Below are 62,625 nucleotides of genomic sequence, written 5' to 3'. Positions count from 1 at the left end.
GTGAAGTTGTTAGGGTCCGGTCTTCTGTTACAACAGAGACACGGAGGCAGAGGTAAAAGCAATCCAAGGTACGTTTATTGATAAACAGCTGAGCAAAGGGTGATGGTAAGCAGTAATGCAGTTCTTGAATAATGGAGAGAGTGTAATACTGTCCTGATTTTGTCTTGCAGATGCAGATGGAGAGATGCGTTGGAAGGAGATGGCTGAGACACTCACACACACAGTTAGGTAGGCACACGAGGAGATCCAGAGACGAGGGAGATGGAGGAGATAACTGGAGCAGGTAAGTATAGCTTTAGGAGTCCTTAAGGTAAGCATACGTGAGTCGTAGTGCAAACGAGACCGGACAGTGAGTGTGTGTGAGTGTGGTGGTTTTGTAGTGGTGGTGATTGCAGTGCTGATGAGTCCCAGGTGGCGGTGATCAGTAAGCTGGTGATTGAGTGCGTGGGTAAGGGAGTGAGGTGGAACCTGACGTGTCTGTGACAAAGTGACTTTCACAGAAACAGCCTCATCATCTCTAAATGTCTCTTGATGCATGAAAACTATTAAATCTGAATTAATAATATAATCAGAAAGACTCTGTACTGATCACCACACATCTGAACTGTGAGTTTCTAAATGATCATGTATTTCTCAAAGCATTTTAATAAGTTTTGTTGACCTGTGACCTCTGGAATGACCTTTGACCTCTCATGGAGTTCACAGTGAAATACTTGATTCTTTTAGAGATTCAACTCTGTCATTTGATTCATCAGAAACCTGTAGTCTGAACCAGAGACTGAATGAAAAAGAAATGATTTATAAACTTATCCAGAAGTGAAAACACTCGTCTGTTGGATCATGAGAATAAAACACATTTAAAGCCTCAAAACTGATCAGTTTCATCTGCATGTGCTCATTTTCACGTGTGTTTTACTCCAGCAGGGTTTTTCTCAGAGAGTCACTTTGCATCGGCTCATGCTTCAGCGCTCCGAGTGTTTATAGCGTTCAGACTCAAACACTTTATAACACACTGCTGTTTACCACGGTACAAACCCAACAAACACCATGAATCTCTTCAGCAGCTTCATCTGGATTCTGGCAGCTTTTATTCCAGGTAACAGACGTGAAAGCTCGTCATTTTTGAGTCTTTAATGTTCATTTCATCTGATTAAACACATTAATGTTGTTGTCGACAGCATCCAGAGGAATCACTGTGACTCAGCCTGAAGCTGTGACTGTTTCTGAAGGACAAAACGCCAAAATAGAGTGTAAAACTGATACTGGGATAAATGGCTGGGGTTTAGCTTGGTATCAGCAGAAACATGGAGAAGGTCCTAAACTCATCATTTATTCTGTAAATAATCGATATGGTACCAGTTTCAATCAATTCAGTGGGAATGGAAGATATGAAGGAACTGATTTCACTCTGACCATCAGTGGAGTCCAGACTGAAGATGCTGGACATTATTACTGTCAGTTCACACAGTGATAAAGAGTCGTACAAAAACCTCCGTCAGTCAGAGTCACAGTGACTGAACTGATACTGCAGCTGAAACAACATCGTCACACAAACATCTGAAATAAAATCATCTAAATTAACCTCCTTTATAGATTAAGATCTTTTATATTGAGGTCAGAAATCAATCAAAGCATTAGTTGAGAGAAACAACTAAAAATCCATCAGTGTCGCTGCCCGAGTCTCTCCAGCTAACAGATTTTTGTTATAAGAACGTTCTCCAAATATTCAGTGTTGATTCTGGGAACGTAAAAAATGCCCAGTTTTCTTGACAGTAGAGGAACGTGTTTTAAAACATATGAAGTTTCTCAAACGTTCTTTCAACTTAATTTTGATTTAAAATTCAACATTCTTTAATCATTGAAACACCTGCTGTGAACAAACACTGAAAGAGAAATAAGAACACAAACTACAACTTTCTTCAGCCACATCCTTAGATGAAGATAAAAAAGACCTGATTTGGGAGATAAAAAACATAAAATATCTGAAGATCTGATTAAACAACTCCACAAACAGCATTACCAGCTTCACTGAAAAAAAAAACAACTTAACAAAAGTCAAGGGTCAAGAGCTCAACTAAAGTAAACACTGATGTCAAATAAATGTCAAATGTCAAAACTAAACATTTTCAACAAATCATTAACATCTAAACCTCTGTTAATTCTCAATAAGAGCTTCTGTAGATGAATGTCAGAAATAAAGTCAGTCTGGTTAGTAATAAGTGAAGTTGTTTGTGGAGATCTTTAATCAGATCTTTAATATGATGTTCCTGTTCCATTTTCATTCAACATCCAGTAAGATGAGACCCGGTCTGACATTTATCTTGCATCTTTTTTCAATCTTTTGATTCTTCCTTAAATAGGTTTTTTTTTTTAGCAATTTGAGATGAAGGTACATAAAATATGTAATGTTTAAATGTAATAGTTATACTTTACAAATAGTGTGATGCATATTTTTTACACATTACTGGAGCTCCTCTCTTGCCCGCTAAACTTCCATTCCAAGTTTTCAAAAACTCACAGATTCTGTTGCATTTAGTCACCATGAAATCAAAATGGACAATTTATGTTTTTTAATGGAATACTACAGTATTGATTATAAATGATTTATCAATGCACATCTTGATTTTTTAAATTCATGTGCCTTGTAATCTACATGCAGCTCTGAAGATGAGAATGGGGCAACCTGTCACTCACATGAGATCCACCAATTGCAAACCACAACCATCCAATCAATTCCCCACAGACAAAATCAAGCCCCGCCCTACATTTGTTAACTTCACTAGGATATATATATCATAATAGGGAAGAAAATATGAACGTTTTAATGTTGCAAGGTTCATCATGTATGGAGCAAACTCAGTTCAAATAAATATAAAATAGTGGTACAGTAATTAAGTGAGGATAGCACATAAATATTAATAAAAAAGTTATCTATTATCTAATTTCAGAATCTTTATGATTTGACATAATTTGATGTTGTGATTGACAGGATGAAACGAACGAGCTCCTCCTGAACCTTCATTTAGAGCCTCATTTAAATACAGAATGAGTTCATTTGCATATTGATCAGATGCTTCAGTGCTCTGAGAGTGTTTATAGTGCTGTGAGTTTAACACTTCATCACTGACACACACAACAATCTTCATCAACATGACCTTCATCATCATCTTCATCTGGACTCTCACAGCGTTTGCTCAAGGTTTGTGGAGCACAAGTTTGATATCAATTCATTTCTTCAAGTATATTGTCAAAGTTTTGAGTTGATTTTCTTCTTGTTGTGTGTTTCAGAGTGTAGAGGACAGATCACCGTCACTCAGAGTCCCTCAATGACAGCAGCTCAACCAGGACAAACTGTGAACATCAACTGTAGAACCAGCACAGATGTGCACAGATGGAATGATGGAGATGAAGGTTTAGCCTGGTACTTACAGAAACCTGGAGAAGCTCCTAAACTCCTGATTCATAGAACAAGCTATCTACAGTCAGGAACTCCATCTAGATTCAGTGGCAGTGGATCTAACAGTGATTTCACTCTGACCATCAGTGGAGTCCAGACTGAAGATGCTGGACATTATTACTGTCAGAGTTTCCATTGCAGAACAGGTTCTGATGCTTATTGTGTGAGTGATCAAACATTCACACAGTGATAAAGAGTCGTACAAAAACCTCCGTCAGTCAGAGTCACAGTGACTGAACTGATACTGCAGCTGCTCACACACTTTCACACACTTTCACACACTACTGACACACAGAGGACAAACACAGGAACTACACATGTGCTCAAAACTGACTTATGATTGAAATCAGCTCTATTAGACTGTGATCTGTCCTGTGACAGACGGGTTTGACTCAAATATGCTCAGAATCAGAGTAAAACTGATATCAAATCAAACAAAACTTTTCCTCAGTTCCAGAGTTCAATCATACTGTACACCTGATAAACTTGCCTTACAAACCCTTACGAAAAACTAGTATACTTCAAGTTCATTTGATCAAGTATACTAAAGTAATGTTCAAGTATACTTTATGTAGTAAGTATAATATCAATGTACTAGTAGTAAACTTGTAAGTGTACTATTTTAATACCGCTTGGGACTAAATTGGCCCAATTGAAGTATACGTTTAAGTGTACTATAGGTGTAACAGTAGTAAACTTTAACTAGTTCACATTTGTACTGCATCTGTACTAAAAGTGAACTTATACTAGTATACTAGTAGTTTACTATTTTAATACTAGTAGTAGCTACATTTTTAGTATCCGAAAGTACACTTTGAAATATACTCTCAGTAAACTGCTAGTTTAGTGCAAGTATACTTTTAAGTTTTCTGTAAGTGAACATGACATCACACTTATAGTTTACTTTTTATATATTATTTTTGCACTTTAAGCATACTTCTATGTTCCTACACAGCAAAAACTGCAGTGTTAAATTAACTCTCCAGGGAGTACAGGTGAGACCATACTCAAGAGTGTTAAAGTTAATGAGATAATTAAGTTATTAATTGAGTGAAGATTGACCATTATTGAAGACACCTGATGATAACAAGCAGAATCACCACAATTTTTTAAGCTACCATCATGGAGATGAGGGTTTGCTTTAGTTGGGCTCTTGACCCTTGACTTTTTAAAATAAAATTTTGTTCGGGTTGTTTTAACTGAGTTATAACGTCCAGACAAACAAATGGAAAAAATGATCAGGTGGTGTTGGTTATGTTTTTACATAATCATTATTTGATCTGAATCACTGAACTCATTTAGAGCCCAATCTCTGAGTTAGATTTACATTATTGATTACAGCAGCACTGTGATTCTACAGCAGAAGATCAGCTTTATCAATATAATCTGAAGGATTTCACAAACAGTTGTTCTGAGCAAAAAAAAAAAAACCTTTCTTTTAGGCACACACAGACATCAAGAATCAGCCTGTGAATCTCAACAGTGGTGGCCATCATAAAGCATGTTGCAGTGCATTCTGGGTGCCACCAATCAAAATTCATCCATGGCTCCCATCATGCATTGCTGCATGAATAAATTATGAGCTGAATTGTCTTAGTAATTTTCTTTATTCTCATATTTTATTTTGTTCCGTTTATGTGACTTTTTAGTAGCTTGTTTTCTAATGTTCAGAGTTGATCTGTTGATCAGAATATGTTGCTTGTCACCATCATTGAGATTCACAGGCTGATTCTTGATGTCTGTGTGTGCCTAAGCAAAATATATATATTTTTTTTTTTTTGCTCAGAACAACTGTTTGTGAAATCCTTCAGATTATGTTGATAAAGCAGATCTTGTGCTGCTGTAATCAATAATGTAAATCTAACTCAGAGATTGGGCTCTAAATGAGTTCAGATATTCAGACCAAATAATGATTATGTGAAAACATAACCAACATCACCTGACCATTTTTTCCACTTGTTTGTCTGGATGTTATAACTCAGTTAAAACAGCCCAAACAAAATTTTATTTTAAAAAGGCAAGGGTCAAGAGCCCAACTAAAGCAAACCCTCATCTCCTCGATGGTGGCTTAAAAATTGTGATTTTCTCCTTTGGTGATTCTGCTTGTTATCATCAGGTGTCTTCAATAATGGTCAATCATCACTCAATTAATCACTTAATTATCTCATTAACTTTAACACTCTTGAGTATGGTCTCACCTGTACTCCCTGGAGAGTTAATTTAACACTGCAGTTAACATAGAAGTATGCTTAAAGTGCAAAAATAATATATAAAAAGTAAACTATAAGTGTGATGTCATGTTCACTTAAAGAAAACTTAAAAGTATACTTGCACTAAACTTAGCAGTTTACTGTGAGTATATTTCAAAGTGTACTTTCGGATACTAAAAATGTAGCTACTATTAGTATTAAAATAGAAAACTACTAGTATACTAGTATAAGTTCACTTTTAGTACAGATGCAGTACAAATGAGAAACGTAGCTGTGAACTAGTTAAAGTTTACTACTGTTACACTTATAGTACACTTAAACGTATACTTCAATTGGGCCAATTTAGTCCCAAGCGGTATTAAAATAGTACACTTACAAGTTTACTACTAGTACATTGATATTATACTTGAACATTACTTTAGTATACTTGATCAAATGAACTTGAAGTATACTAGTTTTTCGTAAGGGAATCTACACCTGAAACTTCATGAGCAGAAGTGAAAGTGTTCCAGTTGAGAGCGTTGAACCAATCAAAGAGTGAAACTGTGAGTTTGAGGTGAAAATCACATTTGCATTGGCAGGTTTAGTGATTGTGATCCTCTCAGAATAGAGCAGCTCCGTCTCCAGTGACCATGTTCAAACCCCAAGAGCTTCATTTGACATTTCCTGCTAAATGCAGCTGTTCTCAACTATTACAATCAATCAAAAGCAGCTGAAACTTTAGTGCAGGACTTTGAATGAACGACACACTGATCAATGATGCAGTCCGACACAAATGTAACGCGTTCAGAAGCTTTATTGAATGAACAGCAATGGCAGCACATTGAAAGACTGCTTCAGTATTGAGCTGTAAATCACGTGACTGCTGTGAATCCTGCCGGACGCTCAGATACGGCTCGTCTGGACCGGAGAAACATCAGCACTGGGAGCTCTTGAGGAACGAGGCCTCGTGATCAGCTCCGTCATGTCTTACTCTGCAGACGAAGCCATCCGCGCCTTCCCAGCGTGCTTTGCTGAGGCTCAGGACGCTGCTGCGGCTGTAGCGTCCGTCCCGCTCGCTCTCCGCGCTGGTCTGAACCCCCTCGCTGACCTCTGACCCGTCCAGCGTCCAGCTCACCGTCGCCCCCTGTGGAGAGTAAGAGCTGAGCAGGCAGAGCAGTGCGGCTGAGTCTCCAGAGATCTGCAGAGAAGAGGGCGGCAGCAGAGACACGGAGGGCTTCACTGCGGGACCAGCTGCACAAACACACACAAACAACACCAACGTCTTTAGATCATCAATTAGTCAGATGTCACACACAGTAATGGAGGAAAAAATCACAATCATTTCATCTTTACAGAAATTCCACATCACTGCTTTCTTTCATAAACCACATAGTAATGATCCTGCATTTAAATTTCAATATTCTCAGTTCAAATAAAATATTCACTGCTACTAAATATATGAAGTATAAGATATATGAATAAATATAAATCAGTTCTCTGAAGCAGACATGATATACAGCAAATATTACAGTCATTTCATCTTTTCTGAATAAGGTTCAGTTTAATCTCAAACTGATTTTAAAAACATTGTCCACAAACTGATGATTTATATGTAGAAAACAAATTTAAATGATCATTTCAATATTAATTTAAGACACTCATAATCATAATTATCATTAAATGTAAGCTCAAATTATGAATTTTTCCAAATCTTTCTCTTTGTCTGATGATGATGTCTACAAAATTATAATTATTTTGTCCGTATCATCAAACTTTTGTTTCATGCATTACAAGATTTCTGAATTATTAAATTTACCAAAAAAATGGACACAATTATGTATTTTGAGAAATAATTGAAAATGTCAGAAAACATTGCAATCAATATATTTAAAAAACAATGAATCTTAGTTATTATAATATCTGAAAATACACATGTAAAATGAAAAAATATTTAAAAGCGGCATGAAATATCACTGAATATGAATATGTATTTCTAAAATAGCAGACAAATTTAAAGAAATTATGAAACAAATTCACCATGAAATTTTGCAGTTAATTTTTTTTTTATTATTATTTTATAATTTTTAAAACCCTGTTGCAAAATGCTTGTTTGAATAATCTAAAAACAAAACAATTATATATAAACATTTTTAGAGAATTTTAGAGACTTACTGATGGTCAGTTTAGTTCCTCCACCGAAAGTCCACCACAGTGCTTCATTCTAGTGAAAGCGTCGTACAAAAACCTCCGTCACACTCAAATGAACACAAACTCCAGCAGAAAAAGAGACGAACGACACTCACACACACTGATATGAGACTCAACAGCAGCTCTTCTCAACATCAACATGATTGAGCTGAAAACAGACACTAAATATTCATCTTTAAAAGAAATACTTGTTATTGCATGAAGGATGAAATTTTATAATTAGTCAAAAACATTTATCAAATTTACAAAACTTGTGTGATTTAAATTCTGCAAAAATTAAATCACACAAAAAACAGCTTTATAATGAAATCTTTAGCCAGATTGAGATGGTCATTCTCTATTGGATGACCTTTGACCTGTTCTACAGTATCATGATGATATCAAATCTGCAGCACAGGTATTAAATGCTCTCAGCATCAAAGTCTGAATGAAACTGATCATTAAAACAGTGTTTAGAGGGAGAAGATCCACCCAAAATAACATGAAGTAAATCAGGAGTGTCTGTTTCTGAAAATGATCAATAGAAATTTATTAGCAAAGATACTAAATGACAAAACAGTGTTTCTGCTGTCTTCAGGTAAATGATCTGGAGTGTGTTTGCATATTGATCAGATGCTTCAGTGCTCTGAGAGTGTTTATAGTGCTGTGAGTTTAACACTTCATCACTGACACACACAACAATCTTCATCAACATGACCTTCATCATCATCTTCATCTGGACTCTCACAGCGTTTGCTCAAGGTTTGTGGAGCACAAGTTTGATATCAATTCATTTCTTCAAGTATATTGTCAAAGTTTTGAGTTGATTTTCTTCTTGTTGTGTGTTTCAGAGTGTAGAGGACAGATCACCGTCACTCAGAGTCCCTCAATGACAGCAGCTCAACCAGGACAAACTGTGAACATCAACTGTAAAACCAGCACAGATGTGTACAGTCTTTATGGGGTTTTACACTATTTCAGCTGGTACTTACAGAAACCTGGAGAAGCTCCTAAACTCCTGATTTATTTTACAAACACCCTCCAGTCAGGAACTCCATCTAGATTCAGTGGCAGTGGATCTAACAGTGATTTCACTCTGACCATCAGTGGAGTCCAGACTGAAGATGCTGGACATTATTACTGTCTGAGTTTCCATTGCAGAACAAATTCTGATGGTGATTGTGTGGGTGACTATGTGTTCACACAGTGATAAAGAGTCGTACAAAAACCTCCGTCAGTCAGAGTCACAGTGACTGAACTGATACTGCAGCTGCTCACACACTTTCACACACTTTCACACACACTCAACAGCAGAAACACAAATATGATCTTAATATCAGCTTTGTTGAGCTTCATCAGTATTTCTTCAGATAATTAGAAATTCTTTTGATATTATCATCATTTTTAGATCATTTATGGTTTATTTATCCTCATTTCCACTCACTCAATATTTTAAAGTCATTGATATTTTTGATCATGAACTTTTATTATTTTTTCTTCCTAATCTTAGTTATACAGTAAAGATCTGAGGAACTGAAGCTGTCGATCACACAGCGAGAGTTTATCTGGACACTTCCCAAAACTCCTGTTATAATCAGTGACGCTCTTACACTACACAATCAATCTCTGACTGGATTTACATCGTGTTTGCATTGTTAGTTATGGTGAAAGCATTTCTGGAGTGCAGAAATTTAGTTGTAATGACGAGATCACTGCATTCACACCATCAACAGACTGTCTGTCATCTGCTCAGTTTCTCATCACTGCAACCTTCCCTGTGATGAACAGATCGAAATATAAGGCAATAATCAACACTTTTCACCATTCGTTCATTTAGACAGCTGTAAAAGTAAAAATGTAGTGATAGTATTCGAGAAGGTTTCACATGTAAACAATCAGAGCGCTAAAATCAGAGTGGAAATAGCCATTTATTTCTAAATTATGACAATTATTTGATGTAAAAATCATATTAACATTATAAGTGCACCTCAGGAAACATTATAAATAATAATAAATCAGTTGGTGAAGCGACTCAGACGCCTGCAGTGAAATCTGTTCATCTAGGAAACACATTCACCATGTCCTGTAAAAGCAGTCCTGACGTCTATCAGAGTTGGGATCATCAACCTCTATCCTGGTTCAGTGATAAAGAGTCAAAAACCTCCGTCAGTCAGAGTCACAGTGATTTGTGCTAGAAACACTGAATAAGTTCATTCACAAATATGAGGCTGCAGCAGATGAGAAGATTTGAAGTCAATAACATCATTTTAGAGCTTCAGACGACTGAGAATATCGAGCACAGGTGAGATTATCAGAGATCCAAACACTGAAGGGTTCATCCTAGACCATTTGTCTATTTAACCCCAAATTTATCTATGTATCATCTAGATACCCTGAAGACATCAAACAAGTGATCAACAGAATTTGGATTCATCAGATTGTTGAGAAGATATAGTTTTATAAGTGTATTGAGCCATGGCTAAATGAACTATCTTCTAAACGCTTTGACTAATTAAAATCCTTTTGATAACTTTTGTCATTAGTGTCTATAGATGACATGCAAAATTTCGTGTGAATCAGTCAAGTGGTTTAGGAGATCGAAAAATAAGTTTTTGGCAACTCACAATGGCTGACGGACTACAACATGTTGTACTAATGTTGTCCACTAGAGGGAACCACAGGAGAAGAAATCTATTTTTCTATTAGTTTCCATCAGTTTGAATGTTTGAATCCAAAATTCACAGAACTTCATACACATGGACAACAAGACTTTCTGAGTAAACATGCCGAGTTTCAGGAAATTCTTTTAAATCAGTCATTTATATGCAGAGATGTATAGTAACGAAGTAGAACTACTTCACTACTGTACTTAAGTACTAAAAGGCGGTATCTGTACTTTACTAGAGTATTATTTTTTTATACTACTTCCACTTTTACTTCAGTACATATTTTCGATGAGTTTAATACTTTTACTCCGATATTTTTTTATGTGCTGCATCGTTACTCGTTACAATTATAAAAATGTTACGAATCATTCCATTCCAAACCCACATTACCACTGCCAGAACGGTGGATGGCAGGTTTGATGAAGCTGGCACATCATTGAGCGAATCAAGCGATTAAGAAGACTGCGCGTGCTCCCGTTCTGCCTTTTGATCAGCTAAAAAGATGGACGAACCAAAAACACCACCTTACACCATCAGTAAGTTAAGCCCTTTTGCTAACTAGCGACATGCTGCGGTGTTCACTTAACATAGCTGGCTATCATAAAGGCTGTCACGCAGCTGCGCGTTGAATGGTATTTTTGACCCATCACTAATGTCAACTTTCTCTTATTTTATGACAGCCTACTGTTGCCAAAAATAAATCGTAGAGCATGTCTCCTTTGGCGCTGTCTTGCTCTCTATTTGTTTACATAGTTAATGTGCACTGTGAAGTAACATATACAAACAGTGAACAGCTGTATTTTTTATTAACTAAGATTAACAAAGATTAATAAATACAGTAACAAATGTATTGACCATGGTTAGTTCATGTTGGTTATTAGTCTAACATTAACTAATGTAATGTTAACAAATCAAACCATATTATAAAGTGTTACAAACAAATCATTTACTCAGAACACCTCTTGAAATGAGAATATAAGTGTGCTTACCCCATTTTTTTTAGTAAGAGTGGTTAGTAAGATTTAATCTTAATGAACTACAGTATTTTCAGGTTATTTATATGACAATGTAAAAATTACCTAAAAAAATTATTTAGCCTAGTTTAGACTGGAGTGAGGTGAAAACAGAAAACAGCTGTTAATTTTATTCAATTGTATGGTAGAAAATTAGACTATTAGTCAAAATAAACTTTTTGGTAATGAAATCAAAGTGCTGACAACAAACAAAGCATCTCAACTTGTCTGCATCTCAAGTGGTACTTAATCGCACTTAATCTGTTTTTGTTTACAAAAAGTTACAGCCAAAGGAATTGTGATTGTCCTTTAGGTTTATCATTTGAAATAATAAAAACAATATGATGTTCAAACTTTTGACTACTTTCTTTAATAACTACATAACACAATACTTGTACTTTTACTTTCAGTACTTGAGTAGTAAATTTTAAAATAAACTACTTGCAATACTTAAGTACAAAAAATGTTGAATACTTTAGTACTTCTACTTAAGTGTGGTGCTTAAAGAGCACTTCAACTTCTACTCAAGTCACTTTTTTGATAGAGCACTTGTATGGAAGGCCGTTTCAGCATAAAAACGTTCCAGCGTTACTCGTCGTAATGATATTTTTACTAGTAACAATTAAATTAAAGAGCTCTAAAATTTAATTTTTACTAGTAACAATTACAATTATTGAGCTATAATTCAATTTTTACTAGTAACAATTACAATTATAGAGCTCTCTAATTGAATTCTTACTAGTAACAATTGAATTACAGAGCTCTCTAATTGATTTATTACTAGTAACAATTACAATTATAGAGCTCTCTAATTGAATTCTTACTAGTAACAATTGAATTACAGAGCTCTCTAATTGATTTATTACTAGTAAAAATACACATTAAAGATATGTGTAATTGCAGAGCTCTATAATTGAATTACAGAGCTCTCTAATTCAATTGTTACTAGTAACAATTGAATAAGAGAGCTCTGTAATTGAATTATAGAGCTCTATAATCAAATTGTTACTAGTAAGAATTCAATTGTAGAGCTCTCTAATTGCAATTCTTACTAGTAATAATTAAATTATAGAGCTCTCTAATTCAATTGTTACTAGTAACAATTTGATTATAGAGCTCTCTAATTGAATTACAGAGCTCTCTAATTGAATTGTTACTAGTAAGAATTAAGTTACAGAGCTCCATAATTCAGTTCTTACTAGTAACAATTAGAATTAGAGAGCTCTGTAATTGCTATCTTACTAGTACAAATTGAATTACAGAGCTCTACAATAGCAATTCTTACTAGTAACAATTGCATGCTCTGTATTCGGCGACATATCATTATGCTAATCGTGCCTTATGCATATTCAACTGGGGTCAGTGGCGTAACTTTGTTTTACAAAGTGGGTGGGACAAGAATGTGTATGGGGGGGGGTATGTTGTATTATTATTACAATAATAATAATATGATATTAAAATGATAAATGTGTTCAAATATGATAGTTTTCCTACATCTGCTATAATACAATGTCGTTAATCTCGAGAGTATGTATATTAGTTAATAAATACGACGATCCGCCTTTGATAATTGAATGTCCTGATGGACTAGTGGCAGTTTCTCCGTTTAGAGCGCAAGAGGTTCCCGGTTCTAATCCAACCATGTGTAATTTTTTTTTTCTCATTAAAACCAAAGATTTTCATCAGTGATTGTATATCAAGAGCAGGGACACGTTTATATGTATTTTGTTTTTTGTGATTTCAACGTATCGAATAGAGAGTCTCCGCAACAGCGATAGATTGAAGTGCTAATCCGTGTGCACGAGCGCTGTGAACCCTGTTGCACGCGCCTCTGATAACAGTGACAACGAGCACTCAACAACATAATTTCAAAAACAACACATCCCAGCGCCAAATCGCCTATTATTAACACAAATTGATAATCAACTAGAGGTGTTTATTTTGTATTAGATATCCGCGATAATCATTCTATTATTGCATAACAATACTAAACACTGTAAATATTTAAAATGAATTTATACTCCTTAATATCAAGTTTGTCAAAACACTTTGGGTGGCTTAGGGCATTTCACCCTATATTATGTTCTTGGCTCTTAGCTTTACCAATATACAAAGGTGAATGAATATAACGACTAAATATAGGCTTTCATCTCAGGCATCATCTTAATTTTGCTTTAATGTGAACATGATTAATATGTTACCTAAGTCTGTAAAATATTTCAGGATACTTTAGAACCACGCTACAGGGCTTTTATTTTGAAACGCACTTTTGTAGGCGGGAAATCTGCAATCTGTTTTGCATCTCATGAATAGGAGTTTTTACTAGTAATAATACAATTATAGAGCTCTGTAATTAGAATTGTTACTAGTAAGAATTGAATTAAAGAGCTCTCTAATTCAGTTTTTACTAGTAACAATTGAATTAGAGAGCTCTCTAGTGGAATTGTAGAGCTCTGCAATTGGATTATTACTAGTAACAATTGAATTACAGAGCTCTGCAATTGAATTCTTACTAGTAATAAATGAATTGTAGAGCTCTCTAATTGGAATTGTTACTAGTAAAAACTGAATTATAGAGCTCTACAATTCAGTTGTTACTAGTAAGAATACAATTGCAGAGCTCTATAATTCAATTAGAGAGCTCTACAATCATAATTGTTACTAGTAAAAATTGAATTATAGAGCTCTTTAATTTAATTGTTACTAGTAAAAATATAATTACGACGAGTAACGCTGGAACGTTTTTATGCTGAAATGGCCTTCCATACTATGTTTATATGAATGGGATTCAGAGATGAAGGTCATAATACTAATGCTGTCCACCAGAGGGAGCCACAGGACAACAAATCCTTTCAGATCTCTTTATGAAAGTCTGTAAATGGTTCAATAGATTGACTTGTAGTATAAAAAAATGCATATAGGCCTAAATTCATTATAGTTTCATAAAGTTTAATAAAGACCAATATAATTAGTTTGCAAAAAAAATTGTAATCTCCAAAATACTTACAGATCATTCATTTTTATATTAATATTCATTTTATACTATACTATTGAAAACATATTTGTTGTTGCCAGACGTGACTGAATGTATTGCCGTCCAATTGAAGGAAAGAGACAATATTATCTGTCTATTTTAATATAGTACATAGAATAATACTTCCATAAAGAGATACTCAAAGACTCATATTTTATTTGGAAAGACACATGGCCATTCCTGTACCGTCTACTACATGATTCAAAGTGTTTCTGGATTGAAGTTTCTGAGCTGTAAAAGATCCCAATAACAATTCAAGCTACAAGTTAATCCTATTATGCTAGAGGATGTTCATGTGCATTAAAGCTGTCTAAAGACCAAGAGTTTGTGTTACATTGGCCATATAACCTGTTACGGCCAGGACTACAGTACCTGTTTGTTACTTTGGGTGGCGCAATAATTTGATTAGATGATGATAAGTTTCATCTACAGTTCATTTTCACACAATGTTTTTTCACATGCTTTGAATTGTCCTAAATTTTATGCTACATTTTTAAAGTTCACAGTATATTGATGTTTTCATGATCCATATTTGATGTTGTGATTGACAGGATGAGATGAACGAGCTCCTCCTGAACCTTCATTTAGAGCCTCATTTAGAGCCTCATTTAAATACAGAATGAGTTTATTTGCATATTGATCAGATGCTTCAGTGCTCTGAGAGTGTTTATAGTGCTGTGAGTTTAACACTTCATCACTGACACACACAACAATCTTCATCAACATGACCTTCATCATCATCTTCATCTGGACTCTCACAGCGTTTGCTCAAGGTTTGTGGAGCACAAGTTTGATATCAATTCATTTCTTCAAGTATATTGTCAGTTTTGAGTTGATTTTCTTCTTGTTGTGTGTTTCAGAGTGTAGAGGACAGATCACCGTCACTCAGAGTCCCTCAATGACAGCAGCTCAACCAGGACAAACTGTGAACATCAACTGTAAAACCAGCAGTAATGTGTATTATCATAGTTCTTATGGACATTATTTAGCCTGGTACTTACAGAAACCTGGAGAAGCTCCTAAACTCCTGATTTATTTAGCAAGCAACCGTCAGTCAGGAACTCCATCTAGATTCAGTGGCAGTGGATCTAACAGTGATTTCACTCTGACCATCAGTGGAGTCCAGACTGAAGATGCTGGACATTATTACTGTCAGAGTTATCACTACATCAACAGCGAAAATGTGTTCACACAGTGATAAAGAGTCGTACAAAAACCTCCGTCAGTCAGAGTCACAGTGACTGAACTGATACTGCAGCTGCTCACACACTTTCACACACTTTCACACACACTCAACAACAGGTTTTCAAACACACAGATCTAAACATTCTTCTACAAATGTTTCTCCCTCGTAAACTTTCACCAAGTCAGCAGACCAAACACATCTGAAACCAGACAAAATGGACCTGATTTACAAAATGGACCTGACTTATTTCTGTTTCTAATCATTTTAAAAATAATATTTCATTCACAAAAAGCAAATTCTATAAAATAAAAAAATTAGAGCTTTTCCCAGGTGAAAAAAAATGAACTAAAATGTGCTTTTAATATACTATCTCTGTATTTAAAAAATGTATTTAGTTACCACTTAATACATTTGAACCCATAGAGTACTACAAGTTCACTACATACATTTTTTAAATACAGAGATAGTAGGCTAGCTATATTAAACACATTTTAGTTCATATTTTATGGTGTCTCAAAATAGCACAGTTGAGAACACTTAGATGTTCTTAAGATGATCTTAAGAAGTACTAAAGAAGATATTTTGTATATTAAGTACAAAATTAGTGCACGAAAATACAGCACTTATAGAAATTTACATTTTTTTTCACCTGGGTTTTACATTACGAACTTGTATCTTTTCTGTTCCTCGTGGATTGTCTATTGCTGCCCCCTGTTGGTCAGTGGTCCCACAATGTGTTAAAAACAAAAATGAAGATATTTTTCAATATTATGCAGAAGGAATGAAAATCATACAGGTCTGGAACATTCATATGAGGGAGAGTAAATAATGACAGATTGTCAGGTATATCCACAAGATTCTGAAAGATCTTAGTCAGGGTAGCACCATTTTATTTCTTGAGATGAATGAAAACGAGGCTGAGGGATAGAAATGGGAGCTTTAGCGGAAGTTCTACCCGGAAGACTTTTATATAGTCAAGTCATTTATAGCCTTTTCTCACAGCAGCTGCAATAATTAAACTCATCATTTTGATGGCGGATTTTATGGTATGAAAATTAACATTAGAGTGTGTACAGAAATTGAAATCTACAGGTAATGCTAATACACACTAAATACACATTGTCATGCAATGCTGATGTTAACTAACAATTCGAGAAGAAAGTATAAAATTTAATCACTATTGGTAGTGGGATTTATCGTCACGCTCCCCCTGCAAACATTAGATTCGTCCGCGCTGAGGAGCCGTGCCGATGCACAACACTTGTAAAGATGATAATTACGGAAATAACTGCAATTGCAGGTTTCAAACAGAGATGGCACCAAAGAGGCAAAACTTATGGACTGCAGGTTTAATAACATATCAGTTGTTCCGATGAGGAAACGTCTTTCCAAAAAAAAAAAAAAAAGCAGTAGACAAAAATATCCACAAAATAGTTTTGAAAGTTGTGAAAATTGTGATCGAGGACCTTTATATAGTGTGCACCATTGTAAAGACTGCAAGTCTATCCCTCACAGCATCGTTTTCATCTGCGTTTGCCTTTCCATTCATGCTCAACAAGTATATATAAAAAAGTTTTCATCCGCTTTAAATTCAATATGGTGTCTACGGTCTAACCTCACTAAAGGGATAGTTTACCCAAAAATTTAAATTCTGTCATCATTTACTCAACCTTAAGTTGTTCCAAACCTGTATAAATTTCTTTGTTCTGTTGAACACAAAAGAAGATATTTTGAAGAACGTTGGTAATCAAACAGTTGATGGACCCCAATGACTTCCAGTGTAATTTTTTTTTCCATACTATGGAAGTCAATTGGTCCTATCAGACTATTTGAGTACCAACATTCTTCAAAATATTTTCTTTTGTGTTCAGCAGAAGAAAGAAATTTGTACATATCTGTGTTCTAACAACATGAGGGTGAATAAATGATGAAAGAATTTTCATTTTTGGGTGAACTATCCATTTAAGTCTTATTTAGGGTCGTAACTTTAACTCTGTTGGAAGGAATAAGACTCGATTCAAAACATTTGCTACAAAAAAGAAACAAAATAACATTTATTGAACATGCATCCAACCTAAACTCATTACACTTGGGGAATATTTGAACCGAGCCGGACGGACAGTTCAGGAACTGTGACGTCCAGCGACTAACAAGGGCTCTCAGACCGAGAAAATACTGATACTAAACATGAAGTGTGTATTCGTGCCAGGAAACAGAAGATTCCCCAAAGGTCCAAGAGGGAAAAACAAAATCAATAGTGTGAAATAATCACTTACCTCTCGCTCTAACAGACACACATAGTGAGACTAAACGAATAGTAATACACCATAACGATAATGACGTCACCTGCACGCCACAGATTCTCAGTTCGTTGATTGGCAGATGAATGAATGTCTAAATATAGGTCATGGATTAAACGCTCGTTACAAAAACGTTATAATCGGCATCCTGCTAGAACCCAAAGCTCGAGAAGCATCTTAGAAACATTCTACATATGTTAGAACTTTATACACTCGCATATATGGCATCCATCCTGCATATGATCTCATAGCGAATGCTTCTAAAAACAAACACACACGCCAACCTGCGCAACGCTCGCATGCACAGTTTCCTCTTTCATGGGTGATTATTAGTGATGTGTCATCAATAACATTCAATGATGAGGTTACAGCATCATAATGTGCAGGAAACATGTTTCAGATCGAAAGGAAGTGTCTGAACAAAACCTGCAGGATTATTCTGTATGAATAGGAAGGACAGCAGAAAGAGTTTGAAGGACAGAGGGCGAGAAAGAGGGTCAGGTGACTCCTGCGGGGGAGATGCTCCACAGCAAAGTGCCACTGATTAAAGTGCATGAACATACAGGAGAGGACTCGATCGGGCGTGAGGAAACTCTGCTGCAGTCCGCTCGAGTGTGTGTGTGTGTGTGTGTGTGTGTGTGTGTGTGTGTGTGTTCAGTAGTCCTCCACCCAGCCGTTCTCCTGGATGAAAGCATCAATCACCTCCTTCATGGCCAGATTGGGGATCAGCTGATCTTGGGTCAGCGGGCTGCGGGTGACTGGGTCAAAATGGCCAACACGCTACAGAGAGAGAGAGAGAACATCAAATTAAGCTGCAGTTTTGTTGTTTTCCATCGCTAAAGGCTATTGGCCACCCCATTTCAATAGACCAATTTGAGCACATATTGGTGGCAGAAAAATAGCAGTAACAAGGAAAATGGGTAAAATCCACAGAATAAGTGTTGAATTATGCCTTTGGATGTCAGAATCGGAATGCAAAAAATACAGTCTTCATTTTTATAGAATACCGTCACTGAAGACATGCTTTGAAGCTAAACGCAGATGTTTATGTTGCAATTCACAGACTGGACTGATGAAATCCGCAATGATTCGTCTACTATTAAAGGATGAATTTGATGTAACAGTAAGTCTACATAATATTCACATATGCAGTTCATAGGGGACATGCATACATAGCAGTTACAGCATGAAATAATATCCAAACCTATAACATTTTTAATCTCACAATTCTGACTTTTTTCTTGCATTTGCATATTTATATCTCCCAGTTTGGATATATAACTGACAATTGTGAGTTTATATCACAATTCTGATGGGAAAAAAGTCATAATTATGGAATATAAACTAACAATTCTGAGGAAAAAAAGATAATAAGGAGTATATCCCGCAATTATGTTTTTCCTTTTTAGAATTTTGAAATATAAACACAGATTTGCCAGAAAAAAAAGTCTGAATTGTGAGATATCAAATTGAAAATAACTTTTTTTTAAATTCTTTTATTACATGGCTTCCACAGATTGCTACTGCAGAACTGTCATTTTCTGCCACCAGCTAGACTCCGCCCACAAAATACATCATTGCTGTTTGCAAACACAAAATAGATCTATAGATGTAATGACACCACCTGGCTGCAAAAAGCATTTCTCCATTAAAAATCTCTGTTGTTATCATTCACAAGAAGTAAAGCTATTAAAAACATTTTCATTAACTGAAATAAATTACAGCTTAGTTACTAAATGAAAAACAAAAACAAGAAATGTTGCCTTGGCAACTAACTGAATAAAATAAGTTGAAGTTAATTACCAAATGTGAAAAAAAAACTAAACAGAAACATTTTAAAGAAATTAAAACAACCCTAAACACAACAAAATTACAAAAACCTAAACTAATATTAAAATAAAAATGGAAAATATATAAATAATAATCAAAAAGTTTCATAATTAATATATAATAGCATATAAATAATACTAAAATAACATTGAGAATTGTCTATATGATTACACTAAGATTTTATATATATTTTTTATTTATATTATTTAATAGAAAAGAGCAGAAACTGAAATAAAACAAAAAAAATAAATATAGCTGCAATCAGCAATTATCAGGGTTCAAGCTCTTTAAGGCCTTTAAGCACACGCGTAAAAAGCTATTATGTTTTATATAGTGAGCATGTAACCACTTAGATCATAGATGGAAAAGACTATTTACAGCCAATACAGGCAATTTACCACAGGAAATATATGGTTTTTAAAGCTTTTTAACAGTTATCAAGGTTGAGCCAAAAACTTAAGACTAGTTTGCCAAAGTTGTTTTTTTTTAAATAATCTCGAATTATCTCTCCATCATATTTAACAAATGATTTGATGGACATCGGCGGTCCTAGAGGCAAAGTTGCTCAGAATGAGGAGTTCTGCCATGTGGTATGAATGTCGTGTGTGTGCGCCCCCCAGTGGCCGATTCTTTTGAATTTCTCACAGGCCTGTAGTGACATGAGTCAAACAGGCCCAACGTGTTTTGTTCTGATGGGCCTCCATTAACCTGGTCTGATAGCTGCTCAAACTTCACTGGCCGATGGCAGACATGTTTTTTGAGATGCGTCAATGTCCTCAAAGATAATCATGGCACCTTGGACAAAGACACTGCATGCCAATTTTCAGGTCAACTGGACTAACAGTGTAATAGTTATAGTCATTTTCATGTTTTTTTTTTGCTGTTATAGCACCACCAAGTGGCCACTTGCTGCGTCCTTTTTCACGCGACCTCAGAATGAGTTTGGTCAAAATATCTTATTCTGTTCACGAGTTATAGCCATTTTAGTTAAAGTGGCTCCACCCACCTCAAATGTTTTGGCGGCCCTTAATGACCGTGAATTGAAATTTCAACGTTTTTGATAATTATTGACAATCAGGCAATAACAGGACCAACAAAAGACAAACAACAACAACGACCTGGCAGCAGAGCCGCGCAGCTCAAAGATGTCTGATGACTGGTGAATGTGTTTTGGTGAGCAAACCTGTAGATGTTCCTCGATGTCCTTGCGATCGTAGGTGATGCCGCTGGGAGTAATGCAGGGTTCTCTCATTAACTCAAAGCTGATCTTCCCACACAGGTAATCTGGGATCTCTCGCTTCTGCACACGTAATATTACACAACATCAGAGTGAACAGCCAATCAAACACACTGATGTTTAATGTACAATTATTTGGAGCAGGATTTTAGATTTCAGTGATCGTCAAAATGTCTCGACATGGTCGTTTCATTTTGAAATTATTTCTTCATACCTTCCTCTTTTCATCTACTTGAGAGAAAAGCTCATCCATGTCCATCAAATATTTATCCTGCAGAGAGAAGCACAGGAAATGACATCAGTTCATCAATCATGCATGACTCGTCGGAGGTGTTTGTATATTTAACTGCGCATGTCTCACGTGTTTGGATTTGAACTTGCTGATCTCGCCTCCGTTCTGACTGTCCTCTGATGTCTTCTCTCTGCTGTCGTCCAGCTCTCTGAAAACACATACAGACAGACAGACGTTACATCACTATCATCACTGCACGGACTGACGCGAGCGCGAGCGCGACCTCTCACCTCTCTTTCTCTGCCAGGATGAGTTTGGTGAGATAGGCATGCAGCTCGTTTTCCTGGCTGATTCGTTTCTCTTCTATGCTGTTCCAACGTTTTTTCTTGGCAATGCGAAGAGCACTTGGGATATCGTCTCCAAAATTCAGCCGCTGTTCCTTCGCCAGGTTATAGGCTGAAAACAAAGAGCAGTTTCATCACATTTCAACACATTTGATGTCTGTTTAGATCCCTTGATAATTTCTATGATGGTTTTTAGGGATGCACAGGTACTGGATAATTATTTATATCATTAGGTCAATAACAAATACATTAGCTGATATTAGATATCGATTAAAGACTGAATTAAATTACAAAACAAGAGCTTCAAATGACTAAAAATATAAGAAATCAAAATTTCCTCATCCACTTGACTATGAAACCTTTTATAAAAACCAATTGTAAATTAATGTTCATAAACACAACAAAGACAGAGGAAATATAATGCATTTGTGGCATTAATGAGAAAAATTAAATAAATAACATTTTGCTTATTAAATTCTATAATCAATTATTTTTTATATATATATATATATATATATATATATATATATATATATATATATATATATATATATATATATATAATTATATATTCATATATATATATATATATAAAAATGACTTAATTATATATTCATTTAAATATTCATTTAAATAATTACAAATGTATTTTACCACATTTAATCTCACGGTGCATCCGTAGACCTTTTTTCATTCAACAAAAGTAAGTCTGGTTTGGAACAATGGGGGCAAGTAAACAATGAAAGAATTTTCATTTTGGGGTCAACTATCCCTTTAAGCATCCTAAAAAAAAATTCCAAATTTTAATTTAGTTTTCTGTAGCTTATCTCTTAAGGGGTCATATGATGCCATTTTAAAAGTTCATTATTTTGTTTATTGGGTGTAATAAAATAAGTTAACATGCTTTAATGTTCAAACATCACAATATTTTTCACATACTCTACATTATCACATCTCCTGTATCCCAGTCCACTGATTTCTACAAAGCCCCTCCTTCCCAAAAGCTCAGAGTGCTCTGATTGGCCAGTAGACCAACCTAGTACATTGTGATTGGCCAAACACCTTGAGGAGTGTGTTTTGGAAATATACCACCACTTACCATAATCGCAAACTTCAGCTTCCAAGGCTTTAAAGGGTTAGTTCATCTAAAAATGGTTAGTTCATTTCTGTCATTAATTGCTCACCCTCATGTCATTCCACACCCGTAAGACCTTTGTTCACCTTCAGAACACAAATTGAGATATTTTGGATAAAATCCAAGAGGTTTTTTTTTATTCTCCACTGAAAGCAACAAAATTACCACATTCAAAGTCCAAAGATGTAGTAAAGAAATCATTAAAACAGTCATGTGACTGCAGTGGTGCAAACGTAATGTTATGAAGCGATGAGAATACTTTTTGTGCGCAAAAAACAAAACAAAAATAACAACTTTATTCAACATATTTATCTCTCCCCTGTCAGTGCATCCAGGTTCTACGTCAAAACGCTGGCTCAGTATTGGCCAGCACTGGTCACATGAGCAGCACGATGCATGCGTGCGAAGCTCACACAGGAGCTGGCCAATAATGAGCCAGTGTTCACTTCAAAACATTAAGGTTGCACCACTGTAGTCACACTGACTATATTAACGATGTTTTTACTACTTCTCTGGACCTTGAATGTGGCAATTTCATTGCTTTCTATTGAGGATAAAAAAAAAATATCTTGGATTTCACCAAAAATATCTTAATTTGTGTTCTGAAGATGAACGAAGGTCTTGTGGGTGTGGAACGACATGAGGGTGAGTAATAAATTACAGAAATTTAATTATTGGGTGAACTTACCCTTTAAGCAACTGTAAACACACAGTTAAGGATGTTGACAGTTTTTCCATATCAGTTCGAGCCCGAGTCAGATTCTGAAAACGTGGACGATCAAGCCGATCGATTTGGAACCAACTTTGCAAGAACGACTTGAGCAGAACGTTTCACTGTGGTAAGCAGCGTTGTACTCTCCCAAGTTCAGGAAGTTGCAATCTTTGGGTTATACTGCTCATGAATGGCTTTATAAATAAATCTGATTCCTACATTTTTAGGCTGGTCTGGATCAGCATTCTCTGTTAGATAGAATAAATCACTTTGTGGGAGAATATGAGCTTTGTAACTTTGCAGGTCTTGTACATGCACAGAAAAGGAAAAGGAGAACAAACAAAAGCATCATATGACCCCTTTAAAATATTCTCACTTCAATAATTCCTACATCAAGATGTGTGTGTGTGTGTGTGTGTACCTCTCTGTAGATTGCCTATAGCCTCTTCATAGTTCTCCAGCTCCAGCTGACACTGGCCCAGGAAAAAGTGCGCCTTCACTGATTGGCTGTCGAGCTCGAGGGCGTGTTTACAGTCAGCCAGCGCCTTGTCGTGTTGCTGTAGTTTCACGTAGCATAGTGCTCTGTTAGTGTAGTACACGGCCACTGAGGGGTTACGATTCTACACACAGCACAGGAACAACAGGATCAGTAAAGCACAGAGTAAAACTCTACAACTTTTAGCAGTCCTAGAGAGATCATGTTTTCTGGGAAGAGCCACATTAATTTGATCAAAAACAGTAATATTGTGAAATATTATAACAATTTAAAAGAACTGTTTTCTATTGTAATATATTTTTAAAGTGTAATTTATTCCTGTGATCAAAGCTGAATTTTCAGCATCATTACTCCAGTCTTCAGTGTCACATGATCATTCAGAAATCATTCTTATATGATTTGCTGCTCAGATATTAATAACGGTTCTTATGATAAATGTTGAAGTTTTAACCCTGACCCTTTTTAAGGATTCTTGGATGAACAGAAAGTTGAAATAGAAATCTTTTGCAACATTGTAAATGTCTCTTTAATGCATTCTTGCTGAATAAAAGTATAAAATATTACCTTTGAATGCTAGTGTATCATGATTTCCACAAAATATGAAGCAGCACAACTGTTTTCAACATTGATAATAATCAGAAATGTTTCTTGAGCAGCAAATCATCATATTAGAATGATTTCTGAAGGATCATGTGACACTGAAGACTGGAGTAATGATGCTGAAAATACAGCTTTGATCACAGAAATAAATTACATTTTACAATACGTTCACACAGAAAACAGCTCTTTTAAATTTTAACAATATTTCACTGTATTTTTAATCATATAAATGCAACCCTGGAGAGCAGAAGAGACTTCTTTCAAAAAACAAGAAAAAAATGTTCCAAACTTTTGTCCAGTAATCGTACTGACCCCAAACTTGTGAAATGCATATTGACATCTGATATATGAATATGAAATGTGCATGTAAAGTGGGTGTGAACTGATGAACTCCTGCCCCACTCACAATGGCTTTGCTGTAGCAGGTCACGGCCTCCTGGTATTTGCGGCTGAGGAACAGGCGGTTGCCCTGCTCCTTGAGCTCCTGCGCGGAGGAGCTTTTCTCCGGGCTGCTCGCCATCTTCTCCACGGGCTCAGCGGTGGCCGCTCCCCCCTGCTTACCGATCCTGTTCCCCGTCTCTTCGGTGAGCACCGGCCTGTCCCGGGGACCCAGATACCTGCAAACCTCTCACACTGCAGGGACACACCACAACACATATTACACACAGGACTACAATAACACACACATTACATACATGTAGAATGCAATGACAATAATTGTGCAATAACACAAATCACAGATACATAACACACACACATCTGGACTCTGACCAGACCCTGACAGCTGTCACATGATTGCTGACCCTTCCAGCACCACTGTGAACATACAACTCATGCAATTTAACCGACACCGAAATGAAAATTTAGTAAACCTAATTATTAAATGTAAATTCATGGTGATTACTAGAGAAACTCTACATGTGGCTGACACATCTGTCCGTCTGCAGGCGCTTCACAAGCTTCTGATCAGTTTGATGGAGTCCACCAGCGAGAATAAACACTATTTGACTTTACATTTAGTGTTTTAAATATAATATATGAATTATTTGAGGCGTACCGGGTTTGACTGCTGGACTGACGCCTGTCGTTAGCAAACCGGTAGCGACACTGGTGCTTTAATGATCACTTTTTGGTCCCTTGTCCCGATGAAAACACTGCCAAACTCATAGTTCGACAAGATCGTGACATTAAGACGACAAATCTCCGACGATTTCATCGGCGATCGCTAAAAACACGACATTTTACTCGCGGGTGTGAGACGCTAGCATCATGTTTCGGTTGTTTTGACTGTGCCGTCACGGTGACGTTGCCGGAGGTGACGAACTACAGCTTGTTGCCAACGTAATGACGCCGTCTGTCGGCTAACGTTACGTGAAGAAATTTAATTAAAAACAACATTACTGATTATTATTATAAAATATATCGAGATATATATATATATATATATATATATATATATATATATATATATATATATATAACAGATTATTATTATGAAATATAATAATGATTTATATTATTTTAATTATAAATACTAGCGTAGTCATATCACTCACATAAACTGAAAATAAACGTTTTTTGTTAGACATATGTTTGATAAACTATAATCGAACATAAAATTAACCTATCATTAAAAAAAAAAGTCATATAACAATATCATTATCTTACTGACTTTTAAATTCAATTAATTTTAGCAAAAAGTTTCTAAAATCACATATTTAATGCTCACAAAAACAAGTCTTTAAGAGTTTCAGGCCCTATTTTGAATCAAAGTGGCAATAACTGTGCTGAAAATATAATGTTAAATATTTCCAAATGTTTATTTTATGTGGGATAAAAAGAAAAAGCTTTCTGAATACCAAACACACAAGCACTCAAATTCATTGTTTCTGAGAAATAGATTTAACAGTGAATGCAACTTACACATGCTCAGTTTATTAGCTAAATAAGAGCCCTCATTAATGACAAACACCATTTAAATTCATAAAACCATTTAATGCACTTTGATAAGGACAACATGAAATCAAAACAGCATTATAAAAGATCATGTACATAGTAATTCTGAAACAATATGCCATGAAGGATCCACTGGTTTAGATTTAGTAAACTCCTACGCCTCTGCTACTGAAACAAAGAGAGTGAATGAGCTCCGTCTCTCTCTATGGGGAAATACTGCAGCTATTTAAAGAAAGGGCGCTTTAACTGACCTCAGAACAGCTTTCAAAGTAGAATGAACTTTGTGCAAAACATGCACACATTCATTCAAAACAAACAATTCCAAAAAAAAAAAAAAAAAAAAAAAATTATGAAGGGGGGGGGGGGGGGGGAAGAAAGCGGCAGTTCATACTTTGAAAACTAAAAAATAAGTCATTTCGACACTGGACAGTGGATCAGACGGGTTCAATTCTCACTGGACTGAGATATTAAAGACTACAAAGACTTTAATGAAACTGGGCATGGGCAGTTTACTACAGACGAAGCAAACATGATAAATAAAAAAGTGGGTATATGTATATGAGCAGTGTGTGTTTGTTATGGTAGAGTAAGATGATTCAGATCTCTCCAGCCTCTCTGTCATCATGACGGCGGGATTCTGTCCTGCCGTTCAGCCCGTCTGATCTCCGCTCAGATGAACTGTGCTTGCTGTCCCTCTCGCGATCACGGTCCCGTGAAGACCTAACACACACACACACACACACACACACACACACACACACACACACACACACACACACACACACACACACACGAATCAACTTATTACAAGATAATGGAGGGTTTGTTTGCTTGTTTATTTTTTGGCACCATGGCAAAAACTATACTCAAGTTATTCAAACCAAATTTTCAAAGCTTCATTAGGGAGAGAGAATAGAAACATTCAGTATAGTTACTTGTGTGAGTGTTCTCGGCTGTGCCGCGAGCGGGATCTGGATCGAGATCGGTGCCGTCGGCGTCTGTCGCGCTCTTTGGAGCGAGAACGGGAACGGCGCTTCTCTCGTGATGCGGAGCGGGAACGCCGGCGTCTGCGCTCTCGATCGCGGTCACGAGAACGAGACCTACAAACACAATGAGACACATTTACAACTGGTACATGCATTTAATAGATATGGATTTTATTTGGACTCATTTTGATCATTCAGTAAACTGAACAGGTTCTGAAACTAGTTGCTCTAAAATCGACTTGTCAGGGAGTTTTAAAACATTTAAACCCAAAAGTGCATGTTATTTTAGAGCTGAGCATAGAAAACTAAACTACAGAATGCAGTATAAAAAATTCAAAATTACATGTTAAGATTTTATTAATTCCCAGGAACAAGCCTGAAAGTCACAATTTTAAAACGCCTTGATATTTCTAGGATTTCCATGACTGTCAGAAGCATGACTTTTATTATCCTAATGTTCTTGATGCCATTTTTTGACAATCTCAGGCCTTGTTTTGCTTTCTTGTTGTATTAATTATAAGATATTTTAGCTGCCAAGATAAATGTAAAGTGAATGAGCAACTGACCTCTTGCGTTCTCGGCTGCGTGACTTGGTCCTACAGGGAAAAAGAAGACAAAAATAATGATTATTTTGGTCAATATTGAGATCACATTTATTACTCATTGACTTTGGAAACATTATGCATTTACTGAATCTTTAAAAAAAAAAAAAAATCAGCAAAAAAGCTTGAACTTCAAATTACAGCTGGAAAAAAAAAGTAAAAAAAAAAAAGATCATATCAAAAAAATCATACAAAAATAAGATAAAAAATAAAATAAAATCAGACTAGTATTCTGCATTTCACAAAAATAAGGCATCTAAAAAAAATTGCAAATGAAAAGGTGCTTAAAAATATTCTCACCGCTTTTTCATTCTCTCCTCTCGCTCCCGCTCTTCCCTCCTCTTCAGTCGCTCCTGGTTCCGCCTCTCCTGTTTGTCCTGCACAGTTTTCTGTAGAGAAGAAAGGCTGCAACGTCACTTACTATTCTAAACCAACAACCACCACCGGCACCTGATTTAGACCACCCTGTTACCTTCAGCTGCTCCAGCTTCTCTCTGATCTGGATGAAGCCCAAGTGCAGTTTCCCACCAAAGTGGTCAGCGAGACGCCGGTCGTTATCATGGAGACCCAGGTAGGCGGAGCAAACCTCACAGACACGCAACTTCTGCTGCTGGAAACTGGAGGCGGGCATAGAGTTCCTGTACTCTTCCTGTTAAAAAAAAAAAAAACCCATACAAACCAAACGATGAACCTAAAGAGAAAACAAACATCCAGAAAGCACTACAAACTCACAATAGAGTAAGATTATGTGACAGCTTGTGCAGGGAAACAGGGTTACAAAATATAAATGGAATATATGTTGTCTAACCTCTGCATCCTTCTTCTTAGTCCGGACTTTCTCAACCTCCTGTAGAACTTTCTGGGCTTCATCTACATTTCCCTCAGCACCGAGCTGCTCAGCCTTCGCCAGCAGCTTCCCGATCTCCTCGTTCAACTCGTGAACCTTTTCTGCCTGTCAACCAAACACACAAAGCAAATGAGACACAGATCACACATCCCACTGTGCCCTTTAGACAATCTCATGACTCAAATACTCAACACATGACATGACAGTCACACCAAGTTTTCTGTGGTACCTGAAGGATACAAAAGATTTTTTTAATATAAAAAAAAAAAAAAAAAAAAACTTGAGAAACAGAAGTAAAAGTAGAGCTGGCTAAAATCATTATTACTAAAAAAAAAAATAAAAATAAAAGTATATACATGGGGTATGACGAGATTTCTCGTCAAGTTGAAAAGCCGTCATTTTGTGATAATGCTATGAAAGAGTCTGAAATTAGGATAGAATATGCCAACATGTTTACGTTACACCTCATTTTGCTTTTTATAGAAATAAAAACCATTTAATTCAGTTGGACAATGGTCACTTCAATTCCATCCAGCTCATCTAACAAGAGTTGCAGACTCGTACATAGTGCAGCAGGAATCAGAGCTCACTGATCATGTGATCACGATCTCACTGATCACAAGAGTAAGTGATGAGATGACTGACAGGACCATGGTGGAGGATGTCTAAAGCCCGGAACACACCAAGCCGACGGTCAGCTGTCAGGCAATGGTTTGGTGTGTCAGGGCAACTTTGAACCCAGACGCTCCCGACATTAGCCAACCCCGCAGTCTGCTTTTGTTGCCACTAGTTCGTCGGCGTCAGCTTGGTGTGTTCCAGGCTTAAGAGTCTGACAAAAGTCTTATCGTGTAGAATGCGTGCTCAGCACGAATGCACTCTTCTAGCAAATAACCGATTAACCTCATAGCTCACAGTAGGTCTGTCTTCAAAGGTTTATAAGTTATCATTCAAAACCAATTTCAGTTTAATACAGTTCAGACTGTACCACTATTACTCTTGTTGCTGTCATGTATAAATGACCTAAACTCTGATATTATTATTGGATTACCAACTGACATTTTTTAACATTGCATGGTACTGCACCCAGTGCTATATAAACACTTCATACCTTCGCAGCCACCTCAGCGCTGATCTCTTCCTGTGTCTCAGCGAGACGCTTCTTGGCCAACTCAGTCCTGCGGTCGCAGTCAGCAATAAACGACTCCAGGTGATCCACCGCCTACACAACACACACCAATTCAGTTTACAAAAGCCTTCGCTGCTAATTCCCTATCAGATGATCTCTACTTGACGAGTCACTTACATCCAGTTCAAAGAACAGGTCTCTCTCTTTAGACGCGATCTCATAGTCTGCTCTCAGCGCCAGATCATGGATCTTAGAGCATTCGCCAAGGTCCATGCGCTACAAACACACAGAACACAACAATTTAATCAACATGCTGCATAAAAAAAAACAGTGTTTAGTGTCATAATTTGTTTTTTCTCCTCACCGTTCCAGAGAGAATGTCATGCGGGCAGCAGTTGAGCAGGTGCGATTTGCAGACGCGCTCATCTGTGAATTTAACCCGCTGTCTCGACTCATCTCCTGTAAGGACACAGCACATAATTGACACTGAATGAGACCACACACAGTCGCTCGTGTGTCTCTCTCTCACACACACACAATGCTAACTTTGTGGCCAAGGGTCACACACCTGCCTGTCCCTGCGGTTGAAATCATGAGATCTGAGTGAGGACAGCATGTGTTTGACAGTGTCAAATATAATCTTTGCTACATGTCAAAGTGGCAAGTAAAGGCTGTCTGTTCATGTAGATTAGAGAAGTTTAACTTTCACTGACCCAAGGCCTGTTTCTTTAGCTGGCTATTTAATGTGAATGTCTAAAAATATATCAGTAGCATCTAATCATGGACCAACCCAAGAAGTCTCTGTCATTCTGTTCAGTCATTATATAGACTGACTGATGTTCAGTGTCTCTCTACAGTGTGAGTTAGGGCTGGGTGACAGCTTAAAAATTTTATTTTTGCCTTGTAAATGTTTTCAGTAATCTAGTTGAAAGTGATTTAAAAAAATAATACAAGAAAGTTTTTTTATTATTATTTATAAAACAAAATGCATTGCATTTTATTACATGAAAAAAGACCACACAAAGAGTCTGAACAATGAATGAATAAATCATTTGGAAAGGAATCAAACGTGCATAATTCAATAATGCTTTTGCAAATAAAGCTTAAATCAGTGACACTAACATTTGGATGTTTAATAGTTAAAATAAAAGCATTAAAGGATTAGTTCACTTCAGAATTATAATTTACTCACCCCCATGTCATCCAGGATGTTCATGTCTTTCTTTCTTCAGTCGAAAAGAAATGAAGGTTTTTGAGGAAAACATTCCAGGATTTCTCCACATAGTGGACTTCGATGAAGACCGACGGGTCCAAATGTCAGTTTCAGTGCAGCTTCCAAGAGCTCTACACGATCCCAGACGTGGAATAAGAGTCTTACCTAGAGAAATCATCTGTCATTTTCTAAAGAAATAAAAATGTATATACTTTTTATCCACAAATGCTCGCCTTGCATTGCTCTGTGATGCGCCACGCATTACATAATTATGTTGGAAAGGTCACGCGTGACGTAGGCAGAAGTACCGTGGTAGGGTGGAAATCTCAATCTCATTTTCTCCTCCAACTTCAAAATCGTTGTTTTACTTTTTGTGTAAAAGCCGTTTGACTTACTCTTTGCACGTTTGCTTTGTAGACACTGGATGGGTACTTTCGCCTACGTCACGCACGGCCTTTCCAACGTAATTATGTAATGCGTGGCGCATCACAGAGCAGTGCAAGATGAGCATTTGTGGATAAAAAGTGTAAAATCTTTCCATCGTTTCTCTACATAAGACTCTTATTCCTCATCTGGGATCATGTAGAGCTCTTTGAAGCTGCACTGAAACTGACATTTGGACCTTCAACCCGTTGAACCCCAGTGAAGTCCACTATATGGAGAAAAATCCTGGAATGTTTTCCTCAAAAACCTTCATTTCTTTTCGACTGAAGATAGAAAGACATAAACATCTTGAATGACATGGGGGTGAGTAAATTATCAGGAAACTTCAATTTTGAAGTGAACTGATCCTTTAAAATCCCTACATTACTATTCAAGATTTTGATGAACATTACAGAGCCAGAGAAAACAAATATCAAATATATTGTGAAAATCCAATATATCGCCCAGCCCTACATGCATCTAAGCTTTTATAACTGCTAACTGAGTGCAAAGGTGTATGGGATAGCAGATTGAAGATGTTTCAGAGAGTCATCTTGTACTTTAAGTGCATTATCCCTCATCAGTACATACAGAAATGCTGGATAATCTAATGTGTATATTAAAAGCATCCAATACAAGATGTTGAACAAGTTCACCAAGTTGAAAAAGAAAAACATTGAAAACTAAAGTGAAAGGTTAATTGATACACACTGCGAGGTCTCTCCCATTCAGAACCCCTCCTGCGGTCCGAGCCTCTAAAAGTTTAAAGGGAAAAGCTTTTCTTGCCCAAACCTGTAATGAGGAAGTTGGGAATGATACAGAAGAATAAAAGTGAAGACGTCGGCGAGGAATCTGAGTTTTCTTTCCTTTATTTCTTTATTTTTTCTTAAGTCAGATTTGAGGAAAGACGCCTGGGCAGAAGCTTCGTATCCCCTCTGCTCACTCTTACGTTACCAACTAGCGTGATGTGTAAAACAGTTACTGCTGGAAAGCAAACAGTATTGTTTTTTCATATTCATAACAGCTTTAAAAAGCATTGGTGACTCACGGCTCGATGAACATGAGGCTTTTCTGCAACTCCCTTGCAGATGTAGGCTGGCAAACATACACTGAACCTTAATGAATAGAATAAAGGGGCCACAATTGTTCAGTCTGTATGAAACAAATGTACGGGAAGCATATGAATTCATCTCAGCATTCACAAAGACAGTCGCTTCATTCACACGGAGGGTGAGATTTCTTACAGCCGGTAAAACTCAATTCAACAAATTCAAGCGCATCTGCTCAAGTCCCTTCTGTTCTTTACTCATCTTAAAATCCTCTTGAGCTGATCAAAATCATATCCTATAATCTAAAGAAAAAAAAGCAGCCATATTTCCTCTTGGTAATGCTTCTTCAGATTTAAAGGGTTAGTTCACCCAAAAATGAAAATTCTGTCATTAATTAGTCACCCTCATGCTGTTCCACACCCGTAAGACCTTTGTTAATCTTCGGAACACAAATTGAGATATTTTTGTTGAAATCCGATGGCTCAGTGAGGCCTCCATAGGGAGCAATGACATTTCCTCTCTCAAGATCCATTAATGTACTAAAAACATATTTAAACACGCTGATTCAGAACGCTCCGAAGCTTCCTGAAGCAGTGTTTTGAAATCGGCCATCACTAAATAAGTTGTTATTTCGTTTTTTTTTTTGGCGCACCAAAAATATTCTCGTGGCTTTATAATATTAATATTGAACCACTGTACTCACATGAACTGATTTAAATATGTTTTTAGTACATTAATGGATCTTGAGAGAGGAAATGTCATTGCTGGCTATGGAGGCCTCACTGAGCCATCGGATTTCATCAAAAATATCTCAATTTGTGTTCAGAAGATTAACAAAGGTGTGGAACGACATGAGGGCGAGTAATTAATGACATTATTTTCATTTTTGGGTGAGCTAACCCTTTAATGTTTGCATCCATTTTTAGGGAAACTATATTTAATTTAATGTCATTTAAAGCATGTAGCTGATAACTAGAAAGGTGGCTGTGACGTAAAATATAAATGCATATATGATGATTTTTATTCACAATATTAATCAATTCACTAACAATACTATACAACAGAAAATATGCACTACTCATTGAATAGGATGTCAAAATGGACAAAAATCAGCTTTTATATATTTGCCATTTTGAGGCTAAAAAAAAAATCAAAATTGCCAGCAAAATAATTAGTTACCTGTGATAACATATTGGTCAATCACTAATACCAATAACAATATTACTATTGTTAATAGTATTATCAATTATAAAGGGGGTACATATACAGATATCAGGAGATAAATAAGGACTATTTCTCCTAAAAAATAAATCATTCTCAAAAACTAGTGTCATTTGTCATTAGAGGGGCTGCTGCTTTATTAGCCTAGCATACCGAGCCATGACGTCACTACACCCCATTTATGGACACAAACATTAAACTGAAGCGTTTCAAGAGGAAATGCTGCTGCATTAAGCTAACCTTAAGGCTGTGATATATATCTTAAGAAGTTAACTGTAATATTTGACTAGGTTATATTCTGGTTTGGGCTAATCTGAGCGCGCGGCCTTCAGAAATCCTCTCAGAGCCGTTAGCACGCAGCTAACACTCACCATCCCTCGACGTTCCCATCAGCTGATCCAGCAAAGCTCTCATCTGAGCCTGGGCCGACATCCTGACACGATTAGTCGCTCGCCTCACAAGGGTTATGGATATTTCAATCTAAAAATGAAAGCATAAATCATCTGCGAAACGCTTCGCTCCTGCGTCTTTCGCCTCCGCTGCACTCTTCACTAGCGAGCGAGCGAATGAACTCAAACGGGCGAGCGGCCAATCAGAGCGCGCTACGCAATCTTAAAGCGGAAGTGTATATTATTATTTTTATTATTATTACTATTATTACGTATTATGAATGGTTTTACATAATAATAATAATAATAATAATAATAAACTTAAATGTATAACAAAAACCTGTAACACAGTAATAATATCATTATTAAAACAGCAAATTTTACAAAGATCGGTTTCAACTAAAAGTTGAAATTAATTTATTTAAAACTTATTTTATGAAATGCATTTTTAAAAATATTTTTTTTCAAACGTCAGCGTAACACAATTTACATTTATTAATTACATTTCTGTGCAATGTGTACACGTAATAATACCTGTACTATTGTAATAACAATACTATTATTTTTTATAAAAAAGCATGTGATTTCATATGACATTTGTCTTTTTGTCTTTCAAGCAAATGAGATACAAGAACATTGGAATAAAATCGCTTTTTTTGTCCCAGTTGAGTTGCCGTACGCGGAAGTGTCGTTGTTGTTAAACCAGCTCACCTACAAGAGAAGCGAGAGGTCTGTCATTCACCAGGTTTGTTTTGATCAGACTAATGTGTGTTTTTCCAAGTTCATTTACTCGGTTTCTATTTGTTCAACAAGCTGACTAACTAAAGGTTAAAGAGATAATTTTAAGTCAAAGATAAACATATCAAATCTTCTAATCTGTATAAAACAGACACAAACTTCTATTTTATTTAATGAATGTGAAAAGAGTTAGTTGTCTCTTATATAAGCTGTACTTAGTTAATGTGCGGTTGTCATTTTATGCCATCCAACAGACTTAGGATGTGTTTTATGCTTTAAAAATCATCATATTCATATAAAAACCTTATATCTGTAAAATGCATAGGATAATGTTGTTATATTGTGTGTTTATGTATGTATAAGTGATGTTTTCCCCACCCAAATGACAGTTTTCCAGAAAGGGGGTGTTTGTTTGGCCCCGGGCCCTTCTGGTTCCACCGGCGTGCCGCAGCATGACTGAGGTTTTGTTGTTGTTGTGTTTTTGTTTGGGTGTTTAACAACAGCTTCTATCTGACGCAGAACACTCTGGATGGGAAAGGAAGCATGATTTGTTGTTTGAAAAGAGCAGGAGTTTACATAGGATGCAGTAGATTGTGATGTTGATGGTTACCGATCAGGGCTGCTGTCACTGAACTTACAGGGTTGAATTCAGGTAGGAGGGAGCTGTGAACTAGAAGAATTAGTTACCCTGCTTTTGTTTCCTTGAGTAAGGTGACAACTGTGTGGTTTATGCTTTAAAATTTTAGTGACTTGTGTTTGTTTTTACATATTTGGACTCTAACAAGACTGAATCTGACTTGAAAAACAATGCAAACCTTATTTTTAACTAGGAATGCACTGATATGAACATTTTGGCTGATACCGATAACCGATAATTCTTTGTATTTGAAAGCCGATAATGGATATATTGGCTGATAAATCTAAATCAAAATTTGTATATAATTTTTGATTACAAAAGCAAAAGTCTCACCAATTATAATTTAATATAGTAAATATGACAGACTTGCACTGCACATGTTGAACTAAACTGTATTTTCCTTTTTGAAGTGATTTCAATCATATTTTAAGCAATTCAAAACCATAATGTCAGTGCGCATCTGAAGCATCTCAGCTGAAGGAAATAATCCATTATTTATCAGCTTTAATATATCAGCCAAATTTTCTTATCAGCTTATAACAATAACATTAAAAATGAACATATATCGATACCGATATGGTGGCTGAAATATCGTGCATCCCTATTTTTAACTTATATAATGAAGTATATTTCAGTCATTGTGTTTAAGCTTTCAATGTTGTTTTTGGTCAATATTTGAAGAATAAAAAGACATCCTGTATGTGCCGAATGAAATTAAATATGACTGTAACAGTTACATAAATATTAAGCTTAATATACTGAATTTTGTATTAAATTATAAATTAATTTTTCATGTATTTTTTTCAGTCTAAATTAGGCATGCACAATATATCAGCCACCATATCAGTATCGGCTGATGTATGTTAATTGTTTTTAATGTTATCGGCCCGATAAGAAAATTTGGCTGATAAATGATGGATTATTTCCTTCAGCTGAGACACTTCAGATGTGCATTTTCCGACATTATGGTTTTGATTTGCATAAAAAATGATTGAAATCATTTCAAAAAGGAAAATACAGTTTAGTGCAACATGTGCAGCGCAAGTCTGTCATATAGGCCACGTAATACTATAATGAGAACATGTGTGCTTGGGACATGGCTTTTAATGGTGAGACTTTTGTTTTTATAATCAGGCTCTAAAAATGTATATATTAAATGTTGATTTAGATTTTTTGCTGAATATATCAGTTATCGGCTTTCAAATACAACAAATTATCGGTTATCGGCCAAAATGTTGATATCGGTGCATCTCTACTAGAAAAAATTAATTGATTATGATGTGGTTTTACATTAAAAAAGACATTTTAAAATTTTACAAAACATTTAAAATAGCATTTTGGGCTTGAGTAGACATGTAGACATTTATCTGCAGCGTTAAACTTGATTTTAAGATTAGAATAAAAGTCAAAATACACATTTGATGGATTAAATGGGTTTACTCTGGAATATTATATAAGATGGGGTCAAATATTTTTGTATAACTGTAAATTGGATAGGCGACTTTGCCAGTTTCTTGTATCACTCCACGCTCTCATATTCTTAAACAATGAAATATTTGATCATTTTTTTTGGTAATCACCAGATGATTATGTCCTTCCTGCTTTTATCTTCCAGTGGTGTGAAGTTCTGCTGGTCTGAAATGGCAGATGAATCAGGGCGTCGTTTTGAGGCGGAGCCTCTGAAGGGAGGAGAGGCAGAAGGGGGCGTGTCAAACGAGAAAAGCTGCGCAGGAAAGCTGGGCTTGTCCCACCTGACGGGCTGGCGTACAGCTGCATTCCTCCTCTCTCTCTTCCTGTGCCTGTTGGTGGTCTTCGCCTTTTCGTTCATCCTTCCTTGCCCCGTACGGCCACAATACATGCCCACCTGGAACCGCACCATTCCTACCGCAGGTGACCAATGTCAAAAATACAATAGTAATGTTCATGCATTTCTGATAGGATATTGAATGTGGTTCTCTCTTACAGCCACGTATAATTTCCTGTCTGTTGAGGACGCCAATGAAGACAAAGTCTTGGACGTGTTCTTCATGTACAAGGATGCTGATGCCAGCCGCAACACATGTTTGAGTGAAGGTAAGCTTAACGACACATGCACAAACCTGTTAGCCTTCTGTGGAATACAGGCAAATCTATTCAATTATTAAGAAAACACCACAAAAGCACCTTAAACGTAATTCAGTAGTAGCTTGTGTAGTTTTATGTAAGGAACAGACCCAAATTTAAGTCATTATTCACTGGAAATGCTGCTATATTGTGTATTATGCTTCCTGAAGTAATGGTTTGTTTTCTCAGATTTGTCAATCCCATGTATGGTTTTAACGGCTGTTGATGGTACTGATGGGAAGACTCTTTGGAAACGACCTTTAGCTGCTGAATTTTATTGGGTGGAGTGTGGCGTAAAGGGGCTCGGACGTAAAGGAACAGGATGTCTGGTTGCTCATGCAGGCAATCTCACGGCGGTCGACAAACAGTCTGGTACAGGATTTATTACAGAGATCTGGACATATGTATGGCTCCATGTATTTGAACCGGTAGCATGTTAATATTATGACACACACAACTGTTCAAAAGTTTGGGGTCGGTAAGATTTTTGAATGTTTTTTAAAATAGTCTCTTATTTTTTAGGGTAAGTTCACACAAAAATTTAATTTCTGTCATTAATTACTCACCCTTATGTTGTTCCACACCCGTAAGACCTTTGTTACGTTCTTTGGAACTCAAATTAAGATATTTTTGATGAAATCCGAGAAGTAAATGACTCCTCCATAGACAGCAGCAATATAATCAACACTTTCAGAAAGGTACTAAAGACATCGATATGACTGTCTGTGGAGATTTCATCAAAAATATCTTATTTTGTGTTCTGAAGATGAATGAAGGTCTTATGGGTGTGAAACGACATGAGGGTGAGAAATTAATGACAGAAATGTATTTTTTGGGTGAACTAACCCTTTCACCAAGGCTGCATTTATTTAATAAAAAATATGTTAAAAACAGTAATATTGTAAAATATTATTACAAATTTAAACAACAGTTTTCTATGTGAATATGTTGTAAAATGTAATTTATTTCTGTGATCAAAGCTGAATTTTCAGCATCATTACTCCAGTCTTCAGTGTCACATGATCCTTCAGAAATCATTCTAATATGATGATTTGCTGCTCAAGAAACTTATTTAACATATAACATTATTTTACATATAACATATTTTTGTGGGATTATATTTTTTTTCCCGTATTCTTTGATGAATGCTTATTTGTCATAGAAATATTTTGTAACATAAATGTCTGCAACTTTGTCAATTTATTGCATCCTTGCTAAGTAAAAGTATTAATTTCTTTCAAAAAAACAAACAAAAACATTCTGAGCCCAAACTTTTGAATAGTAGTAGTGTATGAATATGGTGATCATTCAGTATCATGGTACCACTACATTACTTTTTTTGCCCAAAAGTGCATTTGTAAACATCGTGATGTTTTGTTTCCATCAGGTGTGATCATGTGGCAGCAGTCGCGTTCTGCTATGATGAATGGAACTCTCCCGCTGATCAGCGTTGTGGATCTGAATGCTGACGGAGTAGAGGACTTTGCCATCCTTTCATATTATCCTGAAGCTCCATCATTCACACCCATACCGGTACACACACACACACACACACACACACACACACACACACACACACTAAAATTCTAGTGCTCACCTCTGCTGAATGTTTTGTGATGATGGTAACCTCTTCCCTCCTTTAGACAGAGCTGGTGTTTTTCTCAGGGAAGTCAGGTGATCAGATCGGGAGGGTGGATGTTGACATGATGGGGGTTTTTGGTCATCTGCCGTTCAAAACGGCCAGTGGCGCTCCATACCTGCTGTTACTCAATGGTGTGTTGCTGGTTTTAGCATCTCTTTTTTTGTTTCTCTTTTATATTCTTCTGAACTCAACAGTTTGGTTCTCTGTCCACAGACAGTGGGCTCTACGCGGTCAGTTTGCAATATCTGGTGGCTCGGGCTGGGCTGAAATCTGCGCTGAAGAAAGAGAAAAGCTGGGAGGAAAGATCTGACAGTCAAACTGGACTCATCTCACTCTATCAGTAATAAGCGCTGTGGGCTAAAACCTCTTCACTCTCTTTCTTTGTTTTCCAATCATCAATATATAATCGGTTTCTTCTGATCACCTGTCTGCAGGTCTGATTCCCTGAAGCGTGTGTCGGTTGTTCATGGCAGCAGTTCTCCATCACTACTGGTCCAAACGGACTCCAGCGTGTCACTGCTGCACACAGACAAACTGAACATCGCATGGACCACCAACACCAGCGCTCTGCTCAGGTGCGGTATCCACTGCAGACAACACAAAACAGTGGAAGGTTTTGGTACGTTACACTGATGCATTCCTGTTTTTCTAGTGCGCCCACATTTGGGCAATTCAACAAAGATGAAACTCCAGACATAATGATAGAGGAAGATGTTGGCAATGACACCAAAAGAGTGAGTGACCAAATTTGTAGTATTATAATTAGAGGTGTGAATGTAGAGTAATAGTAGAATATACTTTTTACCATGGTTTTCCTTGTTTAATCATATATCTAAAAAAAAAATCTGAACACTACCATTCAAAAGATTTTTTTTAAATAAATTAATACTTTTAGTGATTCTTTCTAGTTTTCTATTGCTCAAATAATCCTGAATCAAATCAGTCTATGAGTTTCCACAAAAATATTAAGCAGCACAGCTGTTTCTAACATTGAAAATTGAGTATCAAACCAGCATATTAGAATGATTTCTGAAGGATCTGAAATAAATAACACTAATTATATAAATAATAATGTTATTTTATGTTATGACAAAAAAAAATCTTTATATATATATATATATATATATATATATATATATATATATATATATATATAAAGAGAGAGAGAAATTTATATCTACATTTTATATAAAATGTATTATATATATAATTACTTGTATGATACATTTTATATAACATTTATATAGAAATGTATATAAATTTCTCAATTTCCAATTCCCATAAATTCCCACAAATTCTCTTAAATTGCTGTAAATTCCTGTTAAGTTTTCCAAATTGGAATATTTCCAAAATTCCCCAGGTTAAGTTCCCATGGAAAGTTTCTGGAAACTTTCCACCCCTTTGCAACATTACTTAAGATCAAACCAATGCAACTTTGGAGAACATAAGAGACTATTTATATGTATTTGTTTTAGGTGATGGTTCTCAGCGGAGACTCTGGAGACGTCCTGTGGAAGGTGAATCTGTTGTTCTGGACTCCGAGTCCTCGTCCGGCATCAGTCCTCACGCTGAACTCATTCTCAGTGTTCATGCTTTGGGGACAGAGTCACGGCAACCAGACAGTAAGAGCGTAACATACACACACAAACACACATAACAGCAGAAATAAGACACTGATGTGTTTGTGTTTGTTGTTGATATTCAGATGCAGTCATCATTCCTGCTGCATCCTCGATACTCCCAAACACTGCTGGAAAGAAGAAATCCTACACAGAACATTCTCTCTTTTAAGGGTATCTTTTATTCACAACATCATCAAGACTTATTTTTCAAAATTACTTATATCTAATAATGTAAGTCAAGGTTTCTTGCATCTCTTTATTAGAGGCCGAGCACCAAAAAAGGTGTGTGGACACTTATTGTATTCTTTAGTGTTCTTCTTCTTCTTCAAATCTATTGGCAGCCCATAGAACAGTATGGTAAAAAGTTATGAAATTTGGCACAAAGATAGAGGATAGTCTGTACTTCAATCCATCTAGCGCCACCAACTGTCCACAGTTGCACCACATTTATGCTAATAACTTTTGAACCATAAGGGCTAGAAAACAAAATTATTTGTCCTCTAATAAACCTACTTTTTCAAACTCCTCTTAGACTGTAGCTTCCAAAATTTAACCAGATCTTCAGACCATGATTAGTCAAACCATTTTTGAATAACGCGTGAATGTATTCGACGAAGAGCACACCAAAATGAACATTAGGCTTTATCTCTGCAACGCTTTACCATATTCAGACCAAACTTGTGTGTTATGATCTGTAGATACTCAAAAGGTTGAGACAGCACCATCTTGTGGTGAAAAATTATAATTTTAAAAATCCTACTTTTTCAAACTTTTTTGTTTGTCTGATTTTCACCAAATTCAAGTCAGATTATCAAAAAGTTATGGATTTCATGTTGATAGACACAATATATTTAATTAGTGACATATTGACACCAAACTTTATGTGTGTAATTGTCACCCAACACTGACCGCACCAAATCAATTTGATGTCAGCACCACCTGTTGGATAAAAGTAATAAGCAATTATGTCACATTACAAGTGATTGTATTTATGGGCTTTCAATCGTTTTACTTAAAATCATCTCCAAATGTCTTTCTTCATATTTGCAGTCCTGCCTTGATTTTTAGCTCCTCATTCTGACTCTGGTGCTTGGCCCTTTAAAGGATTAGTTCACTTTCAAATGAAAATTTCCTGATAATTTACTCACCCCCATGTCATTAAAAGATGTTCATGTCTTTCTTTCTTCAGTTGAAAAGAAATGAAGGCTTTTGACAAAAACATTCCAGGATTTTTCTCCATATAGTGGACTTCAACCCAAACAATTGAAGGTCAAAATTACAGTTTACAGTGATCCCAGACGAGGAATAAGGATCTTATCTGGTGAAACGATCGGTCGTTTAAAAAAAAAATTAAACATTTTATACATTTTAACCATAAATGCTCATCTTGAACTAGCTCTCTTCTTCTTCTCTATTAGAATTCCAACAATGTAGATGCTGCTAAGTGTATTAGTGCCCTCCACAGGTCAAAGTTTGAACTAACAAATATATAACAATTAGTTCAAACTTTGACATGTGGATGGCACTAATACACTTAGCACTATGGGCTCCATTGAAGTCCACTATATGGAGAAAAATCCTGGAATGTTTTCATCAAAAACCTTCATTTCTTTTCGACTGAAGAAAGAAAGACATGAACATCTTGGATGACATGGGGGTGAAAAAATTATCAGGAAATTTTAATTTGAAAGTGAACTAATCCTTTAATTACTACTCGCAGCTATATTTTTGTATACTGTTTTTGTTACTGTAGCTTTAATGTAAAATTGTTAGGTTTGCAAAACAGCTGAAATAACTGTCAGCACCTTTTGCTAAATTGCAACATGTTGTAATTCAGGTTTGTTAAAATAATAACATCTCTCTGCGTTTGTTTAGCAACGCTGTTGGAGCGAGGTCGCCACGCCTGTTACCTCGTTCTTTCTGGACCGGACGGACGGCAGCACACAGAATTAGGCGAGACTGAGCCAGTGATTCTGACCAAACGGAAGATAAAGGATGACGTGTCGGAGAGCGGCGTTCTGGGAGTAGTAGCCGATGAACCGATTTCTGAAGACACAGAGAAGTCCGTGAAGGAGGCCTTCTACAGGCTGCGCTTCAGCGATGCAACTCTCTGAAACACAATGATATATATATTTTATATTTAATCTTCAACCCAAAGGTCAAACATGCCAAAAGCCTGTGGCTACAAATCCAAAACAGAGCTTATGTCTCAACTGTTTTAATTAGAATATCTGTTAATCTAGTCTTGGACTCGGTTAAAGCTGACACTAACCCAAATCATCAAGGTTTTTACCCAATACTACACAATTTAAATGTAATGTATTTAATTTAGAAGGTACATATACTTTTGGGTCATGCTGCATTACTTTATGACAATCATAAACTACTGTAAAGCATTTCAGATTTCTGCATAAGGCTATCAAGAGGTAAGATCATATTCAGACTTTTCAGGGATTTCATATAAAGGTGAATCTCAGAACAGTCCAGGTCATGAAGAATTTGGTTAGAAATTAGATGCCACCATTAAAAAAATAATAATTGTCCTAACAATAAATGATTTTTTTGAGCAAAATCTCTAATTTTCCCTCTTTTGATTCAGGTATGAAACATGACCTGGACATGAGATTCATGTTTAGAGCATTTGTGCTGTTTTCGTTGTAGTCTTTCATGCCGTAGTGGAGTGATGTTTTGCTTAAAGCTGTAGCGGAGGAGTCTGCATTGTGCTTCACACACACAAAGCAACACTAAAACAAGCCTAACTTTGTTGCGTTTGTTGAAAAGAGAAAACGAATGAATATTTTATATTTGCAGTGCAGTTTTGCTCCTGTATCACAGGGGTTTATTTAAGATTTTGAGTCTTGTTTAGATGGTTTAATGGGTTTGTGTGCATTTGTTTGTAAGTGTTCTGCTGCTATTGTTAAAAATGCACCTTTGCGATTCTTGTTAACTCACTATGATGTCTCACATAATGCTGTACATTTAGTGCCTTAATTAGGGACCTGAAAAATCACTACAGGTGCTGTAATGAGTCTGTATGTCTGCTGTTTGGGATCTTATCTACAAAATGTGTTTTAAAGCAGGGATGAAGACACTTCTTTAAACCAATGAGCAGAATCTTACCTTTAGTTTATTGTAGCAAAATCAGAGCTTTATGTCATCCTTTGTTTTCTGTGCATCATCTACATTCACAGAAGAACAGGACGATCAGCTGCACCAAAACCAGATGCCTTCGAATCTAAGAAAGCCAAATAAACGAGAACACTGTGGATTATATACTGCTGTAGTAGATGAACATGTTTAAAATCAGCTAACTTGATGCTTTGTATTTATTAGAGATTTATTATTAGTATTATTAATTGGTTTAGATTCCTTGATTTTGTAAACCTGTAGATCAGGTCAAAAATTGAACGTCTGCTATTTTCTGTCTTTATTTGAGAATATTTGATTGCATTGTTACACTGTGTAATAAAGAGAATGCATTCAGTGCTTCTGTTTTTGCTTCTTTAATGCACGATTATTTGTTATTTCATGGTTATTTAAGGCACATTTAATTTCCTTCAATTAAAATGTTCAAGCTGAGCTCATGAATATTTATTATTTCAAACCAACTTAAAGGGTTAGTTCACCCAAAAATGAAAAATTCTGTCATCAATTATTCACCCTCACGTTTTGATGAAATCTGAGAGGTTTGTTTATCTTCCATTGAAAGCAACTACCACATCCAAAGTAGTCCATATGACTGCAGTGGTTCAAGCTTGATTTTATGAAGCGACTAGAATACTTTCTGTGTGCAAAAACAAAAATAATGACTTTATTCAACATATCTTTTCCCTGTCATTATTTTTACGCAGGTGATGCAGTAAACACAGTGAAGGCTTTCTGTGTTTACGGCCGAATGCCGGCTCGGTATTGGACAAAGCTGATCAGAACGACACATGCGTGTGATGCTGACGCAGGAGCTGGCCAATAATGAGCTGGTGACCTGGAAGCGCTGATAGTAAATAAAGTATGAGAATGACACAGAAGAGAAGATATTGTTAAATAAAGTCGTTATTTTGTTTTGTTTTTGTGCACAAAAAGTATTCTCGTCGCTTCATAAAATTAAGTTTGAACCACTGCAGTCACGTCAACTGTCTTTAGTACCTTTCTGGACCTTAAATGTGGTGTTTAAATTGCTAGGAACCGCTCGGATTTCATCAAAAATATCTTAAAGGTGCCATAGAATGCTTTTTCACAAGATGTAATATAAGTCTAAAGCCCAGGGTATACTTCACTTTCCGCGCCCGAACGCGTCACGCGTGCAGTTGCGTCCGTGAAACTTTTGAAGTATACTTCACCACGGATGCGTGCGGATGACCGCGTTCGACACATTCACAGTACAGTTTTTTTCTATGCTCTACCAGACATCGGAGGGCAGCACTGAGTCGTGTCATCAACGGAACATTCGCTGGGCATGATCGGAGAAGAAAAGTAGTGCATCCTTTCCCATATATTTACTTATCTCCCTCCATGAATTTGCCACCATAAATACGTATTTGTACTCTTTTAAACATGAATTGTACAAATGTGGGTACTTTCTAATCTCTCCGCACAAATTGTCGTGTTTTTCCTCTTTTTTTCAAGTGTGTTGTTTTTAAACCAGTCTTTTTACATTCTTCTTTGACGGCTGAACACTGCTCAATACTGTGCGTATTGCCACCTAGTGGACTCTTCTATACTGCTTGCACATGCGCTGTTGCACGCGAACAGGGTGTGCGGCCGGCCACGGTGTGCAAACACGGATGGCCAAAGTATACTTGGGGCTTAAGGTGTCCCCTGAATGTGTCTGTGAAGTTTCAGCTTAAAATACCCCATAGATTTTTTTTAATTCAGTTTTTTAACTGCCTATTTTGGGGCATCATTAAATATGCGCCGATTCAGCGCGTGTCCCCTTTAACTGCTTGCGCTCCGCCCCAAGCTCACAACTCTATAATACAGTGCATAAACAAAGTTCCCACAGCTAATATAACCCTCAAAATGGATCTTTACAAAGTGTCTGTAATGCAGCCTATCACACCGTGTAAGTATAGTATTTATTTGGATGTTTACATTTGATTCTGAATGAGTTTGATAGTAGCCTATGTGTGGCTAACGGGGCTAATGCTAACATTACACACTGTTGGAGAGATTTATAAAGAATGAAGTTGTGTTTATGAATTATACAGACTGCAAAAAATAACGACATGGCCCTGGTCTCTGTGAATACAGTAAGAAATGATGTTAACTTTAACCACATTTAACAGTACATTAGCAACATGCTAACGAAACATTTAGAAAGACAGTTTACGAATATCACTAAAAATATCATGTAATCATGGATCATGTCAGTTACTGTTGCTCCATCTGCCATTTTTCGCTATTGTCCTTGCTTGCTTACCTAGTCTGATGATTCATGTGTGCACAGATCCAGATGTTAATACTGCCTTGTGTAATGCCTTGAACATGGGCTTGCATATGCAAATTTTGGGGGCATACATATTAATGATCCCGACTGTTACGTAACAGTCTGTGTTATGTTGAGATTCGCCTGTTCTTCGGAAGTCTTAAATCAAATTTACATAAGGAGGAAACAATGGTGTTTGAGACTCACTGTATGTCATTTCCATGGACAGAACTCTTAATTATTTAACTATTTATTTAACTCAATTCTATGGCACCTTTAATTTGTGTTCCGAAGGTCTTACGGGATGGGAACGGCATGAGGGTGAGTAAGACAGAATTTTCATTTTGGGGTGAACTAACCCTTTAAATATTCATAAGCCAAGCTTTCATCATAGTAATATTTTCTTTTGGTTATTCAAAAAAAGCTATATTAATACACTATAATAACGAATACGATCAACACTTCAAAATAAATGAATACAATTAATAATTATATAAAATATTTTTTAATAAAAGTCAATACAACAACATTACTGTATTCAAACGGATGAAGATTTTGTTATTTATAATAAATAAAAAGTAATGTCAGTAAAGCTGACGTGTTCATAGGTTCATAGCATGCATGTTTCAAATGTCACATGACATATTTGTCCCGCGGAAGGAAAGTGTGCATAGCTCACGCGCTAGTGTCTGTGCACGCGCCGCGCGCCAGTTAGATTCTGGTCACTGTCACACGCACGTAGGCTCATATCGGTTAACTGGAATTTTTTTTTTTTTTTTTTAAATCAGGATAAAAATACAGAAATATTTCTTCGAGTTTTCGCTGGTGCTCGTTTATGAGACACTGATGGGTTTATCGAGGCTTGTAATTCAATCTAATTAGCGTAAGCTCAAACTATTAAACGCATCTTCTCCTCGTGAAAGGTTTAAACAAAACATGTACATGTTATTATCATTGTAATGCATGTTATACTAGACATGTTTTAAAGCATTCTCACTTTTCAGTAGGCCAACTTGCATGTATCTCACCATTTTATGAATATGGCAGTCATTGTGGTGTTGTCATTTAATACCATCTGAGTCGCATGCCAAAATACTTTCCATTTAGTGAGGTTAAAGATGGGAATATCTGAAGGTGTCCAGTGTGCCCACCAAAAAATCTTTCCATTTTTATATTTATAAAAAGGTAAGAGGCCCCTGGATTCCTGGAAACGGCCCTGAATGTGATGCTGTAGCTATTAATGGACTCAAGCAGCTTCTTTAATGTTATTTTTACCTTTTGCACCACATTATCTCTTCAGTATCATACAACAAAAATAATATTCCAACCATATATGTTTAGGCAAACAAGATGCTAAAATAAACCCCCAGTAAATTAACAAAAAGGCAAAGTATTGATCTTTAGAATAACCATGCAAACATAATCTCCAGTTGATTATCAATCCACTGGTTAAATATTAATGTGAACGATGCTGTTTCCGGATATGATGACATGACGATGTGTTTCTAAAGGCTACATGAATTCACATGCAATAAATGATTAAGCATTTATTTGCTATATGCATCTTTACAATCCACATGCATTTAAGCATATGAGGGCGCCTGGTGTTTGTCTTGTGAAATACATCGCATCCTATCGCATCTCAGTCGTTTCAATGTGACCTGAGTCCGCCATACCGTGTGTAAAGGACTGCACGAGCGCTCAAGTGCACTTACTATCACACACATAAAGCGAGTGGATGAGGATTGTGTGACACTGAACAAAAGTCACTTTCAGCAGCCAGCCGCCTCAGACAGGTAAAACACATTTTCATACAATGCATTCATTGCTTGCGGCAATTTAACCCCTTTTATTGAAAAAACTACATTATTCATTGTGAGATCAGATATTGATTCTCAATGTAAAAGCGAAAGTGTGGTGATCATGATGTCGAGGGCATCGGGTTTATTTAAAATACAAACGAATATCAATTTACATTGAATAATAAATGAAACATAATACATTAGATGCGCTATTTTAATAATGAAATGTATAGATATAGCATTGCTATTCGTCAAATATGCACGCATTTCCTGTCATTCATACAGGCCTTTCATTAGATAGATGATATATATATATATAAATACATTAATCTCTTTTTTTTTTAGTTTTTCATGCTGAAATGCATAACAATGGACCTTATGGACATATATGGGCATTTTTTCTGAAATAGCCTATCTTTTGGATTGCGCAGCAAGTGACCGCTGTTGTTGAATATATGCATTTATTTACGTGTCGAGATACTTATATGAGGATCTTCAGGCGTTTTGGTCTTTGTAGGGTGTTATAGATGGGGTGTATTGATCATGAGAATAAAGTTATCTGAATATATATGTTTCTTAAAGGGACCGCGCAAGAGTCATGGCAGAGGACATTCAGCAGAAACTGGAGAAGTACCGCACGGCACCGTTCGATGCCCGCTTCCCGAACCAGAACCAGACGAGAAACTGCTGGCAGAATTACCTGGGTCAGTCATATACAGGAGGATATATTAAATACAGAGTATCTGTGTGCTGAAACTTGTACTGTGGCGGCGCGATTGTCAGTGTACTAATTATTAATGAGTTTCAGGTGGGTTGACATTTATGTCAATAATTCGAATTGTTTTTGGTATTTAAAACTTTTTTTTTTTTTTTACTTGTTATACACTTGTGATATATGATATATAAAATGTGCAACCTACGTTTTATCGATTCGGTTTCCAAAGGAAAGCGCTCGAGCGATGTACTGTTACTATGGTTACGTGCTTAGATTAACGCGATTTTGGTTCATTAGCGCTTGAATCTGCACTCTAAACATTTTTATGATTAATAAAATTATATTCTAAACCTATTCTACTGTTCGAAAGTATAGAAGCTTGTTTCTGCCACTGCATAAAAAATAAATGACTTTTTATCTCGCAATTCAGAATTTTTTGCCTGATATAAATCGCAATTGCGTGTTATAAAGTCAGAATAGTGAGATGTAAAATCGCAATTTTGAGGAAAAAAGATATTTTATAAAAGACTTTATGACTCGGAATTGCGAGTTTATATCCTAAAAAGTCGTCAGAATTGTGAGTTATCTCACATTTTGTGAGAAAAAAGTCAACTCTGAGAAAAAAATTCAGAATTCAGTTTATAACTCGCACTTCTGACTTTATTTCTCGCAATTACACTGTAAAAAAACAATTAGTAAAATGTATTTATTTTTTCTTTAGCACGAATATTTTTAAAGTAAGTTTCAAATATGGAATTAAGTAACTCTACTTAATTAAGCAAAATTAACAAAGAAAATAAGTTGTTGAAGTAGTTGAAGTTTAGTTTGCAATACATTTTACATTTACAAAAAAATATAACACTGAATTAAACCATGCTTTTAAAGTGTATGCTTTACTTAGAAACATCTAAGTATAGATATTGTGTAGATACCATATCTACATATTACCTGAACACAGAGACCTCAATACTTGGTACACAATATAATGATGGTAACATTCGATGGATCATTTTTGAGTGTGAATGTGCCATTTTGAGTAGAAAATGAACTCCAAATGTCACAAAATGGCAAGTTACTAAACATAACCATAAAAGCAATGATAAAACAGTGTAAAAACAGCTGGAAAACAGCTAAAAATCTACCTCATGAATTATTCAAAGCCCAGTGCATGATGGGAACACCAGTATCAGAAAAGTTGAGTAGTTTTACTTAATTTTATAATGTTGATATTTATGCTTTAATTTCTACAAGCTTAAATTGAGCACTAATATAGAATTTTAATTCTTGCCTGAACTAACGTTTTCATGTAAAAATTACATTTGTTTTTTCTGTAGTATTTACTTCACCATAAATATCTCGCAATTAGTGCTGTCAAACGATTAATTGTATCCAAAATAAGAGTTTGTTTATTAACACAATATATATATATATATATATATATATATATATATATATATATATATATATATATATATATATATATATATATCACTGTTTACACAAAATAATTAAGCAGCACAACTGCTTTCAACACTGATAATAATCAAAAATGTTTCATGTGACACTGAAATTTGTTGCATTTTTCTATTATTTTCATTACAAATAAGCATATTTTAAATGGAAGCTGAATGCTTTTTTTGAGATTCGCCTTCACCATGGTACCATGACCAAATGAAAGAATCAAATATTATTATTTTTAATAGATTATTATCGATGCCAAAAAGCTCTGGATGCCAAAGGTGTGGACACAGCCCCATGTGACTGGTACAAGAGGGTCTACAAGTCTCTCTGCCCTCTCTCCTGGGTAAATATCCCTTCACTCCCAACTTCTGTCCTAAGCGTAAGCAGCAGAATTGTGCATAAAGACCATTTACTCTCAATATCTGGTGTGTCGCTCAGATCGAGAAATGGGACTCTCAGAGGGACGATGGCACGTTCCCAGGGAAGATTTGAAGATCGCAGTCTCCAAAACACTGCATCAGGGGAACCGAAACGCATCTGTCTGTGGTATCGTCTCACCCCAGCCGAGCCTGGCCTTATCAAAGATTGTTCAAAAACGCACCTGTCAGGCTGGAGGATGAGACAGATTGTTAATGTCATTCCTTATTTAAATGAAATGTTGCAGATTCTACATTAAATTCTCTCAGGCATTGAAACATGATTCTGTGGGTGCGTGCTTCATGGAGTCCATGTTATACATCAACAGGTTTTGCTTGGCATCCAATGCATACTGCACCAAAAAAACAATGGGAATCAGCAGAAAACTGGCTGTTTTGTTCAGAAAACACTAATCAAACAATCGTACAAATTAGTGGGTTGACACACTGAGAACTGAGGAAGAGCTAAATCACTGGATTTGCCAAAGTTCACCAGGTTAGTGGCAAGGGTTTAAGGATCTGTAAACTAGATGGTCAGACAGTCACTTCCCATTTAAGTTGGCAGTTCTTGGACAAAATAAATGGCTCAGTGGATCATGTTTATCCTGCAAGTCAGAAGCATGTAGGTAACATTCAGTAAACCATTCATTTTTGTCTTAACTCGAGTTTTTGAGTGACAAAACAATGTCGCTCCTATTCTAATCAACAAACCACACAACAATGCTCTGGACTTCACATGAATTTACCCGTCATGGATTAGGCTGGGTTTCTAATGGAAAAATCACCACTGAAGGTCCAGTTTGCTCAAAAATTAGGATTAATCAGAATTACAATCTGTAGCTATGAAAGTATTACAGACCTCAATCTCAGTTTATGCTGCTGTAAATGATTTCTGCAACACTAGTGGCATCAAATGAAATTACAAAAAATTATGACTGTTTTCTCTCAATTGCAAGTCTTGATTTATATTCATTTTGCAAAAACAAAAAACAGGACAAACAATAAAGTGACAAATGATATTTAATATTTACAGTGGCTTTAATATGAGGTAAACTGGCAGCATTTGCATAATATCTGTAAAAGTGTTTTGAATGAACTGTGAAAGACTTTGTGTAAGAAATTGTGTAAATCTGAATTTGTGTCGTCGATATATTATGAAATTTCTACACAATTAGTCTGTCGAAATATTTCAAATATGGCTGTAGGACATACAAACTATAAATTCATATAATCCCAAGTGTAACTGACATGAAATATTCTGGTGTACATTGTGCATTAACTTCAATCCAAAATCACAAGACATGGTTGAAAGGACACTTACTTTAAAAACACTGAAAATAACAACATCATAGCAAAAACAAATCCACAGCGTTATCGTACAGTTTGGAGTGTGTGTTTCTGTGCTGAGGTCACTGAGTTTTACAAATATTCCCAGAAGGGAAAAAGAAAAAGAAACCTGCTTTCATAACCCCTGCCGTCTTGCTCTCAGTATCGCTGCTTTCCGTGTTTCCGTACGTCCGTCATGCAGGTTTTTGGCCGCAGAGCTGAAATCAAAACACATGCATGACTCATTCTGACACTAAAACATTTTTGTTTTACTGAAAGCATTCTTTTAAGGCAGGTTTAACAGGTAATCATCATATTTGCTTTAATCTAAATTTGCTTTAATCTGTATCTGAACATGATACACACCTGGGTCAGCTGTCTGTTTCTTCTTGTGCTGGTGAATGATCTGATTCTCATTGGTCAATTTCACATCCTGGTCCTCCACGTGGTTGCTATAACGACAGACATCCCATCAATGAGTTTGACTGACACGGGCGCTGCGTCTGAATATACCTACTTCCATACTATATAGTAGGTGAAAAACAGTACGTGAGCTAGTATTCATAAAACAGTAGCATGTCTTCTGTAGAGATGCTGAAGTGTGTATACGATGGACACTACTATCCCATGAGGCCATGGGGGAGAGGATTTGTGAATGGTGATGCAACTGATGCTGGTAGGTCACATGATAATGACAACATGACGGATATAGTACATCCATACCACACATTTCCATTTTATATAAATTAAGTTTCAAACCAAATGTAGTACCTACTATAGAGTATGTGATTTTGGATGCAGCAAACCACTTGTTTACATGAACACAAAATGCATCATGGTACAAAAATGCAGTAAACGTGGCCAGATGAATGAAGATAAGAGTGATCACAGAGTCTCATACAGTTTACACACACACACACACACACACACACACACACACAGTTTCTCAAGTCATCATCTGGTCTGTTTAGCATCATGCTCAGGGCATGAGAGAGAGCGATCAGGCCAAACAATGAGTCAGTCAACAGCAGTCATGTGTGTGTTTTCTGTCTGGCTTTGTCATTGAGAGCTCTCCTTAAGATGTGTGTGTGTGTTTAATGAATTTATGAGGGGGTTTAACTCATGCAGTCTTAAAAACAGAGCTTACAAGAGCATGATGCATTTTTAAGATCCACATTGCATCTACACATTGATGACTCAAACACCCCAGAAGGGGTTAATTTAACTAAAACTGAACATTTTGTCATTATTTATGTGACCTCAGATCGCTCAAAACAAAAAAGCACCATAAAAGTACTGTTGTGTTTGTACCTGGTAATTGTGCTCTTCTCTCGGTGTGCGATTCGCGTGTTGTCTGTGAACAGTATGGTGTGGTAAGGAACGACGGGATCCAGGGTTGGCAGAATTCCCCGAGAAATGTTTTTCACACACTCTAAAATCCCATTATAGACCAACAGGTCATCGACTAGGAGCTAAACCAACAAACACACATGACACTGAGCTCAGGTCAAAACAGACAAAGTACTGTACACAGAAAAACAGCAGAATGAACAAACATACAAACAAACAAACAGATTTTATGTGTAAAGGTCTGTTCTCACACTGATCATTTATAACACAATGAATCTGATGTTTTGGATTCATCAAGGACTCATTAAATTGTTTAAAAGTGACAGTAAGTAACATTTAGAATGTTACAAAAGATTCTGTTTCAAATAAATGCTGTTCTTTTAAACATTCTATTCATCAAAGAATTCTGATTTTTTTTTTTTTAATCAAGGTTTCCACAAAAATGTGAAGCAGCACAACTGTTTTCAACATTGATAATAATCAGAAATGTTTCTCGAGCAGCAAATCAACATATAGAATGATTTCTGAAGGATCATGTGATAAAATTCAGCTTTACATCATAGAAATGAATGACATTTTTACAATATATTCACAGAGAAAACCGTTATTTGAAATTGAAATAATATTTCACAATATTGCAGTTTTTACTGTATTTTTGATAAAATGAATCCAGCCTTGGTGAACTTCTTTCAAAAGCATTAAAAAAAACCTCTTACAGCTCCTAAACTTTTAAATGGAAGAGTACATTAAAAGTATATTGCATTGAAATATGTAATTGACACAGAAATTTGCTTTCTTTTGAGAGATAAACTTTTAGAGTTGTGTGTGTGTGTGTGTGTTTTACCCCAAATTCCTTGACTCCTCGTTGAGGTGTTTTGGAATAGTTCCATAATTTAATCATGGAAACAGTCATTGGCTGGTCAAAGATGACATAGACACGGTTCACCTGAAGAGACACATGAATGAGAGTGAGGGATGTAACAATAAAGCACAAATTTTGATCAATTCATGAGGACATTTTACTATAAATCACATCATTCACAGAAACCTCCAGATGATTCCTATGGAATGATTTGTAAAGCTTAGCTGAAACATTTACACTGTTAGAAGAAAAGGTTCTTTATAGAACCTTAAAGGATTCTGTCACACAGGGTGAATTCAGGTTGATTGGGACACGTTTTCCAAGTCATCTCAATGCCAATTTAGTGTCTCAATCACCCTGAATTCACCCTATAGAATTTTTAGGAGTTAAATTCATGGGATCATTTTATAGATTTAGTTTTAATTTTGTTTTGATTGCATTTTATGACTTGTACACATACTTTATCACGAGAAAAAAATGAAACCCATTAACCATGCAAGTATTATGCATTCATTTTAGACACTTCCCCTCATACAGAACCTTTTTAGCATAAAGCGTTCTTTAAAACTCAAGAACCATAGAGTTCTATATAGAGCCCCGCTGAACTTTTTTTTCCTTTCTAAAAGTGTCTGATCACAGATTCATACAGTTTGTCCTCACCAGTCCAGGCAGCACTGGAGCGAGCCACATGTGTCGCCCATCATGTGTGTTATTGATCCCATCTATTAGTTTATCAGGTGTACGGACGTCACCGCACACGTTATCTAACACGTTCACGCTGTCGGGGAACGCAGCGATGTCTGTGCAACAAACTGTTAAAGAAAATTATGCTATTTAAGCTGTTAAGTGTCTAAATCCTAAGCAGTGTCAAGTTACATTTATATAATGCGAAGCAATTCAAATATAAAGCATGCAAAGCAGCTAAAAGGAAAATATTCAATGTTGCAAAATTCATTTGCACTTTATTTTAAGGTGTCCTTACTAAGTAATATTAATTAACAACATGTACTTACTATATAATTAAGGCTAGGGTTAAGGTTTGGTTTAAGGTTAGTTGCATGTAATTATGCATAATTTACTGTTATTACTACAGTAAGTACATGTAACGTGTAACAAGGGCACTGTAAAATGAAGCATTACCCAAAATTCATCAGTTATGAAACAAATTAAATTTCAGCAGCTCTACAGAAGATAATGGTGTAATTATTTAGCTCAGTGTTGATCAGTTCATCAGTTATGAAACAAACTCATTCAGCAATAAAGCAGCTCAACAGAAGAGAAGTGTGTGTGTACGAGCTCATAAGGATACTGTTGTCACTGAGCGGTATCTTCTGGTTGTTTTGGTCATAGAACTCCAGTCCATTAAGGCCGATGTAGTACGGGTCGCCCCACGTTGTCAACAATTGCAACTGGAAGATAACTGACACACATTCAGTCAAGGAAAAACTCCAAATGCATGGATCAATGGAAAATACTTTTGTAATGACAAATAATACATTTATGCTTGTAACACTTGAATCAACAGCACATTTAAAGACTGTCATCAGGACAGATGTAATGTGAGGAAGTGATATTTTGTAATGAACCATAAAGTGAGCAAAAGTGAGGATACATCCACATGGCCTCAATGGAGCCTCATAATCCATACTGGCCAACTCATCCCTCCGGGTCCCACCCCTGAAAGCACACATTGTCTTGGGGAATAAGTTGTCTTATTATTTAACTTTTTTTTTAAAGCAAAGACATCTGTAATAATATCTAAAGCTTGCTGTACCAGTGAGCGTGCGTGTCATCTGTGTTTTTGCTGCTGGCAGTGAGGGCGGCAGTGCTCATGTTGGACTGCAGGTAGTCTATAAACAGAACCTCCTGTGCGAAGTCGAAGTGGCAATTCCCCGGACCCTTGCGAATGAGAAACCCCTCGAGAGGAGAAATGCATGCTCCGTCCAGGAACACATGCACAACCTTCACCTGGAGGAGACACATGAGCAAGTGATGTGTGTGTTTGTGTGCCACTATAATGCTTTTTCAGATATTAACTTTCATGTATTGTGTAATATTGCTGTTTCTGAAAGTAAAAAATTTAAATTTTCAATACAAACTGTTATGCTGAATATGCATTTGTAATTAAAAGTGGCCTCAGACTCCTCTGTATATGTGTTTGACATACTTTCTCACAGTAAGACCTCCAAAACAAAATGAGGAACCTTTAAAATAACATAATAGGGATCCTTTAAAAAGACTAGCAGCTGCTGAAACAGTCTTGAATTGCACATTTCTTGCTTGAATAACAAATCCCAGATTTTATTCTCACCCCTCTGTAAGAGTCTTCGGGCGATTTGTTGTAGTTCCATATTCTGAATCCGGCGATCGTCTGTGGCTGATCAAACCTCACGGTGAACGTGTGATCAGAGCCGGATGTGAAGGGAATCAGCCACATGTGTTTATCATCGGTCGTGATATTCATCCCATCAAACAACCTGAGAGAGAGGGAAAAAAGGGTTTAAATCACCCACAATTCTGATATACAGAACACATCTGTGAGAGAAAGGGCGGATTCACTGACTTGTCCAGAGTTCGAAGGTCATTGCAGTACTCAGGGAGGTCATTGAGGTCACGGGGTGATGCTGTTACCATAGAGACATCGAGAGCGATACTCTGACCGCCCTTCCCAACGACCTCTAACCCTGTCAATCCCACATAGTGAGGGTCACCCCACGACGACATCAGATTCACCTGCAGAACTACAAACACACCAGAGTTTAAGTATTAACATTAATACACAAATAAATAATTGGGTAAAAAATAAACACAAATAATTCACATTTATTTGTACAACGATTTTCACAATACATATCATTCCAAAGCTGCTTTACATGACATAATTGCAGAAAATAAACACGGCACACCAGCTAGAACACGAAAAATATACTTCAAACTGTATTGGAAAATTATATTTTTGCTAACCTACAGATCTTTAGTCATCTACTGATTTTTGTGATTTATTTTGTGATGTTTTGAGAAACTTTTTATGATTTCTTATGTATATTCTTGAGAGCTTTTGAATGTTAATTCTTCTAATCATGTTTCTGATCTTGTTTTTTCGAATGTCTGTATATTATATATAAAGCAGTTGTACTTTTATAAGTGTGAGGGGACTTTTAATGTTTACTTTGAAATACATATTTTTCTTTAAATTTGTGTATGCATAAATACATTTAATTAATTTTGAGGATTATGATTTATATTATATATATATATATATATATATATATATTATATATACAGTCAAACCAAAATTGATTCAGACACCATGAACATTTCATTCATTAACTATGTTTCTTCACTATAGTTTAAAAAAATGGTCATAAAATATGACAAGATCTCAGAGTTAAATGGTGTCAGAAAAAAATATCTTAATTATGTCAGATAACACTTAAAACACAAGGTCAAACTGTCTGAATAATTTTTGGTTCCAAATTTGTATAAATTTTACTGCTAGTCCACGGTATGAAGAATTTTTGGGTATAATATGTCACAGTTTACTTTATTTTGCTATCCTTACTTACATAAATGAACTATAGTGTCATGCACTTACTATTAAAAATAATATATATATATATATATATATATTTTTTTTTTTTGTAATAGTAAGTGCAGGACACTATAATTCATTTATATTTCATGTATATATATATTTCATGTATATATATATATATATTTCATGTATATATATATATATATATATATATATATATATATTATATATACAAATATAAATATATATATTATATATACACATATACATATATATACATATATATCCTTTTTTATATTTTTACATTATGTATTTATTATATGATTGTTTTTATGTTTTGATTGACTTCAATATAGACAAAATTAAATTTAAAATTAAAAGAATAACGGTAAATGTGTTTTAGAATAGTGTGGTAAAAGATCTATAAATGAGATCGGATGCGTCATCTATACGTAGACACTGGTAATGATGCGATGTGAAAAATGTTTTGTCTGTGCACTGAGCACTTTTGTATTTTTATGGCCCCTGAATAAAGACTTTTGAAGATTTTTTCTCGAAGGCCATTGTGTGTGGGATTTCATGCTTTATTATTGTGATCCTCTGATGCTCACTCACTGCTGCCAGTGTAAAGTCCAGTTGTCTGCTCTGCAGCATCAGCACATGGTTCAGCTGCGGGGATGTGGTCCAGATCCATCTGAAGCGAAACGCAATTGAAATGTTAAAAGGTGTCATTTATATATTCTGCATTTAAAACAGTATTTATTTTATTTTTATACTACATTTTATTTTCTCCATTCATAATGTCATGTATTTGGTATTCATGCAACTCCATCAATTGCATCTTCATGACCACAGCCATTCCTGTCTCTGACTCTTAGGATAAGGTTGTTTTTGCTTCTGTATCTTCAAAACTTCTATTTGTAAATACCCTCAGTTAGGCTTAGTTGTAAGTTTGATAGATTTTTTACAGATGTTCTGGAAAAATTATTGCATCTTGAAGGCACACTTATAAAAAGATCTTTTTGACACACTAACCTTTTAGAATGTGAGATTATTACAGTTTTTTTGTTTGTTTGTTTTTTTACAGTAAAATTATTATTAGTAAGTGTAGACATGCAAATTTGGGTGATCATAACTTAATGAGCACATGTGGTTATGATTAAATGGTCATATCACTTCAAAAAGAAGCCATTTTTACAGTTTGGTTTCAATAAATGTTACTGTTTACTTCATTGTTCAAATGTTTGGGGTCAGTAAGGTTTTTTAATGTTTATGAAAATACTCTCTTATGCTCACCAAAGCTGCATTTATTTTATCAAAAATACAATAAACACAGCAATATTGTGAAATATTATTACAATTTAAAATAACTGCTTTCTATGTGAATATATTGAAAAATATAATTTATTTCTGTGATCAAAGCTGAATTTTCAGCATCATTATTCCAGTCTTCAGTGTCACATGATCCTTCAGAAATCATTCTGATATGTTTTGCTGCTCGAGAAACATTTCTGATTATTATCATTTTTCTTCAAGATTCTTTGATGAATAGAAATTTCAAAAGAACAGCATTTATTTGAAATAGAAACCTTTTGTAACATTATAAATGTCTTTACTGTCACTTTTGCATCCTTCCTGAACAAAAGTATTAATTTCTTTAAAAAAAGTCTCTTAGTAGTGACATTATACACACCGGCGTATCCTCCTTCCTGAACCCGGCCTGTGTGAAGGGTCTCTCCTCTCCTTCACCGTCAGCCGTTCGTGGCCGCTGCAGCTCCTCTTCCTCGACGCTCGGCCCGCCCATCTCCATCTCACCCCCAAATGTGTCATCAAACTGCGCCATGGCCTCCAGGATGTCATCATCCGTGGTGAACAGGATAGTATCTCCGAACTGATCCAGTGCTGAAGAAAACAAAACAAAGATGAAGTTCATGGGTACATTTATTAGGGGTGAAACAATACACTCATGTCACGATACTGATCTCACCATACAATACTTTAAACACAGCCAAAAACTCCAAGACAAAATAGTAAAAAATACTATTCATTAAAATGCTAAATTTGGCATTACATCAGGAATGGACTTGAATAGGCTTGGACTTGCAGGGCAATGGTGACACAAGATTAGAAATATATAAATAATGTTAGAAGCATATGTTTGCACACCGAGTGACTACATGCATTTATTTTCATTAATTTTCAAAATATTAATTTTACCAGCTCATGCATTCTCTGGGAATTGAACCCATGGCCTTGCTGTTCCTAGTGCCAAATCCTCTGTTTGAGCTACAGGAATGCAATTCATCTGCAAATATGCTTTTAATAATTTTTTTGTCCATACCTCCTGAGAGCGTTCCAGAAGCTTTGGCGATCTCCCCTCGGAAGATGCAACGTCCATCAAGAAACATTTCCATTTCTCTTGCTCCTCTGAACGAGTGTATCCTGGACTTGTTGTAATTCCAAACACGGATCATTGCCAGGCAACATCTAACTCCCAGATCCACAGAGATAATGTGCCTGCGGCCCGGGGTGAACGGAGCCAGCCAGAGGTGCATGTCATCCTGTGTCCGGTTTACGCCATCTATCAGGTTGGTAACGACCCGCGGGTCTTTCCCGTAGGCCGGCAGGATATTGATATCAGGCGGGTCGGCAGTGATGTGGACCGGTTTAACCGGCTCACCGGTGGAGGAAAAGATCTCGATACCGTTGAGGCCGACATAGTGACGGTCGCCCCACGTGGACAGGATGTTAACGACGAGGTGGCGACCTTGCGGGAGAACCGGGATCTCAAAGTCCTCATCAGGGTCACGAGGGTCATCTTCAGGGTCGTCAAAATCAGGCTGTGCTGGTGCAGAGGAGCGTCGGGTGGAAACAGGTGTTGGGCGGGACTGACGCTGAACAAACTCATCAAAAATATCGCCCTCCAACCCCATGTTGGAGATTCGCCCTCGCTGACACTGGTTAAACTTTGTTAACGAGTCCCAGGATTCCATTAACGGGTCATCCGGTTCGCACCAATGAGGTTTGAGTCTTCTGTTACGGCCGGATGCTGGGCTGCTTTCCTCTACGGCAACAAGAACAAACAGATGAACAAAAAACAGTCATAAATGTACAAAAAGACTAATCATTAGCTGTAAAAAGGTGCATAAATCCATGAGGAAGTTATGATTGGCTGCATCCCAATTTGCACATTTCTAGTATGCACTGTTACTTTAGTTTTCTGACATACTTCCAATGAAACATGATACATATATTTAAAGGGTGGGATTTACAAACATTACAAAAATAAACATTTTCATCTTTGGAATAAAGTGCATATATATATATAGCTGTAGAAGCTTCTAACTCACATTCCTCGACATTTGTCTACAAAAATGTCAATATCAATATTTTTTTCCCATATCATTAATTATTGATAGTTATCACAATGTTAATTTCGTACAATTACTGGGGAAGAAAATGCATTCCACATTGTTAGAGCTCAATAATTAATGAAATAACAAAAACAACAGAATAGTTACCTTTCACCCCGTAAAATGTTATGATTTTTTTGATTTAATACAAATTCATCATCAAAAATAAAATTAAGTCATAAAACTTTAAGAATTTAAGGTGCTGCACAACAGAACTTGCATACTGTATAAATTAAAACGGATGAAAATAAAATTGATGAAAAAAATATCTTGGTTGAATGATATTCGTTAACACTATTTTAGTGTCATTGTTACACGTTACCTGTAGTTATAACTAGAAATTGTGCATAATTAGCCCTAAACCTATATTAAGTACATGCAGTTAATTATTTTTACTCAGTGCTTAAAGGTATAATTAAGCAGACTTTTATTTTGGAAGTTTGTTGCGAAGACCTTTGAGTTTTAGTGTGTATTCGATGCGTTTAGTAGACGAAACTGCACCGCTTATTCACTCTGAGACGCTCCGATTTGCATGCAATATTTTTAGTGACACATATATAATCTAAAGATGACTCAAAATTTGATTATCAATATTGCAGATTTATTTTATCAATTATAAATTTATCATCCAGCCCCATCCACCAGTCAATGCATGCACAAACCCTAATCTTGCATACTACTCTAGGCGACTAATGCAAATACGGATGTAGCTTTGGTGTAGTTTGAGAAATGCACCTGTTGTAGTGAAGTTGTTGCTGCGGTCCAGCTGTGTTTTGTTTAAAGATCGTGCTGAACCTCTCCTGCCACTGATGGGCCGCTCCGCCCTCCCAAACTGCTCATCCCACAGATCCAAATCCTGGTCCAACCGATCACTCAAGTGCTGCTCCAAGTGTGATTCTTGTTCTGTCTCCATGCTCAGGTCCCTCTCATGTTTGGCCATTAACCTATAATTCAGCCCCAAATCGGGGTCCAAATCCAACGAATCAGAGCTGAATTCACCGGACTCTGTCCTTTGCGTCCCCTTGTGGCTCGAGGCCTCTTTGCAGGCACGCACAGGGTTGCATGAGATTCCAGGTAGCACTGAGTGTTTGGATTTGTGTTCGGATATACTCTGCTGTTGGAGCCACAGAGGTCGCTCTCGTTCCTGA

The 62,625-nt window shown here is 36.2% G+C and overlaps 5 protein-coding genes and 2 gene segments (V, D, J or C); 4 read left to right on the top strand and 3 right to left on the bottom strand.

Annotated features, from left to right (window-relative positions):
• The first annotated feature begins 3,144 nt into the window (after positions 1-3,144).
• Positions 3,145-3,647, top strand: LOC137013710 (Ig kappa chain V region 3374-like). The segment is given in 2 exon segments: positions 3,145-3,199; positions 3,289-3,647. Coding segments are annotated over 2 exon segments (408 nt in total).
• A 4,512-nt stretch (positions 3,648-8,159) lies between these two features.
• LOC137014348 (immunoglobulin kappa variable 1-27-like) lies at positions 8,160-9,143 on the top strand. The segment is given in 2 exon segments: positions 8,160-8,598; positions 8,688-9,143. Coding segments are annotated over 2 exon segments (408 nt in total).
• Positions 9,144-17,704: 8,561 nt separating this feature from the next.
• On the bottom strand, positions 17,705-25,924 carry stub1 (STIP1 homology and U-Box containing protein 1). Its single transcript, XM_067377785.1, has 8 exons — positions 25,679-25,924; positions 25,028-25,254; positions 23,947-24,145; positions 21,625-21,790; positions 21,464-21,542; positions 21,317-21,373; positions 21,049-21,165; positions 17,705-18,815 (listed from the first exon to the last, which is right to left on the bottom strand). Exons 2-8 carry the CDS (start codon positions 25,139-25,141, stop codon positions 18,690-18,692), a joined length of 858 nt encoding a protein of 285 aa, XP_067233886.1. The 5' UTR covers positions 25,142-25,254; positions 25,679-25,924; the 3' UTR covers positions 17,705-18,689.
• A 658-nt stretch (positions 25,925-26,582) lies between these two features.
• Positions 26,583-34,603, bottom strand: luc7l (LUC7-like (S. cerevisiae)). Of its 3 annotated transcripts, none has more exons than XM_067378376.1 (11): positions 34,416-34,553; positions 32,823-32,889; positions 30,503-30,597; positions 30,316-30,414; positions 30,121-30,231; positions 28,974-29,117; positions 28,638-28,814; positions 28,466-28,554; positions 28,130-28,159; positions 27,513-27,677; positions 26,583-27,297 (listed from the first exon to the last, which is right to left on the bottom strand). In XM_067378376.1, the coding sequence occupies exons 1-11, from the start codon at positions 34,416-34,418 to the stop codon at positions 27,174-27,176; spliced, it is 1,104 nt and encodes a 367-aa protein (XP_067234477.1). In that variant the 5' UTR covers positions 34,419-34,553; the 3' UTR covers positions 26,583-27,173. The 3 variants fall into 3 exon arrangements, with proteins under 3 accessions (XP_067234477.1, XP_067234478.1, XP_067234479.1); XM_067378378.1 differs by having other exon boundaries at positions 26,587-27,297; positions 32,486-32,889; positions 34,416-34,497; XM_067378377.1 differs by lacking the exon at positions 32,823-32,889 and having other exon boundaries at positions 26,585-27,297; positions 34,416-34,603.
• Positions 34,604-35,139: 536 nt separating this feature from the next.
• Positions 35,140-44,653, top strand: fam234a (family with sequence similarity 234 member A). Of its 2 annotated transcripts, none has more exons than XM_067377644.1 (12): positions 35,140-35,178; positions 37,424-37,698; positions 37,774-37,881; positions 38,101-38,283; positions 39,299-39,444; positions 39,555-39,684; positions 39,767-39,893; positions 39,988-40,128; positions 40,206-40,287; positions 41,029-41,175; positions 41,259-41,346; positions 43,051-44,652. In XM_067377644.1, exons 2-12 carry the CDS (start codon positions 37,449-37,451, stop codon positions 43,287-43,289), a joined length of 1,641 nt encoding a protein of 546 aa, XP_067233745.1. In that variant the 5' UTR covers positions 35,140-35,178; positions 37,424-37,448; the 3' UTR covers positions 43,290-44,652. The 2 variants fall into 2 exon arrangements, with proteins under 2 accessions (XP_067233745.1, XP_067233746.1); XM_067377645.1 differs by lacking the exon at positions 35,140-35,178 and adding an exon at positions 35,691-35,823 and having other exon boundaries at positions 43,051-44,653.
• A 3,439-nt stretch (positions 44,654-48,092) lies between these two features.
• On the top strand, positions 48,093-51,269 carry cox6b1 (cytochrome c oxidase subunit 6B1). The gene is made up of 4 exons (XM_067378124.1): positions 48,093-48,393; positions 48,982-49,103; positions 50,818-50,918; positions 51,014-51,269. Exons 2-4 carry the CDS (start codon positions 48,998-49,000, stop codon positions 51,065-51,067), a joined length of 261 nt encoding a protein of 86 aa, XP_067234225.1. The 5' UTR covers positions 48,093-48,393; positions 48,982-48,997; the 3' UTR covers positions 51,068-51,269.
• A 174-nt stretch (positions 51,270-51,443) lies between these two features.
• The window catches only part of LOC137014024 (katanin-interacting protein), a 27,467-nt gene continuing 16,285 nt past the window's right edge, over positions 51,444-62,625 (bottom strand). For 6 of the 7 annotated variants that reach the window (XM_067378114.1, XM_067378115.1, XM_067378118.1 and 3 more), the window contains 14 exons: positions 62,213-62,625; positions 60,406-61,128; positions 59,758-59,966; positions 58,680-58,758; positions 57,093-57,270; positions 56,841-57,006; positions 56,304-56,497; positions 56,142-56,206; positions 55,839-55,949; positions 55,190-55,329; positions 54,512-54,613; positions 53,629-53,789; positions 52,684-52,769; positions 51,444-52,535 (listed from right to left, as the gene is read on the bottom strand). The exon at positions 62,213-62,625 is cut by the window's right edge and continues 488 nt beyond it. In XM_067378114.1, coding sequence (XP_067234215.1) covers positions 52,477-52,535; positions 52,684-52,769; positions 53,629-53,789; positions 54,512-54,613; positions 55,190-55,329; positions 55,839-55,949; positions 56,142-56,206; positions 56,304-56,497; positions 56,841-57,006; positions 57,093-57,270; positions 58,680-58,758; positions 59,758-59,966; positions 60,406-61,128; positions 62,213-62,625 — 2,686 coding nt within the window. In that variant the 3' untranslated portion in view covers positions 51,444-52,476. Of the gene's footprint in view, positions 52,536-52,683; positions 52,842-53,628; positions 53,790-54,511; positions 54,614-55,189; positions 55,330-55,838; positions 55,950-56,141; positions 56,207-56,303; positions 56,498-56,840; positions 57,007-57,092; positions 57,271-58,679; positions 58,759-59,757; positions 59,967-60,405; positions 61,129-62,212 lie in introns of those variants that run through there. The other variant, XM_067378119.1, reaches the window with a different exon arrangement.

The sequence above is a fragment of the Chanodichthys erythropterus genome, chromosome 23 (assembly GCF_024489055.1).
Source record: "Chanodichthys erythropterus isolate Z2021 chromosome 23, ASM2448905v1, whole genome shotgun sequence".
Taxonomy (NCBI): Eukaryota; Metazoa; Chordata; class Actinopteri; order Cypriniformes; family Xenocyprididae; genus Chanodichthys; species Chanodichthys erythropterus.
The sequence above is the reverse complement of the archived record's forward strand: the minus strand, read 5'-3'. Positions and strand labels throughout refer to the sequence as shown.

Coding starts and splice junctions, on each gene's coding strand:
- luc7l (XM_067378376.1), bottom strand. Junction 30,232..30,315: donor ACCTGTTCTTTGAACTGGAT/GTAAGTGACTCG, acceptor TGTGTTGTGTAG/GCGGTGGATCACCTGGAGTC. Junction 27,678..28,129: donor CGCAGCCGAGAACGCAAGAG/GTCAGTTGCTCA, acceptor TTGTGTTTGTAG/GTCTCGTTCTCGTGACCGCG.
- cox6b1 (XM_067378124.1), top strand. CDS start 48,998: ATGGCAGAGGACATTCAGCAGAAACTGGAGAAGTACCGCACGGCACCG. Junction 49,104..50,817: donor CTGCTGGCAGAATTACCTGG/GTCAGTCATATA, acceptor TATTTTTAATAG/ATTATTATCGATGCCAAAAA. Junction 50,919..51,013: donor CTCTCTGCCCTCTCTCCTGG/GTAAATATCCCT, acceptor TGTGTCGCTCAG/ATCGAGAAATGGGACTCTCA.
- fam234a (XM_067377645.1), top strand. CDS start 37,449: ATGGCAGATGAATCAGGGCGTCGTTTTGAGGCGGAGCCTCTGAAGGGA. Junction 37,882..38,100: donor CAACACATGTTTGAGTGAAG/GTAAGCTTAACG, acceptor TTGTTTTCTCAG/ATTTGTCAATCCCATGTATG. Junction 39,685..39,766: donor ATACCTGCTGTTACTCAATG/GTGTGTTGCTGG, acceptor CTCTGTCCACAG/ACAGTGGGCTCTACGCGGTC.
- stub1 (XM_067377785.1), bottom strand. CDS start 25,141: ATGGCGAGCAGCCCGGAGAAAAGCTCCTCCGCGCAGGAGCTCAAGGAG. Junction 21,791..23,946: donor TATAGGCAATCTACAGAGAG/GTACACACACAC, acceptor CTTTGTTTTCAG/CCTATAACCTGGCGAAGGAA. Junction 18,816..21,048: donor ACATCGAGGAACATCTACAG/GTTTGCTCACCA, acceptor CTCTCTCTGTAG/CGTGTTGGCCATTTTGACCC.